Source organism: Callithrix jacchus, chromosome 9 (assembly GCF_049354715.1).
Source record: "Callithrix jacchus isolate 240 chromosome 9, calJac240_pri, whole genome shotgun sequence".
In the NCBI taxonomy this organism is placed as follows: Eukaryota; Metazoa; Chordata; class Mammalia; order Primates; family Cebidae; genus Callithrix; species Callithrix jacchus.
Genome location: NC_133510.1, coordinates 92,389,001 through 92,461,089, shown reverse-complemented (window position 1 = coordinate 92,461,089; position 72,089 = coordinate 92,389,001). Strand labels below are relative to the sequence as shown.

Here is a 72,089-nt window from a genome sequence, read left to right as displayed (position 1 = left end):
ATGTTCCCTCAGGCAGTATGCTGCTCTGTGAAATGCACAGTGGCATGAGGTCCCTGCTCAGCCCAAGTTGGTGGACCAAAATGGGTGGGGCCAGACTAGACAGGCCCACCTACATGTCCCCCAATGGTAGCCATAAGCACCAACTCTGATGGAGCTTCTAGTGGGTGGTTGCTATGCATTCAGAGGTGTTCCTAGGTATGAGGTTGGAAAACTGTTGCCTTACATTCTCTGGATGGAAAGCAGAGGCAGCCTAAATTCCTAATCTAGAACAGTGGGTGCTCCAAATGCCTGGAGATTTGTCTAGGCCTCAAGCAAAGAGAGTGGCACTGCACCAGGATCTCTGCATCTGAAAGGGGGGTGGCTCAGGCTCCTGATCCAGGCAAGTGAGTGTACCAAATGCCTGCAAATATACCCCAGCAAGAAGTGGAGAAACCATTGCTGCAACAAGGTCTTTGCAGGGGACAAGAAGGGTGACTCAGGCTCCTATCTGAGGGAACAGGTATGCCTCAAGCCAGGTGATATGCCTGGGGAAGGAACACAGAAATGGCTGCCATGATAAGATATTTTCATGGAAACAGAGGAGCAGCTAAAGCTTAATGCATGGGAGCAGGCATGCCAAATGCCTGGAGTTATGTCCAGGTGTGGAGTGGAGGGACTGCCACTGCACCAAATTCTTTGTGTGGATATGGGATTCTATAATACGTTTTCTGTACCTTCCTTTTACTTAGTTCCTGTTCTGTTTTCTGAGCACAATCTGTCTAAATGTGGTTTTACTGGGTTCCTTTCTTACTACTACTCATGCTTAAATGAGGCCAGGTATATGGTGAATATTGATTTGTGCAAGGGAAGGAGAATGTGCACACATAAACTGAAGCTTTAATTGTGTTGCTTAAACAAACACTTTTCGAAATTATCTGTTTTTTCTGCTTTGGATGGCATTTCCATTAGTTTTTTTTTTCTTAGTTTTAGTTTTATTTTGATGAGTCTTATAGCAAAGACCCTCACATCACAGGCGTTATGGTTTTCCATCAAATGATAACTGCTTTGAGGGACTCTGTTAAAGAAACTTCTCTTCCTGGGTCCACGAGGGGCGTGGTTTCAAAGGCAGGAATTTTCCAACTCCATGCTTCTATCTGGGGACCGGAGGGGTATCAAATGTAAAGTTCTTTGTCTAGGTTTCCTGTGCGAGCTGGCTGGGTAGGGAAAGCTAGGTGGGACTCCTTTGTCCCAACAATCCTACTGACAGCTCTGGGAGGAGGGGGCTCTGTAACTCAGGGCTGTGGTCCAAGCAGCCAATCTGGTATCAGAGTCAAAGACTGATCACTCCAGAGGTTTGAAAGAACTCCTCTCACTGGATGAGAACATAAATGGGGAGGGAATAACTCGGGGGTTAAAACTTCAGCTGCTCCTTACCTGAAGGGATATTCCTCTCTGGATTCACCTCCCACAACAGCGTGGGAGCTCTCTCTCTCTCTCTCTCTCTCTCTCTCTCTCTCTCTCTGTCTGTCTAATAAATCACTCTTCCACAAAACTCTTTGGGTCCACAGTATTTATTTGAATAGCAAACTCCCCGTGCCTACAAGGCCCCTTTCCCCATTCTTTGGGGTTAGAGAGGCCAAGAACCTCTTCGAAACTGGGAGCTGGGTACACTCCCCCAGTTACACCTTTGCTTCCTCTGTTTTATTCTGCCATTCAACCACAGACTTCTTGTCAAGAACTAAGTTGAAGGCAATGAAAATGACATGTGTCCATGGGCAAATGACCTAAATAAACATTTCTTCAAATAAATGAAACTCTGGATGTCCTTGCTTGTGAGGACATATACAAATGACCAACAAGCTAATGAAAAGATGTTTGAACATCATTAATCATTAGAAAAATGTATCAATACCACAAGGAGACAGCATTTTACATCAGCTAGGATGTAAAAGAAATGTAAGCTGGTGTTGCCACTTAGGAAAGCAGTTTAACAGTTCTTCAAGATGTATATACTCCTAAGTATTTACCTATGAGAAATGAAGCCATGTGTCCACACAAAACCTTGTGCATGAATGTTCATAGAGGAATTATTCATACAGAATTATTCATTTTGAGGAAAAGTGGAAACAATCTGAATAGCTATTGGTTAACTAATGGGTAAATAAATATGCTATGTTCATACAATGTACTATTATTTGATGTTAAAAGAATAAAATACAGATACATGGTACAGCATGGGTGAATCTTGAAAATGATATGCTATGTGAAATCAGTTAGTCTCGAAAGACTATATATTGTACTATTGTATGATCTTATTTACACGAAATGTCCAGAAGAGGCAAAACTACAGAAAGTTAATAGTTACCTAGGGCTGGAAGAGGGGGAGGTTGGGCATGGATTTTTTATGTATGTGTGTCAAAACTTTTCTAAAATTAGACTGTGGTGATAATCGTACAACTCTGTGAATTTACTAAAACTATTGAATTACATACTTTAAATGGGTAAATTGTATGGCATGTGAATTATCTGTCTTTATATTTTTATTAATCTGTTTTTTTTTTTTAAGAAGAATGAAGACTCTTGAGTCAGAATTCCCAGCTTCAAATTCTGGCATCTTCACTCATGCTCATGTGATCATGGACAAGCTTCTTAACATCTTGAAGCATATGTGTGATGTGGTTGTGATAGAGCCAACTTCAAAGTTGAGTTGTAAGGACATATTAGTTTGTGCTTAGAACATTATCTGGTATGCAGTACATGGAAATATCCAGGAAGTGTTCATTATTTTATAAGTGTATTGACATTTTTTAAATCTCTATGACCATATTTTTCATTTCGAGAAGTTCTAATTTTTATATTTTCTAAATCAGCTTATTAATATTGCCTTCCTTAGATTTTAATTCCATATTTTAAATGTTTTAAAATTTGTTTTTAAAATTTCAACATTTTATTTTATTCTTTTTAGAGGTAGGGTCTTGCTCTGTCACTAAGGCTAGAGGGCACTTCCATGACCATGGCTCACTGCAGCCTCCACCTCCTGCTTAAGCAATCCTCTTGCTTTAGCCTCTGGAGTAGCTGGGACTATGAGTACATATCACAATATCCAGCTCAGGTTTTATTTATTTTTAATTTTTTTAAAAAAAATTTATTTATTTATTTATTTATTTTTGAGACATGGTCTCAGTCTGTTGCCCAGGCTGGAGTCCAGTGATGTAATCACAGCTTACTGCAACCTCCACCTTCCAAATTCAAGCAATCCTCCCACCTCAGCTTCCTGAGTAACTAGGACTACAGGCACACACCACGCCTGGCTAACTTTTGCATTTCTTTCTAGAGACAGGGTTTCACCATGTTGCCCAGGCTGGTCTGAAACTCCAGGGTTCAAGCAATCCATTCACCTTGGCCTCTACTTTTTAAAAGTTTTTTGTAGAGATGTGGTCTCACTGTGTTGCCCAGGCTGTTCTCAAACTCCTGGGCTCAAGCAATCCTACCGCCAGGGCCTCCCAAAGTGCTGGGATTACAGGTGTGAGCCACCACACCCAGCCTAATTCCTTCCTTTGTACCTTTACTTTTTAAAAAATTCTTATTTAATAGTTTATCAAAGATTTTATCTAAGTGTAATTACTTTGTCTAATTAAATAAATGTAACTATCTGACACAAATGAGATATTCAGTAAATATTTGTTGATTTTATGAATGACTGCCTAGTAGATAATACTGCTTTCCTCATTTTTTTTCACTGTGTTTCCTTAATGAAATTATTCATTTACTCTTTGCTTAGTTTTTTTTCACCTGTAACGCAGAAACGATATTATCTACTTCTTAAATTTGTAGTAGGGTCTAAATGAAATCATGTCTAGTTTAGTGCTTGACAGTAATACATGCTTAACTATACTAGTTCCCTTTCCTTCCAGCCATAATCATCTTTCTATGTGTGTTGTCAGGGTTGCTAAATGCTCAGTTTTCTAGTATTTCTGTTTGGGCTTTGCTGCCCTCTCTGCAAATCCTACAGAGTCTGTTTCTCATTCTTACTCTTCTCTCATTGTGGGCTCTTGCAGGGTGGGGGGGAGGTCTCATATATTTTTATATTTTCCTGTATATTTTATCTTTATTTATTTTGTTGCTCTTGCTGCTCTGACTCTTTTTTTTTTGAGATGGAGTTTCGCTCTTGTTACCCAGGCTGGAGTGCAATGGCATTATCTCGGCTCACTGCAACCTCTGCCTCCTGGGTTCAAGCAATTCTCCTGTCTCAGCCTCCCAAGTAGCTGGGACTAGGCGCGCACCACCATGCCCAGATAATTTTTGTATTTTTAGTAGAGACGGTGTTTCACCTTGTTGACCAGGATGGTCTCGATCTCTTGACCTCATGATCTACCCGCCTCAGCCTCCCAAAGTGCTGGGATTATAGGCGTGAGCCACCGCACCCGGCCTGCTCTGACTCTTTAGCTACTGAATTAATTTCTACTCTCAGAATGATAATAAATACAAACATACCTTAGTGTCTACTTTACAGAGTAGAAACTCAATACATAACAACTGAACTTAAGTAGGTCTTAAATTCTGCAGCCATCCCTGATTCTGCTGCCTGTCACTCAGTTTCCTTTGGTGCTCCACTCACTGCCCTGCTGAGGGAGTGCAGAGTAACATGCTGTACTCTACAGGATATTTGATTGATTCTCTTCTAACCCTAAATGGCCGGACTTGAGGCTTTTTTTTCCTGTGTTTTTTGAATTAAAAAGAGTCTGAGTTCCTAGCAAAGAGTTATCAGTGCTACTCATTGGAAGAAAAAGGCCAAACAATCAAAAATCTCAAATTGCATATTTGGAACTTTTCAGTTCTTGCCTATAATTTGGATTAAAAGTAACCAGCCCCAGCACTTTGGGAGGCCAAGGCTGGTGGATCACAAGGTCAAGAGATTGAGACCATCCTGGTCAACATGGTGAAACCCCATCTCTACTAAAAAATACAAGAAATTAGCTGGGCATGGTGGCGTGTGCCTGTAATCCCAGCTACTCAGGAGACCGAGGCAGAAGAATTGCCTGAACCCAGGAGGCAGAGGTTTCAGTGAGCCAAGATCGTGCTATTGCACTCCAGCTTGGGTAATGAGCAAAACTCCGTCTCAAAAAAAAAAAAAAAAAAAAAAAAAAAAGTAACCAGCTACTCTGGGATACAGGGACCTATAAAATGCTATGATCTTGTATTGCTTATTCCCTTTGGTGATGAAAATGCTATATATGGTGCTCAACAGATACTACATTATTATATGTACTGCTTTCTTACTAAAACATAAGATGAAATTGAGCTTAAATTATGAGTACTATCCAAGCAAATATGTAATACTAGAAGGATACTATGATAACACTGTTTTATCAACGAGTACTATTTATAGCCTTTATATTGTAGGCTTTGGGGTTAATAGTAGGTGGTTTCTTTACTATAAAAATAGTTTGAAGCAAGGAACAGGGATAAAAATGGGAGAAACTTTTCTGCAGTATTCCAGGGTGCCAGAATAAGCTTGCAGAGATTACTGTCTCTATGAGAAAGAAATCCCAGAGATTACTGTCTCTATGAGAAAGAAATCCTCATTGCTCACCAAAATTCAGGAGATTTATAGATAGGGTCTAATCCACACAAGCTTTGACATGAACCCATTACATAGGGTGTAACAATGGGTAATGAAATGTGTAAGTATGTGGAGGTGCAGGAAATTAAGGAACTAAAATCTTAAGTTTAAGTTTCTTAGACTATCTAAAATGAACAATTTGATATATCAAAATAAACAATGGGAGTATATTTTTAGAGGTAAAAGTGTAGTGTGAATTCTGAGGATATCTAGTACCATTGGTATATAAGTATAACTTGACCATAGCTTCTACAAGCAACCAAAAATACTTTCTAAAATTTCAAGTTATTTGATAAACATAAATCCTTAAAATCCTTATGGGGTAGGGCCTATGTAGAGATACTGTTTCGCCGTGTTCAGAAGTCCTCCTTAAAGATAGTGCTTTTGTGTATAATAAGCATACTTTGGCCTTAAGTCTTGCACCTAATATTGCTCTGCAAATGATTAGGACCCTCTGAGAAGTGCTATAGTCCCCTAGAAATGTACTGTTGAGCTTTTCTCAGTCCTGTTATAAAAATTACTAGGAATGCATAAACTGGAATTAAGAAACAGTGTTTCTTGCCAGTTAAATGAACAGAACTAATGTGTATATGTTCAGTCATGTTTGCTGTATGAAAGGCAGCTTGAGATAATTTCTTAATTGAATTGTTTAAATAACACTATTCAAATCCCAAGTACTGCCTGTTAAAAAATTGATATTATGCAATTGACATTTGTTCTCAGTATGTTTTTTTCTTTAAAATCATGAAAAAGTGACAGGATCACTTTTATATAATGAAGGTGTGAACAAGTCATTAAGAAATGACTTAACATCTCACTGGCAGATGCAATATAAATCAAAGCCATTCCTGTTTTATTTGTTTTTCTTAGATTTTTCTTCCATTTCTGCTATCACAGTGAGAAAATTTAGTGATACTACTCTAGCTGCGATCACTATCTTTTTAATGCTCTATTAAGAAAAAAAAATTGAGTCAAGCTCTTGAATGAACATTTTTCTTTATAACAAGAGAGCAGTGGTTGTGTAACCAAACATTTACATTTTAAATCTGTAACCCCATCTTGCTCATAGAAGGTACTGGCAGAACCAACTCTAGAGACTCCATTCCCGCCCAGACATACTCTATTTATCTGACTCCAGAATGTCTTTAATTTCACCAGACCCTGCCATCCACAATCCACGTTTTCAGTATCATCATGTCCTCATGTCCTTTCTGTTCTCCTTCACTTCTTTCTATATCCTCAAGTCTTTTTGAGACTCTTTTCCTGCATCATGATCACCTGGAAAATGAGCAGCTGCTGTTCAGTCAAACTTTTGGTATACCCTGTGTCTTCACCCTCACGTCAGGCTTGACTGAAGAAAAGCACACAATCAGGCTGACCTGTTTTACTCACATGCATGACCATGAATCTGGATCTGCATCCATGCCTACATACTCTGCCTTTTACCCTCTTAATGATGGACAAACAATTCCTACTAAGATATAAGACCACCTCTAACTACTGCATCAGGCCCTCCCCCTTGTCACCAAAGAACTATCAAGTTGATCATTTGTGTAATCATACACATGGATAACAGTTTCTCTATCTTAAAAAATATCCCCCAAACTCTTCTCATTCCTTTCAAGGTCAGTTTCCTTTTTTCTGTAGGAAAACTCCTTCAATGACTTATCCATATTCTCTTTCTTCAATTGCTTTATTCTCATTCTCTTTGAACTCTTTCCAATTAGGCATCTAACCCCATAACTCCACCAAAACTGCTTTGGCTAGGGATACCAAGGACATGTATGTTTCTAAATTCAGTGATCAATTCTCAGCCTTCATCTTACCTAAGAACTCCATCACATTTGACAGGTAGATTCCTACCTCCTTCTTGAAACATCTTTCTTTAATTCGCTTCCGGGATAATATAGGCCTCTGGTTTTCCAAGCCACTCTTTTTCTTGTTCCTTCCAATTCCTTAATTTTAAATGTTGGAATGTATCACAGCTCAGTTTTGAAAAAAATTTTTATAGCTAGATTTCTTTGGTGATTTTCCTTAAACATCACATGACTTTTAAAACCATCCATAACACTGATGTCTCCTAACTTTACATGTTATTGAACTGAGTCGCCTTCCCTTATCCCAAATTCCCACTTGACATAGGCACTTAATAACTAGTAGATACCTCAAGATTACTCTGTCCAGAGTAGAGCTACTGACTTCTCCCCTAGACTTTGTTCTTCTAACAGTTTTCCCCAGTTTAGTAAATGGTAGCTTCATTATTCCAATTTTTCACACCCACAACTTTTGTCACAATATAATCTTTAAAAAGAAAAGGATTATGACTCTTATACAAATATAAAGTGAGTATGTGTCAAAAATGTCTTAGTTCACATTTTTGTAAATCAGCAGAGTGGAAAAGTTGATTTAAAAAATCAAAGGACTCCTAAGAGGTAAAGCCAATTCAAAGGAGAAACAGACGTTATGGAGTCAGCCAGGATCGCAAGCAAAGTAAGTTTGCTAAATGAGAGAACAAAGTGGTTGGTGAACTTCAGGAAAATAACACTCTACTGGATGAAAATATTTTCATCTCTACTGGGCAAAAGTTTCCAAGTGAACGTGCAACTCCGGTGGCTCACGCCTGTAATACCAGCACTTTGGGAGGCTGAGGCGGGTGGATCACGAGGTCAAGAGATCAAGACCATCCTGGCCAACAGAGTGAAACCCCATCTCTACTAAATGCAAAAAAAATTAGCCGGGCATGGTGGCACATGCCTGTAATCCCAGCTACTTGGGAGGCTGAGACAGGAGAATTGTTTGAACCCAGGAGGCGGAGGTTGCGGTGAGCCGAGAATGCGCCATTGCACTCCAGCCTGGGTAACAAGAGGGAAACTCCGTCTCAAAAAAAAAAAAAAAAAACAAAAAACTTCACAGTAGTGAAGTTATTTCGCAATAGTAAGTCAACATGTGTGCATTCAGAGAATTAAATCATCCTTGCCAGTGCCTGTGAGGCAGATCTGATACAAAAGGACATACTGTCTTTCTTTTGTCTTATTTCCAAGTTGCAGATATTTCCTAACACCTTTAGTCATCCATGATTTCTTTTTTTCACAATTTACATTATCAAATCTTGCTGACTCTCACTTCAATATATAATCTGAATATTAACACTTTCACTACCTTTACTGCTATTACCCTGGCCCAAACAACTATCATTTCTTGCCTAGGTTGTTGACATTCCTCCTTACTGGCCCTTATCATGTAATTTCAGAAAAGCACAATTAAAGAATAAGTCATATCATGACCCTTCTCTTGTTAAGATCGAATAGGTTTACATGACACTCTCTTGCTCCCACATAATAAAAATGAAGAGCCCTTCTGGGGTTCTCCAAGGCTCTTCATGACTTTTACCTCTCTCCAAACCTGTTGGTTCTGTGAGTTCATCTCCTACAACACTGTCTCTCCCCGAATGCTTGACCCACAGGGGCCTCCTTGCTGTTTTGTGAGCACACATAACATGTTTCCACCTCAGGGTCTTCGTACTTGTTCCCCCTGCCTGAAATATTATTTTCCCAGATACTCTCCTGGCTCACTGCTCACCTCCTGCAAGTCTTGCTCCAATATCTCCTTCGAGTGAGGCCTTCCCTGACCACCCTACTAAAAATTCAATCCATTCTCAGAATAGTTCTCTCCCTAGCACTTGCTTTACCTCTTTTCCACTTTGTCCATAGCGATTACTACTCTCTGACATATATCAATTATCAAGGGTAAGCATTTTTGTCTATCTTGTTCACCAGTGTTTCCCCAAAGACTTATAACACTACCTGGCGCATGAAAGTCATTCTAATATTTTTGAATGAAAAAATGAGTGGGTGAAGTATTAATTTCGTATCTATTTCTAATTTCTTATTTTCTTTCTAGATGGTTCATGTTAACTATAAAAGGAAGCCATTATTTATTACTGATTTCTAACCTAAGATTGTTTCTAATTAAATCAAATTAAAATGAATTATTGTTTACATCAAAGGCACTGGCTTGACCTCATGGAGGATACAAGAAATAGACACAAAAGGTTAGGGATATAGATGATATAAGACTGGTGGATAAAAAGTTAAATGCTAACAATATAAGTAAGTATCACTTCAAACCAAAAATTTGATGAACTATTACGAGACAAAAATATTTAACTATCAAAGTTACTTGATTTCTGAGTCTCACATTTAGATATCAAAGAATCAAAAGTTTGCAGATGGTAATATATTTTTCAAGATAGAAGAAAGAAATGCATTTAAATATATAATAAAAATTTATAATATATAAATAAAATACATAAATATAAGGTAATGATGAAACTTACAAAAGGTCATCAAATGACATGATTTGTAAAAAGCAACTGAGAAACTCCTTGCGAGATGCAAATGTAAAGAGAAAAACATTATGTTCCTAGCTCCGGAGTTTTTATGTGATGTAATTGGGAAGATCTATTTGGGAGCAGGGGGCTCGCAATTTTATTCACAATATTTTCTTCAATGCTTTTAATTTTTCTCCTGTCTAGGATTTGCATGTGTACTGAATTCCTTGTTCTGCTCATTATTTTTGTCCTTTTTCCCCATTCTGCCTCCTCCCCTACACACACAGACACGTGCATGTGCACACACACACACACACACACACACACTCTTCTGATTGTGTTTAATGGAATGATCCAGTCCTTCTGAAGTTCTGATCATAGAACTAGAGGCTCGTTCACTAAATACGTGTGCTTTGATTCAAAGAAGTCTTCTTTCAATGATTTGCCTTTTTTGGTTTTCCAATTTTGTCACAAAAAGAAACATTTAAAATATATCTGCCTTGCCCCTTTCACCATAATCCAAGCACCTCAAAATTGTACCTAGATAAGTTGGATATCCCAATATAACCAGTGCTGGCACTGAAAGGAATGTGCTTTGCTTAAGGAAAATGTTTATATTTCATTCCCTGATTTCTTCCAAAAAAGGTTTTAAACTACTTAGGTAAATGGAGAACAATGAAAGCAGCTTTATCAGCAGTGTTTAATTTCTTTTGAAAGTAACAGTGCTAACCTTTCTGCAGCGTATTAGTTGATACTACAGAGAAAATGCCATTTGTGCTGAGAAGCTGCCAAATACAGCCAAAGTCAAAAGATAAAGATAATGTACGTATTAAAGCTGTGTTCTCCTCCCATTTTGTAGTTTTTTTTCCCTACCCTTAGGGCAGGCACCACGCTGTCTCTATTTGATGCAGTACTAACTTTATCAGTCATGTTAAATATGTATAAAATAATGAATTATTAGGTTTTCTGTGGCATTTAAAAGACATGTTCCCTGTCAAAACTGATTATAAGCAACAATTAAAGACAAAATTTCTTTTGGAATAACCAAATCTTTAAAATTTATGTTTTACAACAGATATTCTTGTTCTTTAAATATAGTTAACAAATTACCGGTTTAAAAAATAATCTGAAAATCTCCCCAATCTATAGCAAAAATTTGATTTAAATATTGGATATTCAGTTTGCCCAACGTTTTCTCATTATTTCTATGTTGCAGTACTTTCCTTTATAAATGTAGGTCAAATGAAACTCATGTTTCCTTTGCTTTCTCTAAAGTCATTCTTAATTTCTCTTCCCTTTTCTCTGAGCGATTTCTGCTTCCCTTGATGCTTAATGTTCCAAAGTAGTTGAGGAATGTCAAAATATGTTGCCCTAGATATGTACATTGCTATTATTATGCCCTGTCATCAAAGTTTTCTAATTCTAGGAAGAAATGATATAACTCTTGGGAATAATTTATTGATATTAGCTTAAAATATACTCCGATGTTAATAACAGTAATCGTTTTTGTTATGTATTTTGTTTTTCTCAAAGTGTAAATTTTTGTTTTGGGGAAGTCATTCCTTTACATGTGTGGTGAAGATCTGGATCCTTCTTTATAATACTACTGCTTTCTGGGGTCATAATCACAGGTTTCCGTATAACCTATGTCATTAAGAATAAGTATTATTAGCACCAAAAGTTATTATTAATAATAATCACAACAAACTATTATTTACTATCTGTAATTACTGCTACATCCTTTATGTGCATTATCTCATTTAATTGTTGGGAGGTACTAACATTAAATTCTTAATAGATGAGAAATAGGAAGCTTGGGAGATTATGAAACTTGTTCTAGGTAACACAGACAATGAAAATAGGTGGCACTGCCAATTAAAGTGGAGGAATAGGGATATAAACACAAGTCTATCACACAACATTTCTTGAGCAAAGAAATGTCTTGGATGATGTCATTTAATTCTTTTACAAATCTTAGGAGATAGGTGTAACATACCAACTTTATAGATGAAGAAACAATGACCTCTTAAAATCTCATGTTAAAATCTATTCCCAGCATTGGAGGTGGGATCTAGTGATAGGTACTTGGGTCAAGGGACATATCTCTCATGACTGGCTTGGTACCCCTCCCATGGTAAGGAGTGAGTTCTCACTCTATTACTTCATAGGAAATCTGGTTATTAGAAAGAGCCTGGCACTACTTCCTCTCCCTCTTACTCCGTGTCTTGCCATGTAACACACTGACTCCTCTTCCCCTTCTGCCATAAAAGAAACAGCCTGGGGCCCTCCTCACCAGAAGCAGATCCTGGTTCATGCTTCTTGTCCAGCCCATAAACTGTGAACCAAATAAGCCTCTTTATCAATTACCCAGACACAGGTATTCCTTTACAGCAATGCAAAATGGACTAACACACTCACAATTACATACCCATCAAGTAACTCACTCTATTTATTGAATGACTAAGTGAACAAAATACTTTTTGAATGGCTACTATGTCATTGAAAATTGTACTAGATTCTGGGTTTATAAATACAACACATATATATTCACTGTGTTATGGGGAATTCCTGCCTAAGGAGAAACAAACTATTTCAGTACGGTGCTTAATAGAGAAGATATCCACAGCTGCCTATGGGATCCCATTGGAGAGGAATATCCTAATTCTGATAGGGCATGGGAATGCTTGAAGAAAACGAATGATTTCTGAGAAGAAATGCTGCTTGAACTGCAACTTGAAGGATAAATAAGAATTAGCTAAGTGAAGGGAGGGAATAGAGAAAGGAGAGTTGAGAAAGAGGGACAAAAAGCATGTGCAAAGTCAAGATGAAAGCGTGACAATTTCTAGGAGTCACCAGTGTAGCCAGTAGAATAATGAGGAGATAGAAGGGTGAGGTGAGGCAGAAGGAGTAAGAAGGCATGAGGCCATGGAGCTCCTAGGCTCTATCTTAAGTTGTTTGGATTTTTTTATTCTGAAGGTAATAGGAAACGATAAAAGAATCCTTAAAACATAAGATCCATAAGATTGGTAAATATGAATATCAAATTGGAGGTGGAAAGAAGGAAGAGGAATACTTATAAAGCCATTTTGGTAAATAACACAACATAATATCAAACTAAATCATTGACTACCAGAATAAAAGACATTTGCCATAATCAAAGACATGGAAGTAGTAGAACTGAAAATATTTGGTAAATGACAAGCTGAAGGGGGCTGACAGAAAAAGAGGCCTTTAGGATGACTTCCATGATTCTGGAAACTTTTTGTGGTTTCTTAATTTTGTGTAAAGTGCATATGTATGTGGTATAACTGAATCAGCCATATACACTGCCTACTAGCCTATATGTCATGAAAATTTGAAGTGAATAGATTGTGCAGGTATTCTTATCTGAATTGTATTTTCTATGTTAGTAGAGTAGTTGTGACGCCAAATACATTTTTCTAAAGCCTGAACTAAGTGAATTAGCTAAGGGATGATTCCTTAATTCTTTCCACTGAAATTTTTATTTTAAAAAATTGCAAATTCCTGGCCATCTTTTGTACATCTTTTGCTACCAAAACTTCTCCTTACTTCAGTGACCCAGCATCATAAAATTATACTGTGAAGGTTGAAAGAAAATTTTTTTAATTAAGTTAATCAAAAGAATTTTTGGAAGTTACCAATTTACTTGACACATTATTTCTTTTTCTTATTCAATCTTTTGTTTCAAAGTTCTGAAATGATGATTACATAATCTAGGATTAAAAATATAATGATTCTGTCTTTCTAAATTGTTGTTTTGTTTGCAGGATGAAGGTTAGAGACTTGGATTCCCTGGAGATTTTTTTATTCTATCCTAAACACTAAGGGGCTGTTGAGGACTCATTCGTGATCTAAGAATTCTCTGGGGTCTTAGGGTTACCCCTAATTCCATCTCAGACATTGTGATTTGTTCTAGGCTACTGTTGAAGCTAGGACTGTTCAGAGGGTTAGAGAAAGAGAACTTCAACATGCAGATATTAGCATTTAATGTACTAGATTTCTGAAAATTACTCATTAGCCCTTTCGGAAAGTCAAAAGCTAGTAAATCTGCAGAGGACAGAGATGTCCTGCCTTTCAGGTGGAACTAAGCGGGATATAGAGGTGTTCATTTGGCCTATCCTGCCACCTGTTCTACTCAACTGTTATAGTTCTAGTTTGAGATGAAGAGCTAAAGAGTTAGTTGTTTATCTCAACCTTAGTTGTTCATCTGAAACTAGAGCTGCAATGGTTGAGTAGAATAGGTGGCAGCACAGGCCAAATGAAAAAGAGGACTGAAAACTGATACTCAATTCTCCTTATCTACGTGAAAAGAAGAAAGCCAGTGAGTAGTGCAAGAAAAGAGCTTAAAGATGAGAGCTAGCATAGCTGCTGGAGGTCCCAGAGGTGCAAAGCTTCTATAGCCAGGTATGAGCAGAAGATGGCTAAATCTGGGCAATGACAATGGTCACTTCCTGTCTTGCTGAGCTAATGGAAGAGTAGAGTATCCTGAGCCATATATACTACCAAAGAAGCAGTCATGAACCAGGTGCCCCTCTACCTGCACCCTGAAAGCCCCTCACCCTCACTCCAGAACCCCCAGAGTTTCATCACCCTAAAGAGAAGAGACAGATAAAGAAAAGAGAGAAAAGTCCTGAGAGAAATTCTGAAGTAATTGAGTAGTTTCCCAGAAGAAATGCAGTTTAAACCAGAAGTAACTAAATTCTCCTGATTTAAAAGAATTCAGTTTTGCATTATCAAATAGAATTGAGGCGTGAGAGCTAAGTGTCGTTATAGAATACAAATGAAGGTGAACTCTTAGGAGGGTTGTAACTGCAGAGTTACTGCCAGAACGTGAGTGCTGGCTGAAGGTCGTTGATTCAGGGCTTGTGCAAAGTAGCAGAAACAGTATCAAATTTAAAACTGACAGATGGGAATCCTCCACTATGTCACTTTGGGTAAATTATTTTCTTTCACTGAGCTTATGTATCCCCCCACCCACACACCATAACATCGGCTTTAAAAAAAACCATACTTTTATAGATATATATGCTTTGTCACACAGGAAAGAATCACTTACTATACAGTAAGAAATAGAATGTCGTTGGCCTGTGTCATAGCTCTGCCCCACGCTCAGCAAGTAACTTTGCCTCCTGTTGCTAATATTTTGAGGTGAATTAAGTAAGATGAAAATTATTTTCTAAAAGTGTGAGAAAATTAATGAGTATTAGTACTGGCTTTAAAGATTTTCTTCTGGATACATATTTTTCAGGTTTTTTTCCTATATAAATGATCTAGGGAGCTTTATACTTATTAGCCAATTTAAATGATTTATATATTTTCAGAAAACAAACTATTTCATGGAAATTTATAAATTGTTTGTAAGCATGCATACATAATATTTCCTTAAATGTTTTAAATTTCCTTTTTAGATGTTTGCCTTGTTCTTTTTAAAATTTTTTTTTTTCTTCATTAGACCTCAGGTTGGTCAGTGTCACTGCTTTTCTTTGAAAAAAAAAAAAAAACTGCTAGGTGTGTAGTTTTTTAGTTCTTTCTGTTTCTGCTTTTTAATTTTTGCTCTGTATAATACTTAACTACCTTCTGCTTTCTTGTGGTCTTTTTTTTCTCGTTTAAAATTCTTGGATATTCTTTCCATTTATTTTCTCTATTTTAAAATAATGTTTAATAATGTCAATTATTTATAAATGCTACTTATTTACTCTAATAATAATCAAACTATTAAAAACATGAAATGATCTATAACTACATTTTATTGCATTTCTTAAATTTAAAATGTGGCATTCATTTTTGTTGATTTCTAGTTTGTTATTGACCAAATATTTAAGTTTTTGAATCTCTAAGTAATTTACTTTTCAAAATATTCCAGTTATACTTATGTAAAATTTCTACTTTATAAAATATATAACATTTGCCATCATATAGTTGATCAGTGTTTTTAATTGTTCCATTGACACTTGAGACATAGTTGTATTTTTGTTGCTAAAACAGCATAATGTTTAAAATTACAACTTACTGATTAATAACAACAGGGTTTTTCTCTGTATTTTGATTTATGTATTTTATTTTCTTTTTATAGGCTGCTGATGGAGTGTTTAAATATTACTATTGTCTGCATATGTATTTCCTTTTTATTTTTAGAAATGGATTTTAAAATATATTTTAATGCTGTATTATTTACCTGTCATAGTGGACCTATTACGTTTACAATTTATATGTTGCTTTTTATCAATCAAAATGTCATTTTATAACACATGCTTGACTTTGGTTAACATTAATATTGTTGTTTTTGTTTTATTTGGTGAGTGTAATTATTTACTGCTATAATTCTTGAATATTTATGATCATCCTTCCAAATAATACTGAGTGCTTTCCTTTACTTTAATGAGTTTTTCCCTGCATAATCTAACTCATTATTCATTAAAGAACAAAAATGCTACCATGAATGCAAGCTTATTAAATGTTTCCGCTGCTTTTCACACACTGTGTTATTAAACATGCCACATCTGAATACATCTAAACCATCCCAATTTCAGCACTTTTCAAGTGTTTTCTTGTCAACAGCCTACTTCTTACTTTTGATTTATTATAAGATTAATATTGGGGAGAATAGTTGAAAGCAATTACTGACAAAACCTTTGGTTCTTTGACAATTTTCTTCTTGGCCTTGAAGTAAAATAGTCTTAATGACAAGAATTCTTACTGTTCTCTTTTTATTCATGTATGAAAAATGATCATTCTGGAAGCTAAAGAACATTTAGTCCTTTGAAATAAAAAGAAGTAAGCACCCATGAAAGAAGAGAGATGCCCTAGAAAAACAGGAGGATTAGAACGGGAGTGAACTGCTTTTTCTTTGCCATCTGCTTTCAAATGTGTGGATCATGCCTCGAGGTCTGCATAAAATAAAGCAAGTGGGCAAGGGCAGAGGTTCATTCTTGGTTAGAAAATCTTTGTTATATTTGTCAGGAAGAGCTGCAACGAGGCTCACCATTGAGAAAGACATTTTCTTATATTTATTCCTAGGTTGTGATTATCCAAATGGATATCTTCTTTTCAATTTTGAAACCAGTATAATGTAATTTCTGAATTTGAAACCAATAACTTTGTCTTTCTGTAATTCCCTTTCCCACCCAAATTGGGATGACATATATCTCCCCTAATCAATTTATTTATGGAAGGTGTTCGCTGTACACACTACTGCTTTAGTTTAATTCTTAATGGGTTTCATATTCACTGTAGCTTCACTCTCAGGTAAGCTAGAGGTTGAAGTTGTCTCACATAAAGATGAAAAAGCATTGACTCATTTTAATATGTTATCTCTTTTTAGCTTATAGATCTTTACTTTTGACCCTTAGTGAATCTCTTATTAGAATAGTTCCTCCCTCATCCAGAAGACAAGTAACGAGTGATGATTTTCCTAAGTGGCCACACAGGGAAAATTTTTTTAGTAAATATCCACATTTAAAAAATATGGCTAGTTGTACTTATATTCATTACATTCTAACTGCTTAAAAAAGCAGCCTTTTAGATCCTTGCCTACGATTTATTTTTTGCCTTCTGCTTTTTTAGGGTTATATATTTTCTTATGCTTAATTTCAGTAGCTTCTAATTACCTACAGTTGGTCATTTCTCAGGGCTCTTTCTGAGCTGAACAATGGGTAAAGAAAAACATTCCTATCATTAGTGAAGCCCTGTGTATATACACAAGGGTCACAAAATGATAGAGTGAGCTTCAAAGAGTAGACATAGGTCACACATATAATGAGATGGTGGCAAGAAAACAGTTAACGACAACATTGCATTGAAAATCTAAAACATACAGCTAAAAACATTTCAAAGATCTAGCAGATATACCAGTTCACAGAAAATACTCCTAATAAAGACATATTGTGCTTGTTACAGAAGTGATAAAAGAGCTTATGTAGCTATATTTCAGGTTTGTTGACTATGAATATCCACTTGTCTCAGACTGCATAGTTACTAGAAATGTGATGTTAATTAGACTATGGTCACAGGTTTAATTCCTATGTGAGTTGGTTAGACAGCGTGATTGGTTAGATCAGGCATAGCAGTGGGCATCTTTCCAAAGGCATGGCTTCCAGTACTGTGGCTGTGTTTATTAGGCAAGAGACTCTGGTGAAATCTGTTAAATTCTCTGAGCCTTAATTTCATCATCTATAACATAAAAGTAATAATCTCTTGCCTTTCTATATCTCAAAGAACTGTGAAGGAACAGGAAGATGTTTTCATTGAATGGTCTCTTAAAATTTAGAAAGTATGATGCAAATGTAAATTATGATTAGTGCAATTCCAGTCATACACTGCAATGATGTCTATTATTCTGCAAACCATACCTCTCATTTGCAAGGATTACCAACCATCTCAGTTTACCTAGGACTGCCTCTGTGTAAGTAGTGAGAATCTTAAGTTTCCAAGAACTGCCTAAGTTCTGGACAAGCTGGGACTATTGTTCACCCATAATGAGTAGGAGACAAGAGTTCACAGCATACCTAATTCTCAGCTCAGTGGTGGTTTCCCTCCTGAACAGCATGTTCGTTAATATGTTTACTATAACTTTTAGAATACCTACAATGCAACAGCACTTTGTGAGACAGTGAATATATAACAGTAAACAAAACAGATTGGGCTTCTGCTTCAGAGAAAAGTCATTCTATTCTAGGAGACAGAAATCAAAACAAGTAAAGTACAAATAAGAATATAATGGCATGTTGGGAGAAATGTATCCAAGAAAAAAAAAAGAGCAGGCTTCTATGAGAAAGAATAGAAGATAAGACTGTCTTTATGGAATAAAAGGATGTGATATAAATTAAAACTGAGGCCTAAAGGATTTTAAAAAACCAACTGAAGACCATTGGAATGTATGCATGTGGTGGTGGAGAGAACTCATGGAAGAAGGAAGAACATATATATGCTAGATTATCTCTTTCAGTTTTACATTCTTGGCACAGTACACTACCTGTCATAAAGCAAGTAGGTGCTCAAGGACAGACTGAATGAATGTGCCCAAGAGTACACTTTCGATACATAGTAATTGACTCCAGAATTTCAGTCCCTCTCACCCTTTTAAGGGAAACATTATTTGGGATACAGTGACCTTCTTGGCATTCATTACATCACACTGAAAAGATGTCTTTTGCCTCTACTATCCTTTAATACTGTATGAACCAGGGACTGGGGCACATGACCCAATGCCATCCTTGTTGGCTGGCTGTGCCATGAAGGCCTGTATCTGATGTCTCATAGGCTTCTAAAGTTAGAAACCTTAGAGGAATTTTGCGGCCTTTTAGTTTTACTTATTTTAAAGCATTAACAGGTTTTCTACACATACATATTTGAAGTGCTACAAATTATATTATTCTCCAGTTTCTTCCACCACTCTTTATCTCTACACTAAAACCTTTAGCTTTTCTGCCTCCAAGTTTGGTTTCTGGACTATCATGAAGCATTTTGCTTTTGTAATTAAAGAAAAAAGCTGCTACTAAATGTTTCTATCTGCCTTGAAGTCTTTCTGTTTATTACACCGTGTTCAATTACTCTGCATCCTTCCTTGCCAGGTTCATTTCTATTCTTCCATGAAGCAGAACAGGAGCTCTTTAAGTATTTGTCCTTGCTTTTCTGCCTTGAGTTTTCTTTGTTGCTTTCTTTTGGTAATGACTACTATTTAAAAACCTCATTAAATATAGTTACCTATATAAAAAATATATAGTTGCTTATACACATGGTTATGCTAGTCTGTAATCACCTCAAGAACATAATATTTGTTTTTTCTTTTAATTAAGGCTCCTTCCCTTCCTCTTCTCTCTCATCCCTAGCTATACCATGAATGTGGTGGTACTAAATAAATAAGTTTTTGTGCAATGAAAAAAATGCTTTTAGATGATACAAACAAACGGAAATATTTTGAGAATAATTGGAAGCAGAGAATTGAAGTTTGGGGGAAAAAAGGGGTGCCTCTAACTGGATAAAAGTTAGAGGCCTAGAGGCCCCCCTTTTTCCCAAAAAAGGGGGGAAAACTAAGGCCTAAAGAACTTTAAAAAGCCAACTGAAGAAAACTGGAATGTTCTTCACTGGGTAAAAAGTATAATTTGACATTTTTGTAGTGTGACATCTAGCAAGATAAAAGTAATTAATTAGGCAAAGGACACTGTGGCCATGTTTCAACCAGCACTCTCGCTTATTAAAGAAGGGTGCAACTGGTCTTGTATAGGAGGAATTGTCATCAGGTCAAATTATTCCAGTATGTTCTGGGGTGTTCTTGTTTGAAGTCATAAGTCTTGGAGATAAAACTGGCAAATCCTACATTTAAAGGAAAAGGTAGGGTTATTGAAAGCTTTGTGGTGTTTCTCTTGAGGCTGCTTCCCCAAATGGACTAGCACTTGAAGAAGCTCCATTTTTCCATGCACGGTGTTAATCCCTTATTCTTGGAGGATAGGTTCCAAGACTCCCAGTGAATACCTGAAACCATGGATAGTATCAAACTCTACATACAGATTTTTCCTACCCATAAATACCCATGATAAAGTTTAGTACATAAATTAAGCACAATAAGATATAACAATAATTAATAACAAAATAGAACAAACCTAATATACTGTACTAGAAGTTTTGTGAATGTGGTCTCTCTCTCTCTCTCTCTCTCTCTCTCTCTCTCTCTCTCTCTCTCTCTCTCTCCCTCTCTTAAAATAACTTATAGTACTGTACTCACCTATTTTCTGACTGCAGTTGACCACAGGTAACTGAAATCTTGGAAGGCAAAACCACAAATAAGGGCAATACTGTATACAAGTGCCACCAATAGTAATCAGAAGGCTGGAATTATCAAAATCATAGGCTTTAAAATCATGATGTCTGCACACGGGTTACTTTGTCTGATTTCACTGTTTAATCATATCAATTGCCATAATCCAATCAGATGACTGTATTTAATAGATTGGGAGATCCTATTTTAGTTTTACATTTATAGATTGGATGAAATGATGAGTAAATCTTTTTTTTAGATACTAACTTTGCTGACAGGTTAATAGGACAGTCACTTTGAGAGCTACAGCATGACCTACACCCTCTCTTCAGGACCCTGGATCTCTCCTTATCATAGGATGAGCACTTTTCACTGTACTGAAAGTCTAATAGAGGAATATTCCTTTCTATGATGTATACTTTTCTAATGTTTAATTTTTAAAATAATATACGTGCATTCCATTTTTTGTATAATTCTCTAAATAATTGTATTTTATATGTTTTAAATGTTAGAGTAGATACTGAGAAATTAATGTGCATGTGTCGTTTTAAAAAAATAGGAAATTTTTTAAAGAAAAGAGCTCTTTATCGAAAAATAATTATTTAAACAAACCTAGATTCTCAATTTTTAAAGTAATCTATTATCCTTCCTCCTTTTGTAGACACCACATTTAGAAAAAGTCTAGACACTACCAGATAATAAAGTGTTTTCTCATTTTTAATTAATTTAACATATATGAATCAGATATTCTGGTAAGCATGAAATATCTAACATCACCATTAAATTGCCACAATATCTGCCAATTGCAAGAAATAGTCTTATTTATAACACATGTTATTGGTCAATAAGTGTTCATTAAATCAAATATCAGGATAAAAAAATAATAATATTGCTGAAAATGTGTTGATAGAAACAGTGTTAGTGTAATTTTTCTTAAAGAACTACTCTATGCAGGTAGCTGTTTTAATTTAAACAGAACTCTTATTTTAATCTTATTTCAGAGTCCACAGTCAGCAACGAGTTGTATTTTTCTATGAACTAAAGATGCAGCGTGTATCCCACTTATTTTTTCATACTTACCTATATAGTGCTATGTAATAATTTATGGTTCTTTATGCATGTATGTATGATTGATTCGTTTGTCTGTCTACTTATTTTATCCATCCAAAAGTCCTTCAGTGGTGGGCATGACATTAGCACAGAAAGGTCAGTAGAATAAGACTCAGCATATCCTATAGGAAAATAAGACACAGACTTGTCCTAGTTGGACTCAAAGTTTAGTAGGGATCATGGTATCTAAAATACAGTAGATCACAGTCTCACTCTGTCATCTAGGCTGGAATGCAGTGACATGATCATGGCTCACTGTAACCTCACCTCCCAGCCTCAAGCAATCCTCCCACCTCAGACTCCTGAGCAGCAGGGACTATGGGCGTGTACCACAATGGCCAGCTGATTTTGGTATTTTTTGTAGAAATGAGGTTTTGCAATATTGCCCAAGCTGGTCTCGAACTTCTGGGCTCAAGAGATCCTCCCAACTCAGTCTCCCAGTGTACTGGGATTACAGACTTGAGCAACCGTGCTCTTCCAAGCATTGCAGATATTAGCTTGCATAAGGCTAATAATTTTAACATGATCAACTTTTATTTATTTACTTTTCCTTTTCAAGACTTGTTCCTGGAAGTAGTTAAGATAAAAATGAGATTAAACAGAAACATTAAATATCCTCTACTTGGACCTATCTCTGAGTGCTCATTTATTAAAAAATTAGTTAGATTCTGGTAAATATTAAACATATTAGTTTAATCAGCTACCTCTTACTCTAGTAAATAATTAACACTTCTTTTCAGGTTTCCAGAAGGAAATGCCACAGCTCCTTTTGCTTGCAGAAAATCAGTCTTCAGTTGAGTAAGTGCCTTTTGCAAGTAAAACACTGCTTGTATTTAAATGGAGTGGGGGCATCTTTAAGGAAACCTATTGCAGATTGATTAAGGACTTGTGCCTTTCAGTCAATAATTAATAACTACATAGCTATGCCCAAAGAACAACATGTGTTCTAGGGTTAAACTGAGGGCACAAAAGGGATACCATGTTCCCAGACTCTTAAAGCCATTTGGGATATTAAGTTCTGAAAACAAATGTAATTTTAGATCATGGTTAAAAACCCAAGAGTGACATTCTTTCATTCAGCACTTCCCTTACCTGTTTTAACTCCTCAACTTGGTGAACTTCCTTCATTTATTGGCTCTTTTATGTCAGCCTAAACTGTTGTGTTCAGGGATATACATATACATGTATTGTGTATATATATATATAAACATATAAGTATTAAAAATTTAAATGACTTCTTGTCTTTTTCTGTAACCAGATCTCTCTAACTTTCCACTAGAACACCTGATCCAGACTTGGAAGTTAATTAATAACAGTTAAATTAATTTGTGCAAGGCATGATGCTTAGCGTACAACATAGATTCTTCTCACATAACCATCACAACTACTCTGTGTGGATTTAGACAATATATTCTCATTTACAGGTGGAAAAATAGGCTAGCCCAATGTTTTAGAGGATATCTATGATAGTGATGATGATCTGAAATCCATTGCCATTGCTCACTTTAGCTGACAGTAATTGAAAGGCACACCTTTGTTTGCTTTGTAAATTGAAAGTGTATTCAATCTGAGAAAACTGATTGGAAAAGAAAAAAAAAATTCAAACTACGAAAGCTGATTGCTAAAAAAGTAAAAATAGAAATAGATTAAAAGTGTGTCTAATTATTTGGAACTTTGGTACTCCTTTCTTGATATATCGAGGTAACACATGCTACCCCTTCTGGCTAGAGTGCTCTTCCCTCCCAATTTACCAGGCTAAATTTCTTACTAATTTTTCAAGCCTCAGCTCAGGATTGCTTCACTGAAGAAGATATCTGTGGCAGCCAAATGGGTCAATTTCTTCTTTAACACCCTGTACATAGCTGATTCTCAAGTACTTTTAACTATGGTAGAGTTGGATATTGACTTCTTGCAACATAGACCCGTCATAGAAAAAATACTTCTTGAATTACCCATGATTGAGTTTCCTAAATATCAAGTTGTTCTGAATTAGAGTATCCAAACTTGAATTAGATTAGAGTTATATGTAAGCAAAATGTTGCAACAACAGATGACGGAGCCAGAACATACTATGTAGCAAGATAGGACAGAGTGATCCGTGAGGCAAAATAGTTTGAAGAGATCAAATATGTCCATAGAAAAATAAAAGCATATTTTAGAAAGCAAAAACAGCCCAAGAAAGACAATTGAACATGTAATTGCTGAGAATGCAGAGTAAAATAGAGATGAAGATGAAGTTAATCTGAAGATATTTCCTGGAGCAAATTCTGAATCCCAAAATTTCCCCTTCTTACACAACCAGGTCTTTTGGAACTAATGTTGATTGTAAAGTTCAATTGTGATCTTAACGTGTTATGCAGCCACAAGCAGATGGGATATTGTATCATTTTTAGTAGCATGGAAGTGACTATAAATATGCTAAACATTAGTTCACCAACTGCTTATTTTCTTACTTCGTTAGAGAAGAAAATTACTCCATTCATAGAATGTTTCATTTCCTTTTCCACAGAGCTGATCACTAAAGCATAGGTCTCACTGACATGGCAATTATTTCAGAACGAGAAGAAGAAAGCTACAATACACATTGTCTAAATTACTGAATTCTTACAAAATCAAGGTAGAGGTCAGAAGTAGGATGGAATATTTTTCAGCTGTTGAGGAAGACATATTATTTAAGGGCTTTATACAATGATATTATGAGAAGATGTCAGGACATAGGAAGAGACCCGGGCTCAATCTTCCTTATCTTCTCTATCTTGGACTCTATCATGAGGACACTGAACAAAGTGATCTTAAAGGGACATGGATGAATCTGGAGAACATCATTCTCAGCAAACTGACACAAGAACAAAAAATGAAACACCGCATATTCTCACTCATAGGCGGGTGATGAAAAATGAGAACACATGGACACAGGGAGGGGAGTAGTAAACACTGGGGTCTATTGGGGGGGAAATGGGAGGGCCAGTGGGAGGGGGAGGTGGGGAGGGATAGCCTGGGGAGAAATGCCAAATGTGGGTGAAGGGGAGAAAGGAAGCAAAACACACTGCCATGTGTGTACCTATGCAACTGTCTTGCATGTTCTGCACATGTACCCCAAAACCTAAAATGCAATAAAAAAAATTAAAAATAAACAAATAAAGGTCATCCTCACTTGTAAAGTCTATGCACTAGGCTGCTTTTTGTTATATTCTCCTCTGATTAATTGTCTTTTAGTTATTTTGTTGATCATAACGATCAGTAGCTATGATGGCCTAACACGCTCTAATCACTTCATTTGAATTCTTGTTAGCAGTTCCTGGGTGGGAATAGTTAATATAATAGGTTTTGGAGACGTTAAATAGCACATTCACTGGAATTTGCCAATTTACCGACTATCTGAACTCAGTTAAGTTTCTCAACTTCTACAAGCCCAGATTTCCTCATTTGCAAATTGGGGTTAATGATAGAACCATGCTCATAGGGTTGTGGTAAGTATTCAATGAGATAATTCATGTAAAGTGGTAGATACTTATTGACTAATAATAAGTATTATTTTTGTTAGTTTTGTGGGAAAATATGTTCAAAGTTTCATATATCTGGATTTTTGTTTGCAAAGTTTATTTACATGTTCTTTTCTATTATCCCTGAATAAAACAAGAGGTTACTTAAAAACAAAATTTAGGGAGTCAATGACTATAAGAACCATACATGCAGTCTAATTGCTTTATAAACCCCACAGTTTTTTTTATGCCAAGAACCCAGTTAACTTCAGCTGAATACCTATGAAATATAAATCTCTATTAATTATTGATAAAACAATTGGGTATAACATAAGTGTGTCGTTGAATAAATCACGTTTTCTTTTAGTTGATTCAAATCCCTGGCAGTACATAACCATAAACACAGGCAGGCATGTTGTTGCTTTACTTGTAAGGTGATTCCAAGATCTCTGCCATCTGCTTTGAATGGCAAATTGTCAACACTCTCATAATTTAATATATGAACTTTGTTGCTTGATTAATTTATGTTTATCATAATTAATGATTTTTCACTATATCTGTAGCTTCTTTGTGCCTTGCAATTTTTTTTCTGTGAAGGTGGTTTGCATTAGTGTTATTATGCTATGAAAGAAACTCTTCCAGGAGCAAATTATTTGTTGTTTCGGTAAAAGCAGTCCATGATCCTGAGACAACGCCATAGATAGCATGAGCTTTACAAACTATTTTATTCACAGTTATGATTTCCTAAATAGGACATAAAATATGAAATCAAGTAGAAAACCAAAGTCACTTGTTCTTTATTTAGTATTAATGTCTGAGTTTGTTAGGGATTGGAACTAATATTATGAAAATTTTCTCTATGTACCGGTTACTATATACATGTTATTTATTATTTACAACTACCACCTTGGCCAGTTAAGTTGCATACATTTTGAATTTATCGATTTTTACATTGACACTCAAAGAAATCAGGATAACCTATCCTAGATCACACGAGTACATAATCAAGCATGCATCTGAACCCAGGTTAATTTTATTCCAGAATATGTGCTTCCAATATACTAGAATCGCATATTGTGGTATATTGGTGTTTCCATTATACCACAATGGCAAGTATTATGCACTCATGGATGTCTATTACGGTCCCTGAAATCCAGACTTCCTGTGAGTGTAAGTTTTGCAGGGTGTAAATTATGCATTTACATCCTGTAAAATGCATATTTTTAATAACCCTGCATTATACAGTTAAACAAATAAAATAATCCTAAAATAAGTTTTTAAAGAAAGAATGTAAGGAAACGCTATGAAAAGAGATGTTTGATTCAAAAGTAGATAGCAGACTCAAAGTGGACCAAATGATGCTGATTAAGTGAAGAGACTTCTTATTCATTCATTGGATAACTGTCATTCTTTCATTTTCAGCCTTACTCTGTGCCAATAACTGAGCTGGCTGCCAGGGATACCAGAGTAATCAAAAGCTAGGATAGTCCTCATACTCTAATTTCTTTGAATCTTATTAAGGAGATATGTTAATAAATAAAATTATGAAATTGCATTTACTTACTGTGATCTGTGTTTTAATGGAAAATATGGGGGACTATGAAAATTATAACACGGAGATATGGACACACATTTGCTACAAGAGAACCAATTTAAAATCATTATGAAAACACAAAAGCATTTTACCTATTCTGTACATTTAAATATTCAGGTTTGTAATGAGGATGTAATAATGATATGAATAAACTCATATAATTGAGCTGTTTTTTAATCATTATAGTTAAATACAAATATTTTCTAATTCCATTTGTGATATATTAGAATGGTAAAATTATAGAATTTTTTTCTCTTTCAATTTCTATTTTTAAAATATATGTATAGTTACACGATTTTTTTAAGCAGATGTAGAATTATCTCTCATACTAAAATTTTTTTAAGAATGGTGACTGAATCTTGGGAAACACTTTGAGGTGAATGTGTGGGTATGTTGAGGGGTATAATTTAATTTTTTTTCTTTCTTGTTTTGGGCTAAATGAACTTTGTACTCCTGATATGCCTGATCTTCAGTTTTGAAGGTGAGGAACTACAGCTGCAACTCAGCTGCAGTGATCTCCTTTCCTGGTTTCTGGCTCATAGACTTGATTAAAAGGAAAATTGAAAACACATCCAACCTTGAATTAATGCTACAAGATTAGGGCAAGGCTATGGAACTCAAACTTTCAAGGCACTAGCACATTTCTGCTTTTGCTAAGTCAGAGTTCAAAATAAAAATGAAAAGTATTTCATTAATCATTTATTTACAATCCTATCAACCCAGGTTCAGATGCATTTTTGTGTGACAAGACCTTTTCAGTGATATAACTTAAATTATGTATGTACATAAATATCTATGTGTATATATATATATATACACAAACATGCAGTCATATGTATATATATATTTTAAAAATATTTTTTCCTGAATGACATAAATCTTACTTAAAATATATTTTATTTCTTTATTTTATTAGAAAAGTAATCCTGTAACATGTTTAGTATAAAAGATTTTTTTAATGCTATAAGTATAAAGGAGAAGCTAATAACCATCTATAATCCCAAGGCATGAAGATAAACCATGTTTCCATTTTTGTGCATGTCCTTCCAGTATTTATCATACATGTAAATAAATATTCTACTATATATATATATGCACACACACAATATATACGTGCGTATTTATTTTGTAAGTATAAGTTAATATTTTATGCTCTTATTTTCTTACTTATAATGATATTTTTCAATATCTTGTAACGGCTATTTAACATCCTGCCATATCAGCATTCTGTATTGATCAATTAATCCCTTAGGGTTAGACATCCAAGCATTTCCACCTTTTTGCTGTTTTATACAATGTCATGACAAACATCCTTACAGAGAAATCTTGAAGTCACTAACTTGAAGATGGAGTTTTGATTTATCTGCATAAATAAGTTACAGAACTACATGGGCTAGAAAAAAAATTCCGCAGGTCTAATTCCTTTCCCTCTTTCCATCTATGCACTGAATCCATCTTCAAACTGACTTCTAGGGTAGTGTAAAAAAATAAGCTGAATTGTGCTCACTTGACAGCACATATACTAAAATTGGAACAATACAGAGATTAGCATCTCCCCTGCACAAGGATGACATGCAAATTCGTGAAGCATTTCATATTTTGGAAAAATTAATAAATAAGCTGAATTACTTTAAATAATGTGTGTGAGAATGGGATCTTAAATGAAAATTATATAACTACTGACTATATAAGTTTGATCCTTTTTTTCATATTATTGCCAGGCGTAGAAAGTTAAAAAATGCAAATACAAAAAAAGCCCATTTGTTCTTGAACATTCCGTGACTACCTTGAAGTTATTACTTCTGTAGTATACACTATAAGATTGCAAAATGAAGACAGAACGTAAGTGATAGAGCCTTTTAGAATGTCACTATTACTGGGGTAATGACAAAGGCTTTATGAATGCTAGCTTCCTCTCTCCTCCAGCAAGTACACATTCTCTACTGTCTACGTCAGACTCAGTTGGCCAGCACTACTGACTGAAAAATGATAGAATTACTTTTCTTTTATTTTTTTTTATGACTGTGAATATAAATCTATAGTAAATTGCCCAACTGAAAAGGTAACATTGAAGAAGAAAACCAAAGTAAGTTTTCTTATGTATGTGACATTAAGGCACTGAAAGCGAATTAGCAGACTCTGCCTCACTTTGTTTACACATCCCTCATGGGGTTAATATATAGGGCCAGTGCTAATAAGTTAGTTATATGGCCAAATAATGATAGCCTGCGGAAAGAGAAGGGGAGCTGACGTCCTGACATTTATTTTTAAAATAGCTGAACATTTTCCAGGCACATTTTGTCAGTTCTACTGACAAAAGTTCTTCTGTTAGCCATCTAGAATAAAATTCTTCTCAACATGACATAATTGAGGATCCACCTTAAAACTTTGAAAAATAAAGATCTTTTCAAATTCAGATTGACTTTCTGACTCTCTCTGTTTTTACTTTGTGAAGACACTGAACTTGAAATGAATGTAGTTCTTTTTGTGAGTATAAAAAAGTTGAAGAGCAAAGAAGATCCTTTAGGAATTGCTGTTGAATAGAGTGATATTTTAAAATTTGAAATAAAAGTGACTACATAAAATTGTATTTGTTCATATCTTATAGTTCTAATACTTAAGATTTTGAACTGATAAACATCTGACAGAGAGGGTTATTTAAAAACAGTCCCAGGTTTTAAGCCTAAGCAATTGACCTTTTAGCTTAGCAAAGCTACTAAGTATTTTAGATAGTGAACTAGAATAAAGGTTTTTCTGGAAGGAATAGCTTGAGGTGTACATGGGGACATCATAACAGATGCCAGAGAAGATCAAGGGCCTACACACTATGCTGAAAACCAAAGACAGTCAATGAAGAACTGGGAATTAAAGAAGTCACATAAGGGCCGGGCGCGGTGGCTCAAGCCTCTAATCCCAGCACTTTGGCAGGCCGAGGAGGGTGGATCACGAGGTCCAGAGACCGAGACGATCGTGGTCAACATGGTGAAACCCCGTCTCTACTAAAAATACAAAAAATTAGCTGGGCATGGTGGCGTGTGCCTATAATCCCAGCTACTCAGGAGGCTGAGGCAGGAGAATTGCCTGAACCCAGGAGGCGGAGGCTGCGGTGAGCCGAGATTGCGCCATTGCACTCCAGTCTAGGTAACAAGAATGAAACTCCGTCTCAAAAAAAAACAAAAGCAAAAACAAAAACAAGAAGTCACATGAGGCTAGGCATAGTAGGTCACACCTGTAATCCTGGCACTTTGGGAGGCCAAGGTGGGAGGAGCAATTGAGCCCAAGAGTTTCAGACTAGCTTGGGCAACATAGCGAGACCCATCTCCACAAAAATTAGCTGAATGCAGTAGGGCATGCCTCTAGTTCCAGCTTCTTGGGAGGCCGAGGAGGTAGGATCCTTTGAGACTGCCCTGCACTCCAGCCTGGGTGACAAATCGAGACCCTGGTAAAGAGAGAAAAAGAGAGAGAGAGAGAAGAAAAGAAAGGAAAATAAGAAAAGAAAGAAAGAAAGAAAGAAAGAAAGAAAGAAAGAAAGAAAGAAAGAAAGAAAGAAAGAAAGAAAGAAAGAAAGAGAGAAAGAAAGAGAGAGAGAGAAAGAAAGAAAGAAGAAAGGAAAAAAGAAAAAGGGAAAGAAAAAAAAAGAAAGAAAGAGAGGGAGTGAGGGAAGGAAGGAAGAAGGAAAGAAGGAAGGGAAAGAAAGGAAGGAAGAAGGAAAAAGAAAGAAAATTGCATTGCATGGACAGATTGTGAGGGGAGTGGGAAGGTGGTAAGCTGAGGTGAGAAAATGTAGAAAGAGAGACAAACTAAAATACAATTGGAACATTCTAGGTGAAAAAATAGTAAAAGGTCTTACCATAGTACAGAAAAGAAATAGACAGAATTGATGGCTATGTGGTTTAATTCTTTTTTAAAAAATGAGAAAGAGTTGGGATTTGGAGGCACTTAAATGTTAATATGGACATTTGACCAAAATAATTGGGTCGTGTGTGTAGATTGCAGACCCAATCTACACTGACATCTTGTTTTTAATCATATGACCAAAGCTCTTTTTAGATATCATTGATTCTCACAATTTACCCATAACCTTTATATTTTTGAAACTTAGAACAGAATTTGGATGATGTATTGTTATCCATCAACTTGGGACTTTGGACAAGATGGAGAAATTATATGTATATTCTAGATCCTTTCCTCACACACTATTTGACCATTTGCTTTCAGCATAACCTTGGCATATTACTTTATTTGATTTAGTGAGCCATATGTCTTCACCAGAAGAAAACTAAAACAAAATTAAAATTAAAAATATAATGCAATGACACTCAATTTTAATTTTTTCAGAATTGATTGTAGTGATTTATTATCCTAGTATTTTTGACACTGAAAGATATCTATTGCTGCTTTTAAATTTTGTGTCCATCTGAATTACTTTCAAAGCAAAGTCTTTTCCCAAGAAAGTCCAGATGTGGATCCAGGTTTAAATCTAGGTTTGTCTTTGAAGAGTTCTGTCTTTGGGCCCCTCCTTCCTAATATCTAGCACAGAGTAATGTCTCTGAGAAAGAATCAAACTTGACAATTTCCATGGTGACATCATCCCTTCTCTAAAAAGCTTTATGAAAAAAGTGTCCTTGAAGCCAACTCTATGGTAAGCTTGGAAAAAAACAGAGGCTGAGCTGCTTAAATAATGAAGCAAGGTCATCCTGTTTCCTTAGAAAATGTTTTTATTAATCTGAAAGGAACTTTGGAATGGAATCAAAAAGTGAATTGCAGCCCCTCCCAGCTTAAAAGTTGTGTTTAGATTATTAAAAAGACTTAGCTAGTGTTAGTGAAACTAAAATGGGGAATATGCAGTGCCAGTTCAATATAAAATCTGTATAAGTTTCCATAAGTCATATATTAATACTTATTTGCATATCTTGTAAGATTTATTTCTATTATGTATTATTAGAATAACAACATTAGAAAGTGAGAGCTGTGGAAGAATAAGACACAGATTTTAGTATGAAATGATTGAACATGTGTGCATTCTCAAAGTTTTGTTTTCCATATTCCCTCCTTATAGTGTCAAAATTTGTTTGAAGAGTACATTAAAATAAAACACCAAATGAAGTTACAGTAATACTATTAATTTAACTTTTCATTTCTAACTGTCCGACATTTGACATGTCATTATTGTTAATTTTTATCAGACAAATGCATAGACAATAAAGTAAATGCACTATTTTATGTTGCTTGTTCATCTAAAGAAGTTAATTCATTGGACAATAGTCCAGATAATCAGAAACTAAAATATTGGAGGGAAAACCCAATTACTTATAGAATTGTATATTTCTCTCTCACTCATTATTTTTTCCTTTTGTTTTCAAATAACTGTTGTCTTCTCAATAAATCTCATATTTTACTCCTGCTTTGAAAATTAGCTTTAGACACATTCCAACACAATTTGTACTTAGATAATCATTAGCAAATGTTACCCCAGCCTGACCTTTCTGGCCAGACAGCCACCAAGAGATAAATGTTTTATGAAGCTTTGCCTTTAAAAGAGACTACATCCACCCTCAGGCACCTATACCTCTGGAACCTTTCTTTTTGTACAAACCTTTGTCTCTCTTTGCATTTCAAAATGAAATGATTTATGTTGACTTAAAGGTTTTATAAACATTGGTACACCAATAGGCTTGATATAGTGATTCTCTTCTGCCCACCAAGTGTCCCCTAACCCTAAATCTAAAATGAGGATTTGAAATGTCTCTCGACACAGCATGAAGGTGGAAAAGAACATGTACTAGGGATTCGTCTTATTCACACAAGTTCTCTGGCCATGTTTTGTGAACCTCAGTTATACCAGAACTGGTCTCTTTCACCACACTGAGCTCCTAAAGCACACAGGTCATGCCTTTTTTATTTTCTTCAGAGAGTGTCTGCTTTGCACAAATTAGGTGCTCAACACAACTTGGCTCTGACTGTCACTGCTGGTGAGTTTTCCTCTTGGCCCTGGTTATTTGTCAGATGATTACATGGTTGTCTAACCGATTTCCTGGTTTCTAGGCTTTTTCTTTTCCAATTTAGCTCACATAGCACTACTAAATTAGATGAATGTATTAATTCTGTTATTGAGCTGCTTAGCAGTCCCTCCACTCTTGTTGGACTTTTACCTGATTTTTCACATTCCTCTTAGATTTTTATGTCCTGTTCAAATTTTTTACTATGAGTATGTAGTTTTACTTAGACATAATTAAGAAAAAAAGCTGTTTTTATTTTGAAAGGATATTCAGATATTCAAAGGAACAAACACCTAGTCTAATAAAATAATTCTGAATATAACAGCATCTTGGGTTTCCAAAGGAATGTCATCAGTCTCTGCACTTGAATCTGCTGCTGTAAATGATCAGCCATTGTGGGGAGGAGGAGATACCTACACAGATACACATAAATGTAAACACATAAACCTAACAGATGGATTTATAGAAATGCACCTATATATCCATAACTAGACATGAAGGTCTAAGCAATGTGTACCCACAGGCTGACAGTAGTTGTGTTTGTACAATAGGATAATTTGGTGTATTTGCATTTGTATCATTTTCTGAAGTGAGTTCATAGCTTTCATTAGAGTTTCAAACGCATAGGTGATTGCCCAAATAGTAACATCTACTTTTCTAGACTTTCTTGTCCAGATAGCTGGTCTTCCACTTTTATCTAGAAAAAAATTAACTGTGTCCTAACTTTCTGCCATTGCTGATGCTTAATCATTTTCCTTTTAATGTTCTCTTTCCTCTTTTCAACAGAAATCATTAAAATCCGATCCCTCTTTGAAGATTCAAATCATATGCTGCTCCTTCTGTTTTATGAATTACTGCCAAGTCTCTTCTTCCTCTCAATTCTGATAGCACTAATTATTTAATTTTTTATTGATCATGTAATAATGTTTTGGTTTTATTTTTTATGATAATATGTGGCATTTTTTCCATCTAGATGGCAAGCTCACTATAGGTAAGCATTACCTCTTAATGAAGCCTCTAGCTGTGTTCCTTTCAGCCCAATAATATTTGAGATGTGATCTCATTTCCCTAATCTGGTAAGGGAAAGAAACCCGTGACATCTGGAATATGGAATATTTTGAATGAGGTAGGAACACTTTATTCTCAACTTATTGGAAAGAGTAAATGTTAAACTCAATGTTTATGTTATCATTTTCCTCAGAACTCATAAAGCTATGGGAGAAGGGTATGTCTTTCATACCCTTCATAGAAATGTGCATATTTGAGGCAAGTCATTTAAAGTCAAATATATTAGTGCATATTCTTTGCTTCCTATATAAATTGAGGCAAGTCATTTAAACCATATTTCTGAATATCTGAGGACTTCACAGAAATATGCATATTTAAGACTCGGGATATGCAGACGTGCCAACAAGGTTTTAAGATCGATCACCTGAAAGACCATTTTTAAGGGTATCTTTAAGTGATTCAAGAAAACAAAAAATTCTAAAAAGCAGGAATTTCAAATTCATCTTGTCTAAATCCAAATGAAAAACAAATTCTCTCTCATGCACTGCTGTAATGTCATGGGGACATAAAGCTTTAGGTGAGTGAACATGTTTTTATAATTACTATATAACATATAAGTAACAAAACTATTCAATTTTCTAATGAGTCCTTCTAATTTTAAAATATAGCCTAACCTACAATTTCCACTTTACCACTGGGACCTCGTCAAATGTAGTAGTTAAGAACATGAGCTTTGGTTTCAGGTAAATCTGGGTTGGAATTCTATGGGACAAATAGATTAATTTCTCAAAACTTTACTTTTCTCATTTATAATATAGGCTTAAAATATTGCCTTATAAGATAATTAGAAAGATTAGGAAATATATTTGTAAAGCTCTTGCCTCTGTGCCAGGAAGTGACAATGCAATGAATGCTATCTATTCTTATTAATATTACTAATCATTTTAAGTCTAATCACCTGCCTCTGTGCTGCATATGCTTGTTGAGTATGATGCACTCTGCCCTCTAAGTATGACCACTTTGCCTCTCCAACCTCTCACCCCTTTCACTGCTTAGATTTCTGCATCTTCACCCTAAAATAATACCCATTGTTTCCCAAGCTCATCAGGCTGTTTCAAGCCTTCTATAGAATGTGTACTCTGTCTCCTCTTAACAGAACACCCCTTCCCTTTGACAGTCTTACTCTTCCCTTTAAGGGATTCCCTTCTGAAGAATTCCTACCTTGACAATGAACCCCTAAAGATACTTCAGCTTATTCATTCTTCTTTATGTTTCTGGTGCCTTACACAGTGCCTGGCACAAGTAGATTTTAAATAAATGTTGATTAAATTTTCAACTGAAAACAATGTCATTTTCCAAGGCACTATATGAGTTCAGAATCCTAAATTCCTCAATATCTCCCAGCATTTGAAACAACATCAGACTAAAATCCAGATAAAAGTAGGAGCTTTTGAGTCAAATATATTAGTGCATATTCTTTGCTTCCTATATAATTTGAGGCAAGTCATTTAAACCATCTTTCTGAATATACACACTGGTGTTATTTAAAGTTTTCTAATTAGATTGATGAAAGGGAGTAAAAGAAAGCATGTAAATATTTAACACAGAGCTTGGAACATTCTAGGTGTTTATAGCAATGCTGTGTTGTGCTGTTGCTGTTATTGTCATTTCAGTGAGATCCTTCTTATCATTATGCTAATCAGTATTTTCATTATCAAAAATTCTCACCATCAGGAGTCAGGAAACCTATTGTAAAAGGACCTGAAATGGAAAATGTTAAAGCATGGAGTCTGCCTTTCCCTCTGCATGAGGATTTAAGACACATGGAAACATGCTAAATGGAAGGCACAAAGGAATTGAGAAGTAGAGAGGAGGTATGCCTTGGTGACTGAGAACAGAATAAGAGCAGGAAGTTGGAAAATGAAAGGCAGTGTAGAATCAGTTAATTGTCTCTTAATGAGAGTGATTTTTACTTGGAAGCAACTAATGAAAGTGCAATACAGTCCAAAAGATTAGATTGGAGTAAGACCTCAGAAGGTCCTGTACAGCAGGTTAAAATAATTAGAATCCATTGACATAATGAACAATCGTTAGACAAATGATTTTATTAGTTTCCTATTTCTACACAGTAATAGAAATAACTTAATAGTTTAAAACAACACCCATTAACATCACACAGTTTTGTAAGACAATTCAGCACAGGGTGCCTGGATTCTCTGCTCAAGGTCGTACGAAGAGGAAGTCAAGTTTAGCTTGACCTTTATCTGTCAGTTGGTTTGGACTTTTGTCTAGAGGCTTGGGCGAAGAATCTGTTTCCAATTTTGTTTAGGATGATGGCAGACTTCAAGTTCTTGCAGCTGTACAACTAAGGTTCTGTTTCCTTCCTGGCTGTCAGCTGAGGTTTACCTTCTTCTAGAAGGCACCCACATTTCCTCTCTTACAGCTCCCTCCAACTTCCAGGGCAACAATAGAGCAATGAGTTCTTGTGCTTCCAATTTTTTTGACTTTATATTCTACTACCAGCCTAAGAAAACTGTGCTTTAAAGGGCTCGTGAAATTAGATTATCCCACTTAGATAATCTTTACTAATTACACCTGCCAAATCCCTTTTGCCACGTAAGGTAACATAATCACAGGAGTAACAATAGGAGACTAAGAGCATGGAAGTCTTCTGGAATTCTGCTTACCACCCTCGTGAAGTGCCTCACACCTGTTATCCCAGTACTTTGGAAGGCCAGGATGGGAAGATCACTTGAGCCCAGAAGTTTAAGACCAGCCTGGACAACAAAGAGAGAACATGTCTCTACAAAAAATGTTTTTTCTAAATTAGCTGGGCATGGTGGACACACCTGTAGTCCCGGCTACTCAGGGGGCTGAGGTGGGAGCTTTGATTGAGCCAAACAGCTAGAGGCTGAAGTGAGCTGAAATCATGCCATTGCAGTGCAGCCTGAGCAACAGAGCAAGATCTTGCCTCTAAAATAAATAAATGTATATATATACATATGTGTGTGTGTGTGTGTGTGTGTGTGTGTGTGTGTATATATACTCAGGAGCTATTTTAGCAATTTGAACTGAACTGTTAAAAAGTTCTAGTTAGTTAGTAATCACAGTTTGCTATGCACTATTCCTTATTTATGATTTTAACTCATGGAATCCTCACAATGGCCTTATGGCATAGGTGCTATTATTTTTCTTATTTAACAGTTGAAGACATTGAGGCTTAATGAGGTTAGGAAATATGCTCAACTTCATACAACTTGTATTTTGTAGATCTAGGAATTAGACCCAGAAAGACTGACTCCAGAGCCCAGGAACTCACCTATCATGCCATGTAGCCTCCCTTTGTTGCAGGCTGAGGACCTATGGCAAGCGTGAAGACAATACGATTGGTACCTTGGTTCTGTTTGAGTCATCCTCATATTACAAATTTCCACTCTGATTTACTTTGTGTATTAAACACACATCATATATTGTCTTTTGGTGGATACTTTTGATGAAACATGACTCATTCAATTTTCATAGCACTAGAATATTCCCAGTATTAGAAATAAGAAAACAGAGTTTGGTTACATATCTTGTATCTTGTTTCAGGTCTCAGAGCGATGGGATAGCAGGTGTAGACTTTGAACTCCAGTTTGCCTAACTTTAAAGGCTTTTTACTACACTGTCTGATTAACCTCAGGACATCAGACACAGCATGTTCAAGGCTCTGACAAGCAGAAATATGTACTAGTGATAAGCATGAAAGCTAATACCACATTAATACTACCTGTATTAATACTACCTGTATTATTACTACCTGTATTTGAAGTCCAGTTCTTCTTACTTGTCTGTGCTTACTTGACCTCAGTTCCTAATTTTTAACAGAAGGATATGACCTGTTTTACAATGACTCTGTGAAAATTAATGAGTCATTACAGGTAACACTCTCAGAACAGTTCCTGGTACATAATAAATACTAAAAAATTGTGAACTACTAGAGAGGTCTGAGAGTAATGCATTGTATAGACAACTATGAATTAGTGTTACCTGTTCTTTCTGTTATTTGCATGATTTAAAGTTGGTCGTACTAGGGAATAGGGATGGTTAAATGATACAGCATAACGATGTTGCTCAGCAGGGCTAGCTAATTAGGCTAGTGGTGAAGAGAAACTTAATTGTGAGTTGAATTTTGAAAACCTGGAGGGCATATAAAAGTAGCAGAAGGTAAGGGGAAAGTGCTGTATGTAGGTCACTTGTGAAAAGGATCATAGAAGGTGGCTTGTGCTCAGGACAAATGAAGTAGAGTTTTCTGCTTGGAATGCAGAAGATAGTGAATAGTGTATCATCATTTTTGCCAGATGGTAAAGGCTGAAGCAATGAACACATTAAAGCAATTTATATTTTTGTATTTATTTGTTCATCATGTAATTATTTATTTATTTAATACACATTCATAAAGCTCCAAAGTACATGGTGTTATTAAAAACACCAAAGTTAATTATGCAATTTGCCTTTAAAGAACCTAGAAGCTAATAGAGGTAACAAAACAAGTAAATACTTATAATTGAAAGTGAAAAGTTGCATGAGCCATGAGTGAGGCAAGGATGAAGTTCTAATGATGTTCACAAGACAAAGAGGTTCCTTCAAGCAGAGAGAAATTGGGAAAAGCTTGTGGGGATGATGGCAAATATCTGAAAGGGAAATTGATGGAAAGATGTTTAAAATAGGAATTGAAAGGTGGCATGGGATTTTGCCTTGGCCCATCAATGTGTGAACAAACATGGACTTTCATTAGAGAAATCATAGTGACAATGGCGGTTAAAAAGCACATAGGAGAGACACTGGGATAGAATTGATATAGGCTGAAAACTAAATGCATTTTTGGCATAAAGAGGTAAGAGAAGTAAAAATTAACTACAGTTTTGGCTTCAATGACTAGGGAGTTAGTAGGATTAACAGAAACACTGAATACAAGAGTACATTGGTAGGGAAAGAAATGGATTTTTGTTTTATACAAACTCTATTTGGGCTACCCAAATCACCTAGAATGTAAGCCTGGTTGAATTGGTTCTGCTGGCAGAACTTGTAGCTACTGCCTAATGTGGAGGAAAGGAGTCACCTGACCTCCAGATTGGCTCTAGACTAGTTTTTTTCATCTGCGTCTGTAAGCTCTTTGGTTATGTGGCAGTGCTTCAGAGGCAGGATGGCCATGCAGATACTTAAGTTGAAAAGGGAAACCATTTATAATTATGCCAGAACAATTGGTGCAAACCACGACTGGGGTGGAGCAAGGGGGCTCCAGGTTTACTCTTTCCAGAGGCCACAGGAGGAGGACGGGGATAACCAGACAGAGGCAGCTATTCTTTCAGGGCTTCAAATCCTTTGCCTCAACTTGAGCAGCTCTTCTTTCATGTTTTACATGGGTTATGGTTCTGCAAAAACATAATTTGAAAAATGTTTAGATTACCTTAAGAAACACTGAAAACCATTGGTCTAGGCAATAGTTAAGGTTCTCAAACAAAAAGGTGGAAATAGTGGATGTTCGTTTTTCTGGGGGAGAAAAAAAAAAGAACTGCTTTTTTTTTGTTCCCCTCTAGCTCACAAGGAAAGGAGTGTTAAAATATTATGGTAGCACATGTCCTTTTAAAATTACAACCATATTTTTAAACAAACCATTTGTTGGTGATGCAACTGTAAAAGGCATCTAAAATTATCACGTCTATATTTGATTCATAAAATTGCATGTTATAAACAAACAAATAGATTCTTCAAGATTGTTTAAAATTTACTTGTGAGTTGTGACTTTGTAAGTCAGGTTTTAACCTGGATCACATTTTTTTTTTAAATAATGCTGTGAAAATGAACAATTTTAACAATAGCAGCAAATGTGGTGTTATAATCAGTTGCTGAAGAGCATAAGGTTTCCTTTTATAGTTCACTAGTGTTGAAAAGGAAAAGTATCCATGTAGCACGTGAATGCTAATACAAAGACATTGAAACATCCATAATATAATAAGAACTAAAAATTCCATTAAAATAAGCAATGAAAAATTATGCTCTAGATAAGTATTAAATTGGTATTAAAAATTAAATTCCCAGATTTTGTTTTTTCTATATTTAATTTCATTGAAAATCTGAACTTCACACCAGAAAAAAAAATGATCTTTTCACTTAGGTAATTTTTAACAGTTTTTAGATTAATTATATTTGATTGGTGACATGACAGATGAAGTACTACGAATAATTTTATTAACTACTTTGGAGTTTTAAGTTGTAATTTTGTGTTTATGTTTAAGGAAAGTCAATTTAAAGTTATGGGAATAATATTGTACATATTTCTCCTCCTCTTACTATTTTATCTTTTTTTTAATTTTAACATTTACTAAGTTTGGCATCTGTTTTTTTTCTCAAATATCTCTTTGGTTTTCAAGTTAGGCAAAAAGATAAGTACCATTTCCCCAAATTGAGAGGCTATTTGTGACAGAAATTCTTTTCTAGATCCATCTGGTGAAGAATCTTTTTCTCACAACTCCAATCCATGAGTCAATAATCTCTAGAAGTGTCCGCATTTGCAATGTTATATTTATTTTTTCATAAAACATTACCTAGAGGTTTTAGATTTAAGACACAGCCCCTGCCCCTAGGATGCACACAATTCTGTGGGAAGACAGAGAAGTTGAGAAACAAACAGGCAATTGCATATGATGGTAAGAGTCATGGACTGTGCTCCATTATCTGAAGTAGGCTTCAGAAGGTGGATGATAAGACACTTCTGGGAATTAAAAAAACTTGTTCTAACCCAATGTACAGAAACTAAGAACTTTGAAAAAAGGTTTGACAGAATGCTGAAAAGAATAGACAATACAGAGAGGAATATAAATGAACTAATGGAGTTGAAAAATACAGCACGAGAACTTAGTGAAATATGCACAAGTTTAAATAGCAGAATGGATCAAGCAGAAGAAAGGATATCAGAGGTCGAAGACCAACTTAATGAAATAAAACAACAAGACAAGAATAGAGAAAAAAGGATGAAAAGGAATGAGCAAAGTCTCCAAGAAATATGGGACTATGTGAAAAGACCCAATCTACATTTGATTGGTGTACCTGAATGTGATGGAGAGAATGAATCCAAACTGGAAAATACTCTTCAGGATATTATCCAGGAAAATTTTCCCAATCTAGCAAAGCAGGACACTATTCAACCCCAGGTAATACAGAGAACACCACAAAGATATTCCTCAAGAAGAGCAACCCCAAGGCACATAATTGTTAGATTCACCAGGATTGAAATGAAGGAGAAAATACTACGGGCAGCCAGAGAGAAAGGCCAGGTTACCCATAAAGGGAAGCCTATTAGACTTACAGCAGATCTCTCAGCAGAAACCCTACAAGCAAGAAGAGAGTGGGGGCCAATAGTCAACATACTTAAAGAACAGAACTTTCAGCCTAGAATCTCATATCCTGCCAAACTAAGCTTCACAATTGAAGGAAAAATAAAATCTTTTATGAACAAGAAAGTACTCAGAGATTTTATTACCACCAGGCCTGCTTTACAAGAACTTCTGAAAGAAGCATTATACATAGAAAGGAACAACCAGTATGAGCCTTTCTAAAAATATACCAAAAAGTAAAGAGCATCAACATAAAGAAGAATTTACATCAACGAATGGATAAAATAGCCAGTTAACATCAAATGGCAGTAACCCTAAGTTTAAATTGACTAAATCCCCCAATCAAAAGATACAGCCAAAACCTAATGGTATATCCAAAGATACACAAAGACTCAAAACAAAGGGTTGGAGAAAAATTTACCAACCAAATGGAGAGCAAAAATAAATAAATAAACAAAAAGCAGGAGTTGCAATTCTCACATTTGATAAAATAGATTTCAAAGCAACAAAGATACAGTGGTAAAAGGATCAATGCAACAATAAGAGATCTTAATACCCAGATACTTAAGACCCATAACGAGATTTAGACTCAACGAGACAGAAAATTAATAAGGATATCCAGGACTTCAACTCAGATCCGGAACAAGTAAACTCAATAAATAATTATAGAGTTCTCTATTTTAAATACACAAAATTTTGATCGGCCATTATTAATAACCATTTTTAGAATGAAGCAATATTCCTGTTCTCTCTCCCACTTTTTCTTCCTCTCCTTCTCTCTTTTTTTACTTTTCAACATCCTAGTTCCTCACCTCTACTCAATACATTCCTCTGAACACCTGATTCCTTGTGATTCTCCCGTCCCCCTGAAACCTCCAATCCATTAAAAAAAAAAAAAAAAAAAGCCAGCGAAAAAATGTACACATACATAATCAACAACAACAACAAAATGAAATGTAATTACCAATATTGGCAGTGGAGCCTGGTGGGAGGTGACTGGATCATACGAGCAGGTTTCTCATGAATGGTCTAGTACCATCTCATTGGTGCTACCCTCACAATAGTAAAAAACAAAAAAAAAAAAAAAAGGAGAGTCATGATAGGTCCAGGCACAAGATTCCACAGAACAGCAAACAAGGATCTCCTAACTTAGTATTAGGAAATAAAGGAAGACTGGGAAGGGAATGCCTGAGCTGAGTCCTGAAAAACAGTGAAATTCCTACATAGAAATCTGTGGAAATAGGGATTAAAGCATTTGAGCAAATTCAACCTCATGTTCATTCATTCTCACATCATTGGAAAGGTGGGAGTGGAGAATAGACTTTTTTGAGAAAAAAAAAAGTTCTCCTTAAGCAGCTGTCTTCATACCGGAATCTGCCAAACTGAGACAGCTACATTCTGATGGAAGTAAAGGGAAGGGTAAGGACAATGTTTTAATGGATCACACTTCAAGGAACATAAGATTGAGTAAAATACTCAAGCAGGGTCAAGACTTTAAAAGAAGTCAGAGGTCAGGCTGGGTGTGGTGGTGGCTCAGACCTATAATCCCAGCACTTTAGAAGGCTGAGTTGGGAAGACTCCTTGAGCCCAGGAGTTGGAGATCAGACTGGGGAACATAGTGAGACGTCATCTCTACAAAAAATAAACAAAATTAGCTAGCCACGTGCTTGTGGTCCCATCTACTCAGGAGGCTGAAGTGGGAGGATTAAACCTGAGAGGTTGAGGCTACAGAGAGCCAAAATCATGCCACTGCACTCCAGCCTGGGCAATGAAGCCCAGGCTGGGCAATAGAGCCCTTTTCTCAAAAAAAAAAAAAATTTCAGAGGACAATATAATGAGATCTAATTTTCAGTACACAAAGGTACAAGTGCAAACATTATTACATGGAGCATTTTTTTCTTTAAACTAACTGAATTCAAACTCCAAATTCCCAACTTATTAGAATGATTTGAAAAATTATATCTCAGTTATTTTTGAGTCTCTTCACCCTGTCCTAAGCAAAGTTCTTAGATCTTACATAGCCCAAGGCTATGCGGAGCTCTTTGGTTACAAGATATTGGGTCCATACCACCTACCATGAAGACATCTCTTTTCCAAGTTCATGTTCCACTCAGGTTGGGCAACTGCTGCTTCACATGAACATCTTTGTGTTTGGAGAAGATGAGAACCCTGAACATCTTTGTGTTTGGAGAAGATGAGAACCCTGATGCCTGGAATCCTATCTCTCTAAATGCACCAGACTCCCTTTGGCGTCTTTTCTTCTAGGATGCAGCAAGATTGCAGGGCATAACACCTACTTCTTGCTAGACTCTCAGACTGCTTTCCTTTACCCAGACTTTGAGAATCAATCCCAGAGTCTCAGAGCTCCCCAAATGCTCTTGTCACCTCTTTTCCCCTGGTTTTTTTCTAGAGATCTAGTTTTAAATAAAAGACAGAAAGACCTGTTAACATTTCACTGCTTCTGTTTGGTTCTGATCAAATCTTTGAGGCCATAATTAGAAAGCCTGGCTGCCTGATAGTAATGAGGGGGAAAGAAATATAGAATCAGAACATGTACAATTTAACCTTCCTAAAGGCAAATTATTCTGCCTTAAAGAGCATGGTCCATGGGAAGGGTAAACCGAAGGAGGTCAGTCCCAGTTAGCAAAGTTGGGAAAGTGCCATGGTGCCCTGGGCACTTGTCATCTGCACAATTCATGACATCGTCTTGCAATCGTTAGCAAGCCTGGAACAGGTTACAATACTTGACCTGCTGCTTCCTGAAAACAGTCTGTCTTTCAGGTTTTATACTTTATGTACTTGAAATCCCCAATGTTTTTGTCTCTTTCAAAATGGCAGACTTTTGGTTTACCACTTTGGAATTATGTTCAAAGTCAGTCCATGTGTTCTCCTGGTGCCCTATATTTCAAAAACAGAGCTGGATTCTCCACATGCCCATGGGTCAGAAGTATATGCTTCATTTCCCTGCTGCCAAGGAGACCTGACTTTTTTTCCACCAGAATTGTTGTCATTATTGACTCTTGTTATTATTAATAGAATTTTCCACTCTATGGCAATTAAGGTTTTAAGGCTTTTTCACTCTATTATCACATCTGATCCTCATGAGAACCATGAAAACTAGGACAAATGTTATTATCTATGCCCCCTATAACTACTGTCTTGATTAGAGCCCTTAAAAGCAGTAGGCTCACTGAAGATTTGTCAATAGAAATTTAGGTTGCTAAAAACATATTCCAGATAACTAGAATAAATTGTACCCAAAGCATTTATATCTTATTTTAGCTGAGGACAAATTATTGCACAGTATCTGAGGCATTTACATACTACTATATTCAGAACATTACAGAAATTGTCACAAGATTTTTGAAGGACATTAGTTATACACTTTACCCTGAATCAGATTACATGCCTTTGATGCCAGTTAAAATCATGGCACAGTTGTCCTCTATGTAACAAAAGGATCACTATGAACTTTTTTCTTGTTTCTTTTCTTTCCTACCTTCCCTTTTTACCCTCCCTCTTCCCTCTCTCCCTTCTTTCTTCCTTTTGTCTCTCATTCATTCATTTCTTCATATTTGCTTTATTCTTTTCTTTTCTTCTTTTCTCTTCCTTCCTTCTTATCCTTTCTCCTCAAGCACATATGAAAAACATCATTTCCTACTTCCAAAGGTCTAAAAAAACCTAAGCAATAATAATCTCTAAAGAATTCATTTGCATTAATTTACTTAATCAAGAAAACCATAGTTTTATATTTAGGACTTACTAGGGTAAATGAATTTTAATTTATTGTTCACCTATTGTGTTTCTGACACTGTGCTGAATTTTATTTATTTATTTTATTATTTAAACCTCACAGTCACTTTTTGAAATAGATATTATTGTACTCAATGAAATTAAATATATTTGCTAATTTATATATAATTAAAAATTAACAGAACAATAATTAAAAATTGGTTCTCATTAGGCTGCAAATTTTCCAAACTTTTAGGCTCTACTTCCCTTTTAAATGAAAGTTCCAATTTCAGATAATCTCTCTCAAGTTCAATGTTCCACAGATCTCTAGGGCAGGCACAAAATGCTGCCAGTTTCTTTGCTAAAACATAGCAAGAGTGACCTTTGCTCTAGTTCCCAATAAGTTCCTCATCTCCATCTGAGACCACTTTAGCCCAGACATCATTATCCACATCATAATCAGCATTTTGGTCAAATCTATCCAATAAGTCTCTAAGAAGTTCCAAACATTTCCACATCTTCCTTTCTTCTTCTGAGCCCTCCAAATTGTTCCAACCTCTGCCTGTTACCAAGTTCCAAAGTTGCTTCCACATTATCAGGCAACTTGATAGCAGTGCCCCACTCCCAGTACCAATTTACTGCATTAGTGCGTTCTCACACTGCTATTAAGAAATACATGAGACTGCGTAATTTATAAAGAAAAGACATTTAATTGGCGTACAGCTTCACATGGCTGGGGAGGCCTCAGGAAACTTACAATTATGGCAGAAGGGGAAGCAGGAACCTTCTTCACAAGGCAGCAGAAGAGACTGTGAGTGAGAACAGGAAAATGCCACACTTTAAAACCATCAGCTCTCATGATAACTCATTCACTATAATGAGAATAGCATGGGGGAGACTGACCCCATGGCCCAATCACCTCCCCCACTACCCTTTCTTTCCCTTGTCACATGGGGATTATGGGGATTACAATTCAAGATGAAATATGAGTGGAGATACAGAGCCAAACCATATTAACCACAGAGTGTGGGGAACAAATTATGTGGAGGGAGAGAGGTCAGTGGGACCCAGATTATAAAGGACCATGTAAATGGTATGCTAAAGATTTGGGGAGAAGCAGGAAGTAAAAGCAGCAGCAGATCTGTGCTTTACAAAATTTATTCTAGCTGCACCTGTATAGAAGTGAAATCAAAGTGCTGGGGGAAGCACTAGTTAAGAGACAAGTTGCATTTCTGTTGGAGTAAAAGCGCCACTGAGGGGGAAGGAAGAGGCTTTACTGAACAGGATTCATCTCCTCACGCCTCAGGAGCAAGATCTAGGTAAAGCAATGCCCAAACAGCATGCATTGACCACATGGCAAAAATATTCTTTCATCTTGGTAGGCAATGACCAAAAATGAGTACCAAGTTCCAGCCCTATATGACCTTGGTGTGTGCCCAGGGGCACTGCTCTGCACACCTCTGAGCTTTAGTTTCTCTTTCTATTCTGGATGAACCACATCCCTCAAGCTGTGCAGCCAGGCCAGGGCCTAAGGGGAAAGACCCAGGATTGCTGTAAAATGATGATGACTTTACAGAAAAAAGGTAGCAACAACACCTAATAGGATGACTGGCAAGCATGGAGAGACGATTTTGCTCTGCATTTCCTGCAGCTTTTTGTTTCCTGTCTTGGCTGCAGAGGCCTTTCCTTGCTGCCTCATAAAGCTCCCTTTAAAGCTGGACACAAGAATCATTTTAACAAGAAACAGATGATGGCCAGGCCAGAAATCTTCATCCACCACAGTAAAGTCATGACCTCCCTCTTGCCTTCTGGGAGCATATTTCGTTTAGGGTCATCACTCTAATATAAGTCAGTGAGAAATGGTCATCAGCTGGTTCCTAAATGTGAGTTCTGGTGGCTTTGATCACTGTAGGAGCCACTAGGATTGAAGACCAGCTACAGGAAGAAGTTCCAGATACAATCGCTGCTCTGTGAAAGCAGTGTAGACCCAGAGCTAGGATCCAGCTCCGGGTCTACACTTCTGAGCCACAATTTACCACCTCAGAGGCTGCAGTTTCAGAAATTAAGATTGGTCCTCCACAAGAAAACAATGAATGCCATTTTCTAGGGAATGCTGGAGAAGTTTCTGGAGTTGACCCAGTATTTTCAGTCTGTCCTGTGCTCCTGCTCTACTCCATGCTAGAAGATGATGATGGTCAAACTAAGTACAGGTTTTCACATGGGCAGATGGGCAGAGCAGAAAGAACAGTATTATCAGAACTGAAAGTTGTGAAATGAGCAAGCTGAGGACCTAAAATGTCCTCCACAAGTCTGCCAAGCTCAGCCCAGCTAGTTATTCTTTCTTACTTTTCTTTTTTTTTTAGATGAAGTCTCTCTCTGTCACCCAGGCTGGAGTGCAATGGTGTGGTCTCGCCTCATTGCAGCCTCTGCCTCCTAGGATCAAGCGATTCTCCTGTCTTAGCCTCCCAAATAAGTGGGATTACAGTGCCTGCCATCATACCTGGCTAATTTTTTTGTATTTTTAATGGAGACGGGGTTTCATCATGTTGGCCAGGCTGGTCTTGAACTCCTGACCTCATGATCTGCCTGCCTCAACCTCCCAAAGTGCTGGGATTACAGGTATGAGCCACCATGCCCGACCACCAGCCAGTTATTCTTATTTTTTATATATTTTTTTACATTGTGTGTTCCTTGTGATTAGAAACTGTGTCTTACTTATTCAGCTTCATCAATACCCAACAGTTGCATTTTATTGACAGAATGAAAAAATGTGAAAGCCTATCAGGTGAAGTGCAGGAGATGCCCCTTCTTGTCTCAATGGAATTCTCAAATAAGATGGATGTAAAATTCCTTATTATTTATATCCTCCTGCCAAGGTACCAGTTGTTTGTTTAGATATATGGCTATAATTCAACAATCTTGTGAATTCCATTTAGTCCAAGTATCCGACAGATGAAATAAATATTGTTGTGGACTTGAATGCCAGTGAGGGTAGTAGGGTTTTGAGGACTAAACTTTGACCTTTTTTCTCTCTTGCTCAAATTCCTATCTAAGGGGCCTGGGGAGTCATGCCCTACAAACCATAAAATTTGATCAGATGGGTTTTATGCAACCCTATATAATGTGGTTTACATTCCAACCTGATTCTGGCATAACATCACATGAGGGATAAAGAAGGAAATAGAAATATTTTACCCTAACATATTTTGCTTTGCCATATTTTGAAATGGCCCTGCAAAGCCATCTTTTGTAAGGGAAAATTGGCATCTGTAAAGACTCTCTATTAACATAACTAAATCTTTCCCCTTCCAGGCCCTCCCAATCCTGAAGAGATTAACTGAGAGTCTAGCACATTTTAAAGGTCTGAACAGGAAATATTTGCCACCTATTGTCTCTAAAGGTGTCCACCTATGAGACTTCACCTACGTAATAAGAACCTTATCTTAACCCAGACACTCCTTTCTACCAATTCCAGGTTTTTGGATAATAACTCTTTTGACCAATTGCCAATTGAAAAACCTTTCAATCCACCTGTGATTTGTAAAACCCATGCTTACCCCCTCCCCACCCCCACTTCAAGTTGTCCCTTTTTTCTGGACTGAAGCAAGATATACTTCATATATACTGATTGATGTCTTATAGCTTTCCTAAACCATATAAAATCAAGCTGTAATCCAACAGCTTTGGGTGTATGTTCTCAGACCTCTTAAGACTATGCCTTGGGTAATGGTCAGTCACATTTAGCTGCAGATAAACCTTTTTAAATATTTTATAGTTTGACTCTACTCATCAACAGTTTTCAAAGCCTTTTCTGGACTCATTTTCAAGTAAGGGGATTGTCTACTCAAGGGTCATTCTTCTAAGTGGAATGTTTCTGTTCAAATACATTTTTTCCCCTTAGGTTGGCCCACAGAGAAAAAAGAACTCACATTGCCATTTTATGATTGCCCACCACTGTCAATATTTAGTGTCTCTCTGACATTAGCACAATCCTAGATGTGACTATTTTTTTTCTCATTCTGTTCTCTGAAATTAGAGTGCTAAATATAACTGAGTTGTTATAAAAGGTTCTCCAAATTTAAAAAGACTTTTTTATGGTCTGCTAAGATCCTGGATCTCCATTCTTATGCATTTTGAGAGAAGCTTCTCTACTTGTTACTTATCAAGAAATTGACATTCTGAAATTATCTTATTTGTCCTTTGTAAGACTCATGTTAAGCCCCATTTTGACAGGGTTTACCAGTGGGAAATAAAAATAAAATTCTAAGCTTCTTAACTGACTGAATGGATACCCTCTTGGCCAAGAGAACCCCAGAGAAATATTGCAAGCTGATTTCAGGGCCATGACTAAATGGGAGATCAGATAAGCATTGTATCCCTTACCTTACCAACAGTATTTAGGTGTTCTTCCCCCAAGTGCTAAAAAGAACCCAGCCCCTTGGAAAGAATACAAGCTTATCTTCCCAGGTACAGAACAAAGCCAAGACGAGATTAATCTTCCTTCACCCCTTCTCCAAGATGTGTGCTTTCTCTATTCCCTTTTCTTCAAATATTCACCTTATTTTTTATAAAATGTAGATTTACTGGGCACTAACCAAAGTCTTAGTGCTACCTTTTCTTCTTTTAATGAAAGTGTATTAATGTGAAACCTCCTGAAAGCATCTTTGGAAAAAACAGCCACAGATGCTTCTGAGGCTTGCATTTTTCCCAGCTGTGCTCTCAGGCTGACTCAATAACTGTCAATGATTAGAGGCTTATGCCTCAATCGCTCATTTTGGTTGTCTCCAGGATGTTAAAAAATAATAGTCCTAACTATTTTAGCAAGTTGATAGGAAAAATGACAGTGTAAAGAGGCTGTTTGGCAGTCTAATAAAATTTAAATATTCTTTAATTTTCTCAGCACTTCTCAGAAACCTAGCTATCATAGATTTCTGCAGTGATTTGTGAAACTGGCTATTGGAGAAATAAGGATTGTCAACTCAGGGAAAGAATTGCCTACTGAATGTGTTTGTTCAGGGAGGGTGTAGAAACAGGATTTTTAATAGGTATCTTGGTAGGACTTTCTTCTTCCAGCTTTGTAGATCTATGAAAACTGCCCAGAACCTTAACCCTCCAACAGTGGGACACAAAGCACCAGATGGAGAGCTTTCCATCAGAAAAGTTCAAAGCCTGTGACTTGAACATTCATCTCTGTACAGTCTTTGTTCTTTCCATTTTTTCTTCCCTAAAAATAATTAAAAGCAGTAACATTTCACTGAATATACTCACAGATACTAAAGAAAATAATTTAGTAAATATTTACATGTACTTCATTCTATAGGTGCATACTATTCTATCGAGTATATAGTAGATCCCATAATTTTTTAAACTATCTTTGCCTTAGTGAAAATTCATGTGTTTTGCTATTGCAAACAAAAATACTTCAATATCTACACATATGTTCTTACATACTAGCTCTTTTGGGTAGTTTTTTGAGCTACTTGTAAGCTTATTTTAAGTTTTATTAGTTATCACCTGGATTTTTTTTTCTTTCTTTCTTTCTTTTTTTTTTTTTAATTTTTTATTGGATTTTAGGTTTTGGGGTACATGAGCAGAGCATGTAAGACAGTTGCATAGGAACACAACATATCACCTGGATTTTTTATAAAAATTGTACCAACTCCTATCTTTTACAACCTTGCCACATAAGTAACAATTCTGACATAATATCATCGATATAGTTTAAGAGAAATGAAGACTAGGTTCAGAAGAACATTTCTCTCATATTAGAGTTTCTAAAGGAGAGACTAGTATAAAATATAGGAGAATAAATAATAAAAGATAAAATAAACATATCCTCATGATTTTAGAGGGAAAAAGAGATGCTTAAAAGTAAGAAGAATTACTCCACATCTGATTTTTTGGCTGTGATGTAGGTTGCTAGAAAACAAACTCTCCAAGGAGCTATAGAAAAACTATTTAGATCTTAGAGTTCTATGCTCAGCCAAACTATCATTCCATTCTAAGAACAAAATGCTCACATTTTTGTGGGTGGGTCAGTGTCTGCCCTACTATCATTGTGAGGTAGAAAACAGAAAAGATGGAGGTAGGAAAGAATACCAATTAGTTCAGAACTGAGTGTCTGCTGTTCCCCCTTTACCTCTTATACCTTAAGAAGTAGATGATTATACTTGAAGAAGAATGAGGAAAAAGCATTCCCCTAGGCATTAATACTGGATAGCCTTCTAAAGGGAAAGGTAACTTAGTAGAAGGATGGCAAGACAGGAAGCTGAGGCTATATTTTAATATGTATGCGTATGTGTATCCCAGAGACTTAGGCATTAATACTGGATAGCCTTCTAAAGGGAAAGGTAACTTAGTAGAAGGATGGCAAGACAGGAAGCTGAGGCTATATTTTAATATGTATGCGTATGTGTATCCCAGAGACTATCTCCCCTCAGGCATGTAGGAAATAGGGTGTAGGTTTTCGCCTTCTCACGAGATATATTTTATCTGCTGTAACAGTTATTTATTGCTGTGTAACAAATTACCCCCAAACTTAGTGTCTTAAAACAATAAACTTTTACTATCTCACAGCTTTGCTGAGTTCTCTTCCTTAAGGCAGCTCATAGGGATGTAATCAATGTGTCAGCAAGAGCTGTGGGCTTATCAGAAGGCTCAGCTAGGCGATGGTGTGCTTCCCAACTCCCTCATGTGTTTGTTGGCAGAATTTAGTTTCTCATGGGCTGTTGGCCAGAGGCCTCCCTCTCGGTCCTTTGCCATGTGGCTTGTCCATAAGGAAGCTCAGCATTTGACAAGTGACTTCCATCAGATTGAGCAAGTGAGAGAGCAACAAAGGACAGAATTTAGAGTTTTTTAATAATCTAATTCTGAGAATATCCTATGCTATATTCTCACTAGAATCAAGTTGCTAAGTCCAGCCCACACTCGAGAGGAGATTACACAAATGTGAGAATACTGGAGGCAGATGTCAATCATTGGCAACCATCTTACCATCTGCCTGCCACACTTGCTACTGTAAGCTTCTATTCCTAGGGAAAATATAAGCATCCAGAGAAAGTAAGAAGAATCTGAGGAGATCAACAGAAGAGAAAACCAACAAACCAAAGCGCTTATATCACAAGAAAAACAATAGGTTAGAGAGAATGGAGATTTAAAACAAACTTAATATCTTTAAACAACTAAGAACGGACATTGGTAAATAGAAAGCAGGAAACAAACATTTATAAAAATGACCAATTGCTTTTGAAAAACGTGAGAGCTGAAAAAATCCCATATGTGGGATTTATTTCAAAATGAATACAACTGAAAATGAAGGTATAGGCTGCAAGAATTGATGGACATAACTAACAAAATGACAGAAATGGAAAATATAAGAGAAGACTTGAGTGATTAAGAAAGTATTCATACTTGATTAACAGGAATCACAGAAGGAAAAATGTATAAATAGAAGAGAATAAGTATTTGAAGAAACAATAAGTAGGAATTTTCCTGAACTGTTTCTGAAAGTGTAACCCAAATGCTTCCTCTGTCCTTCTACTGAGTCCATAAAACATTTAGAATTCTGTAATTAACTGAAACTACCTAAAGAGAATTTTGTTTTCAGTAAGCAAATCGTGTATAACATTATGATAATTACTAATAGAATACCAGAGAATAAACAACTTCAAGATTTATATAAGATCTATCCAATGGAAGGCAGAAAAGGAGAAAAGGATTAAAAATAGAAAACTCAAAATAAGATAGAAATGTAACACTCTTGAAATAACAGTAAATATCATGGGTATAAACTTGTGTTATTATGAAGAGCTGTGTAGTAATATTAAGTGAAAACAATTGTACATACACCTTGTCACTAGCAGTCCTACTTCTTGGGATATATCCCAAAGAAAGTTTCACACTGAGTGACAGAGAAGCATGTGTAAAGATGATTTACAATTATGTGTGACTATAATTTTAGCACAATGAATTAGATTTTTGGAACCAAAGAACTAGATTTTTCAAGAGCAACATGGAGAGCAGAATTTTTTTTTAGAGTTTGTGAAAAATTTTATTCATACTTCTGTAAAAACTGCAACCAGGACTACCTCTGGTTAACACATCAGTTTGGATGGGTTACCCTTTACTTGCAACATTAAAGGCCACAAATTAGAAAGCAATACATAGCCATGGTAAAGGGTGGACTTTAATGTTTATTTATAGGATGCTGCAAGATATGAAATTCCACAGAGAACTAAGAAACTGGGCTGGGCACAGTGGCTCACACCTGTAATCCCAGCACTTTGGAAGGCCAAGGCGGGCAGATCACAAGATCAGGAGTTCGAGACCAGCCTGGCCAAAATAGTGAAACCCCATCTCTACTAAAAATACAAAAAAAAAAAAAAGCCTGGCGTGGTGGTCAGCGCCTATAATCCCAGCTGCTTGGGAAGCTGAGGCAGGAGAATTGCTTGAACCGGGGAGACAGAGGTTGCCGTGAGCTGAGATCGTGCCATTGCACTCCAGCATGGCAACAGTGTGAGACTCTGTCTCAAAAAAAAAAAAAAAAAAAAAGAAAAAAGGAAAAAAGAAAAGAAATAGGAAACCTAGTAAGAGGATGAGCTTCATACAGCATGTTCAGTTGGAACTGTTCAAGTATAGTTTCAGTGTAAAAAGTGCTACAATAACAAACCACATTTAAAAACAGTTTTTAGTAGAGAAACAGTAAGACAAAATACCAAACATAGCACACAACAAATGCCTCAGCTACATGATCTAAAAGTTCCAGGAGTCCCATCCTGAACTTGGAAGGTATAGCCTTCAGAAGTAGTTTCTGGCACAACATTCTGATCTTCTTTTTCCTCTACAGAGAAATACTTCTGAATTAAGCCTAACGAAGCCTTATATACAGATTCATTTTTATGGTTTTGTGGAGCTTCAATTTTGTCTAAGCCTCCACATTCTTCGATCATTATACTAAGTATCTCAGTTTCACCTAGTTTCTCAGCAGCCTGAAAGATACTTGAAATGGCATCCAGGATAACCAGAATAATCTTGGTATCTGTTGCAGTAAAGAGGTTCATCAACAGTAGAATTTTTTAAAAGTAAATCTATAGAGTAATAGCTACATTGATGCAAATTAAAAAGAACTCATGGATAAAAGTAAACATATACAACTACATTATATAGCAGTCAGAAATTATAAACCAGCAATACCTGAAGTAGCATGTTGTCATGGTTATCTGTTGCTGAGTAGCAAACTACCCCCCAAACATCATGACTTAAAAACCATCTATTATCTCACAGTTTTGTGTGCCAGGGATTTGGGCCAGACCTGCCTGGATGATGCCTTTATTCAATATAGCATAAAATGGGGTCACTACCTTGTAATTAGTAGCAGAAAGTTTGGTCTGCAGCACACAAGACAGCTCACTCACATGCCTGGTGCCTTGGCAGAGAAGGCTACAAGAGCAGATCCAACTGAGGCTGTCAACTAGAATGCCTACATGTGGCCTCCCCAGCATTGCCATTTTAGGGTAGGTAAACTTCTGACATGCATGGTATTTCAGGACTTCCAGAGAGGAGAATCTAAAACAGTAGAAGATGCCAGTTTCTTAAGTTCTGAGGTCTGAAACAAGCATGGTATCAATTCTGCCATATTCTATTACCCAAAGCTCTCACAGAGCCCACTCAGAACTGAGGTAAAGAACTTGCATCTACTTCTTTGTGGGAGGAGTGTCCATGAATTTGTGGCCACTTTTGATCTACCACACATGAGTTAAGACACACAATGTTGATAAAGGAAGAAAGAGAGAAGGTCTATAGTACAAAAATTTCCACAGCCTATATATTTTTCAATAGTACATATATGTCCAAGGCCACATATTAAACACAATAGATGGAAACTTATAAATATAAAGGAAAAGTATTGAGGTTAGAGGACACAGAGGAAAATAAAATAATATAAAGCTAGAAGGGCCTTGTATATATACCAGTTATAGCTTTGGGTTTCAGAGAATTCATGTAGAGGGGAAGAAAAATATAAGAAAGAAAAGGTATAATAATTACTTTCTTAAATCAGAGGGCTATATCTTTGGACTGTGCCACTTTATTACTCATTAATTTAATTGCATTTATAATTATGTTCTTTTGTAAATCTATTTATATACTTAAATTTGTTGTTATGAGATTTTTTTCTTGGTATATTTGAAGAGAACCTGATATCTCTTATCATACTCACTTTTTCTTTTAAAAATTTGAATCACTTAGAAGACAGAGAAAGTGTGGGGGATGTATGTGTGCATGAATATATGCATAGTGTGTGTAAGAGCTGGGGCAGTATTTATTATTTCTTCCTCCTTAATTGTAGACTTGGCATAAAAATCTGCCAACACTTCTTCATTGGTGAGTCTCTACCAGCTGTTGAAAGACAAGAAAATCCTCCTATTTCTAATTTGATTTTCACATAATGTTTTGGCATTTGTCTACTAAATTCAACTCTTCTCACTTCCCTAGCTCCAAAGAGGTAACTCTTGTATTTCAAAAATAAATTTTAAGACTCCAAATGTTAAATGTGAACAAGTTTATCAAAGAAGAAACATTAATTTCTATTGTTTGGATGTTGTTCATATCTAAGAAAAAATTGTAACTATATAGACAGTCTTTAAGTATTTTAAATTTAAAAATGAACAACACAGTAAGTGAATATCTGAATAGAATTTGTTCATCAATAATTTATCAGTTATTTCCGGCTTAGTCCCTTAAGCACTTGAAAATAAGGGAAATGAGATTGCTCAGAGTCAAGCGGTTAGAAACACATCAGGGGAATATGAAAAGACACTGCAGAGAAGAAAAAATGACTTACACATTGGCAAAATTTGACAAGTATTAGACTAAAGACATTAATGTAGTAAAGAGACATGTCAGCTGGGAGTTGGTCAGCTGCAAGAGCACAGAAAAAGGAGATTTTCAAAGACGCATTAGCACATGAGAAACATCAGAAAGTAACAATAAATAGGATGTATTTAACACATGTATATTTGACTACTGAAATCTATAGTTTTAAAATCTTAATCTAGGCCAGGTGCAGTGGCTCATGCCTGTAATCCCAGCACTTTGGGAGGCCTACATGGATGGCTTCTGAGGTCAAGAGATTGAGACCATCCTGGTCAACATGGTGAAATCCTATCTCTACTAAAAATACAAAAATTAGCTGGGTGTGATGGCACATGCCTGTAATCCCAGCTTCTCAGGAGGCTGAGCAGGAGAATCACTTGAACCTGGGAGGCCGAGATTACAGTGAGCTGAGATCACACCACTGCATTCTAGTTTGGGGGACAGAAAAAGACTCTGTCTCAAAAAAAAAAGTTATTATGTTTTAAAACAAAAGTTATGAAATCATGGGTGTTTAGGGTTGGGAAGAACCTCAAGGTAATCTGGTCTACTTTCTCCACACATCCTAATAATTTCTTTTCAGAAGTATCCAAATTATTTATGAGCACCTTCAATTTTTGCTTCATAAACTATCCATTTGCTTCATAAACTATACCGATGCCATTACATCGGTATCCAAGGTACCAATGTACCGCTGATTCTGTTAGTTACTTCTGGCCTACTTTAAAAGTAGCACATATAAAACTAAGATTTATTTACTAGTTAGATGAATTGTTTGCTAAAACAAATGGGAAAATGATTGCTGTTGTTAGAAGTAAAATGCTCTGTGCCACAAAGTAGAACCAACACCCAGGCAAAAGTTTTCTCAGCAAAGCTATTTACTTCTATAGAAGGGTGCTTCCTGCATGCAAGGCGGGGGCAAGGAAGAATGCACAGAACAAAGAAGAGCAGGAGTTTTTTATCTCCATTGCAGACCCTGTTCCTGTGTTCTCCCACTCTGGGCTGGAATCAGACTGCACAATCTAGGCTAATTCCAGTTGGCTATTGTTGACATCATCAAAGGAGCCAAGGGTGGACTTTTGAAGGGAAGGCTGGATACATAGGTGAAGGGAAATGCTTTGGTGTGTTTGGGCACGGCAGAGATAGAGAGGGCTGATAGATGAATGGGTAAGATTACTTTTTAGAATGGAACAAAGAACCGGAAACTGAAACCCTTTAAAGAGGAACTATTTGTTTTTCACAACAATATAAATAAATATTGAAAGTGGGAATTATTTGCAGACACTAATCTAGAGTTCTGGATTTGGATAGGCACCCAGGGAGAAAGGATGCAATCTCTAGCACCAGCTCTAGATCTTTTATCACTTCTTTCCCTTTGCTAATAGTGGTGGCAGTTACTTCAGACTGAGTATAGGAAGGTACTGGTATTGATGAAAAATGAAGGATTTATCACATCATAAAAGGTTATATCAGCCTACTTATCATTTGTTTGCCATTACCTTTATGAGAAACATGATGCTACTTGTTTTTCATAATCATCTCATTCAGTTTCCATAATGTCCCTTGGTGATATCTCAGTTTTACCATTAGATAGCCTTGGAGATGTCGAGGAACTTGTCCATATGGGGCTTGCATTTGAACACAGTTCTACTGCTTCCAAATGTCAGGGGACACACTCGTTCCTGTGTCAACATTCTCTTATTCAGGATCCTATCACCAATGCTTGCCTCTCCCTTTATTCTTCACTACATGCCTTCCCTGCCCCCACAATCTCCTGCCTCTTTTCTTTTTATAAGGTCTATTACAAGTCATGCAAATTTTTAAAACTCATGCATTCATTGTATATCCATTGTAAAAAAAAAAAAAACCTTAGAAAATACAGAAAAACAAAAAATTGCCCAATAGGGTAAAACAAAGTGAAATACTTGAACCATAATTCCACTACCCAGAAATAGCCATTATTGGCATTTGTAATATTGATACAACATCGGGTTGCTCCTGTTTTTCTGAACATATTAATAAGAGGATATTCTATTATAAAACTGGTTTATATCTTGTATTTTATCATCTTTCTATTTCTGTAAGCAGGCATCTTCACTATTATGCATATTTGGATTTTTAAAAGCTATTACATTAATTGAATTTTATATCAAATACCCCTTAATTTACTACTTTTACATATTATTTGTTTTTGAGTATAGAATATTTGCTCATTATAAAAAATAACTAATTATAATAAATATAACACACAGCAAGAAAAGTCTTGCTTACAGTTTGGGGAATGTAAATCTAATTCTTTATTCACTTCTTTCAGGTGAAAGAGAAACCACAGCTTGGCGATAACCATACAAAAATATGAGGCAGAGGACATAAAAATTTGAAGGATATGCCAATATCCAGAATTCACTTAATTTTTATTCCAGCACACACAAAAAAAGACTGGGAATTTTTGTTGAAGGGTAATGGGGAAGTGAAATTCTGCTTTATTATAGATCTTATGATTGCATTGATAGATTTTATCATTTTTTTTACCACTTATGTACCAAAATGATGGGACATTTCTTGAGGCAACTTAGCATGCTTTTAACTTATCTTTGTTTCCTTTTTATGTAATATATTTGGGAATAAATGAATAACAGTAGTAATTAATATTAATATGTAACCATCTTATTTCTCAAAAAATTAAATAATGAACCCAAATATCACACAGTAAAAAATGATCTTACTTCCAAGAATGAAATAAAATAAATAAATAAAAGAGAGAGAGACACAAATACACATTCAAGCACAGGGAAGAGTAAGTAACATGAGAATGATGATTCAAAATATTCCTTCCCTAAGAAACATATCTCCAGAGAGAAGAAAAAAACTGAGTTCAATTGAGAAATACTTTAAATCAGGCTGTGCAAGAAATCAGTGTTCTGATATCAAACAGGTCTACGCAGGACCCAGACTGAACTGGTTGACTTAGGCAGTCCTTTATTATCTTTAAATAAAATGTTTAAAAAATTGAAAAATATCTAAATGAATGCTTTATTGCACATCTATTAAAGCCAAAGCAATCTTTTCAGAGCCTTGAGTTTAACATAATAAAATAAGTCACTAAAATTTTGTTTCATGTTTGATGAAACCAAAATAGTAAAACAACAACATTAATGAGAACATTCTCCTTTGCAGACTTCAGGCATATTTATTTACAATGTATCAAGCTGTTTATCCATAGCAAACATTTATCTGCTTATTTAGCTCATTAAGAAAAATGTAATTTGATTTTTATCCTTCATACATTAAGATTCTTGCTCCCACTTATTTCAGATGATGAAAGATGTCTACTGGCTGGATGAACAAGATGAATCTTCCATTTTTATGCTTTATAGTTAGAGCTTTATGATTAGAGAAAGAAAAAGACAGAGAAAAATACACAAAACACTAGACTTGAAGAACTCAAAGGGAAAACAGAACTCTTCAAAGCCAGGAACAGAAAAATTTTAGAACAAAATGCTAAAATAAGTTGTAAGGAATTTTAAAACTATTGTAAATATTTACAAATTATTCATAAAATAGTGCTTTCTTGCTGGTAAGGAGAGAAACTTACATTTAGCAGTTTTTTTATTCCTCCTCTCTCTGATCTGCATGATTACACATACCAAAGATACCCACAGCTTGCAAAAGAAAATTTTATGAATAGTTCTGCTTAAAATATTACTTCAAGTTGTACAACATAATATTTTAAATTTGGAACACAGTATTTTGTGGAACAACGCTGTCATTAAATATTCTGAGGGAAGAAAAGGATTGTATGGTTAACTTTTCAGAAAATGCTACATATATTTTGTTCCTGGAGATTTATGCCTATATTTTTCTTATTAGGATTTCAATAAATGCGGCAGCAAAATTCTGATAAATCTGGCAGTGAAGACTTTGTATAACCTATTATTTTCCAGATTTATTTAAACAGGAAGCCCCTTTTAAATGTAACATGTTGTAGAACAACTGTTTAAGGAAAAAGTAATATAATTGAGAAAATTTTACTATAGATTCATTATATTTACATTACTTACAACTCTAGACCTTTGAGAATTCCCAAATTTATAAAATCCAGAAATTATACTAAGAAACAGATGTTTAGAGATTAGCTAGGCTAGCTAAGTTACTTGCTTATCAAAACCAATATCACAACCCATAAGACTCATTCATGCTAGATGCCTTCATTATAATATTTTTATTTCTACAGATGTTTGTATCTCAGAACATATGGTGGTAATATTTTTATTCTCATTAAAATTGACTACTATGGATTTTTTATGGTCACTGATAAGTAGTTGAAACACAAATAATAAATCTATGATAGTTAAAATTTCAAGATATGCTATAGTGACTAAATAGCTGTATGACTGAGTTACTTAACATCTCTGTGAGTCAGTTTTCACATCTACAATTTGGGATTATAGTAGTTTCCACCTTCTAGAGTTCTTATAATATTTAAATAGATGCTTGTCAAGTTTTTGGAACAGCCCCTGTCATATAGTAAGCACTGCTTAAGTGTTGCTAAATTAAATATACAGTGTTTTCTCCATCAGTCTTATGTCATAGCATAGATGTCATATATAGATTTGGATTTTGTTAACTTTGAATAGCCATTCTTTCTCCCCATGTGTTATATGAAGATGAAGAGGAAGAGAAAGAGAAAGAATACTTGTCCTGCCTACTATAGCAAACACATCAACTGCTCTGCATCTACAAATTTGAGAAAGTTTTTATTTTTGGCATTTGTTTCACCTGGCTTGTTTGTTTAAATGCAGGTTATCTTGGGACCACATGTATCAGAAAGTAAAGTTGGAATTCCTAGGTGCCATTTAGATTACTGGAATCAGAATCAGAACCTATGAAGGTGTTTTTCAGAAATGTCTGCTTCTTCCAGCCTGTTCAGGTTCACTCCATCAGTTTTCCCAAGTAACACAAATCTGAAAATCAGTGATTAACTAACCAAGGAATCTTTCCCTCCAGTCATGAGAAGTCTCAGATGTACAGTGTAAGGCTGGCCGAGCTACTCCATGTTATCTCAGGGTTGCAGGCACCTTGCATCTTTCTGTTCAGCCCTTCTGAGATTGTGTGTACTTGTTGCTGTATGGTCACAGGGCATTGTTCTTCCTCTGGGCATCGTGTTTATATTACAAGCAGGAAGAATAGAAGGCCAAAGCGCAAAGGGCAAAAGGTTTGGTCCAGGTGAGCCTGCTCCTTTTTTAAGGAGTTTGCCCAGAAGCCTCTCTATACAACTACCAATTATAATTCATTAACCATGCCTAGGGCTTGGTTCACGCTTATCTCTAAGGAAGGACAGGAAATGCCATCTTATAGTTGGGCACATTTTTATGCCCAAAAAAACTGGACTAGACTCTTTGGCATACTCTATATATCAGATTTTAAGAAACTTTGCTCAAGCCTCCACTTTTTTGTCTGTAGAGTTCATTTGGACAAGACTGCCTTTTACCACTTACCTATTTCATAAGCTTCTCCTCCTTCAACATTCAGTACAAGTTATTTACTCTTCTGAGAAGTATTCTCATCCTACACTGGGCAGACTCAATCCACTTCCCTTATTTAATATTTGTAATACTCTATTATAGCATTATCATATGTATAGCCCAGTAGACTGAGATCAGTTTGAAGGCCAAGATAGATGGTTTATGTCTAGAGGCCAACTACAGCAGTGGACTCAATTATTGCTTAATAAATGTTGATGGAATGAATGAATGAACAAATGAATAAGTAAAAATCAGAATGAACAACTAAGCCTATAAATGAAAAGTGGAACCATTAATCCTTTGGATAATATCCAAAAGATAACTATTAGACTTAGACTCTGCTATTTGGTTTTAATCATCATTCAGAGAAATATCTGCCATAGATTTGGAAAACTTACATTATAAAATTAAATGAAAGTAAGGAGTAAGATAGTACAGAAAATACTTGATATACAAAAGTATGTGAACTCCTCTGGTTGAGGATCTATATTTATTATCTGTTGCTTTACTCATGAAAGGCTCGGTTCAAAGCAAGTTTTTAATAAATACTGAATGAATATTTTATTAAAAAGAAAAGAGAATATGAAAGAATTAGCAGACGGTTTTTATCTGGTAAAAGTCCAAGCAATATACTATTAATGTTATGGTTGTGAGTAAATAATCTTAGGGTACAATAGGTAGTAATTAACAGTAGTAATAATTATTGCTCAGAATGATGATATGTAGGAAGCTGGTATTTTTAAGTTCTTTTAAGATATGTGGAGTATCTGCAATGATCGTTGATACTTAAGCTTTGCATTTTTATAACCACACATGTAATATATAACTATAGAATTTTATGAAACAATTTTATAATTACATACTGTTAGTTCTCATTATGAAACCAAGACCTTCACTCAGAAGTATATTTTGTGAGAAATTTTTTCCATCAATGAAAAAGAAGAGTATTCCATTGATTTTGTGTATAATCAAGATTTTTTTTAATAGAATTAAATTGATGGTATTAATTTGCTCTGTTAAATCTGATTTGGGGCAGGAGAATGCTGGGACTTGGTCTCCTTGTAAGACAATGGCAATGAAAGGCTGGCTTTATGTGCAGGGAGGGTACATTCTCTTTAAACATATCCAGGCCCCAGACCTAGGGAACCCAGTTCCTAGAGTGCCTAGTCCACTGCTGAAACCAAAAGAAGTATAGATAGAGAAATAAAGCTCACTTTATTTTTTTCTGTTCAGAGGTTAATAAGGAAAAGAAAATGGAAGCCAGAAGTAGAAAATCAAGGTTTCCTTTTTGTTCTTAAGTAGGAATCAAAGAAAAAGGCAGGTCCTAGAAGTTGACGGAAACAGCAAGGCATGTGCCTTTCCCTGTAACCTACTGAGGTATGCTGGAACACAGCCAACTTGTGATGGCCTCACATGACATGTGATGGTGGCCCCCACTTTCCTGAAGCTTAAAGCTTCTGAGCCACAATGTATCACCGTGTATCACAAGTTTCATGTATCACAGACACTGAATCAAGGACCAAGGTGACCAGGCAAAAAATGCTAAGGGTAAACAGCCAGACCAGTGAACCAAATGAAGAACCCAGCAGACTCAGCTGCCAGCATTGGCCGTGTGTGTTCACAGGGCAAGAGGATCAGGGAAGGGGACAAAGGAAGAGGCAGAGGGCATCACACCCAAGGACTGCTATTTATACCACCTATAAACCCCTCACCTCCCATCTCCTCTTTTAAGAGGACGCTAGCTAATGAAGTGTATCATGTGTCCAATCAAGAGACAGAACACTCATTCAGTGCACTGTTTACATTTTTGAATTGCATTAAGTGCACCAGTTTGAATTCTTAATCCCCTTCTCCAAGCTAATCAACAAGAAGGTTTCAGGAGGAATATTACTCATGGTCTCTGAAGATTTATATTGTAGTGAGAGTTAAATTTGAATTAAATTCACCATCCCCTCCACCCTAAACATGCAGGTTTACATAAGGCATTACATTCAAGCTTAAAGATAGAAACATATAAAAGCACAGGGAACAACACCAGATTTACATCTTACCAGGAATAATCCTGGTCAGGAAATTTTTGTATATGAATCCATTATGCATAAGAAAGCAAACTCTGTGCCATCTGAGAATGATTCTGCTGAATTGGGTAAAGACTTTGAAGATTCAGAACAGTAATACTATCACATCTTGGCATTTATTTGTTTCACTTAGTAAGGAGAGGATACCATTGCTTTGGATTTTATAGGGTAGATACTTGTGAAATGAAAAGATGCTTAATTTTTTTGGTCTTCTTTTGGTTTTTAGAAGAAATCAAAAGCAAATTAGGCAGGAATGGAATAAAAAGAGATTTTGGCACCTGTGATCCCAGCTACTGGGTAGGCCGAGGTGGGAAGAGTGATCGAGTCCAGGAGGTGGAGGTCACGGTGAACTGCAGTTAACGCCACTGCACTCCAGCCTGGGCAACAGAGCCAGACCTCGTCTCAAAAACAAAGAAGAGATTTTGGCCAGTGTGCTGTGGCTCACACCTATAATCCCAGCAATTTGGGAGGCTGGGGTGGGCAGATCACCTGAGGTAAGGAGTTTGAGACCAGCCTGACCAACATGGAGAAACCTTGTCTTGACTGAAAATACAAAATTAGCCAAGCATGGTGGCACATGCCTGTAATCCCAGCTACTTGGGACACTGTGGCAGGAGAATCGCTTGAACCTGGAAGGTAGAGGTTTGCAGTGAGCCAAGATTGCGCCATTGAACTCCAGCCTGGGCAACAATAGTGGAACTCTGTCTCAAGAAAAAAAAAGAGAGAGAGAGAGAGAGAAATTCTGACGAGAAAGGCACATCTCTCATCATATATTCAAAAACATCCTTTATGTGAATAACATATGACACCCCTATTCTGTATCCTCAGTGAATTAATAATCCAGTTGAAAGAGAAGTTATTTAAGAAAACAAACCTGAAATCATGGTAGCAAAAGAAAACAGGAACTCAAAAGCTTAGTGGTTTGTCAAGGATTCATTGTAAGATTATTAAGTTCAAAGAAGAGTTCGGTATCAAGGAAGGCTCTAAAGATTATATAATAGCTTAATTAGGAAAAAAAATAAAAGAGCTTGGTGTAGATGTGGTTAATCAGTAGTTGCAAAGCAAAATAAAAAGGAGGAAGGAAGGAAGGAAGGAAGGAAGGAAGGAAGGAAGGAAGGAAGGAAGGAAGGAAGAAAGGAAGGAAGGAAGGATTTATCGATAATCCTGAAAATCCAGTGCTGTAGTTGGGAACAGAAATAAATAACAAATAGGTAATAGAGATGTAGATCAAGCTGGTCCTAAAGGGCCCAAAAGAAAAGTTTATTCTTTTTTTTCTTTTTCTGAGACAAGGTCTCATTCTGTTGCTCAGGCTGGAGTGCAGTGGTGAAATCATGGCCCACCACAGCCTTGACCTCCCAGGCTCTAGCAATCCTCCCACCTTAGCCTCTCAAGTATCTTGGACTATAAATATGCATCACTATGTATGGCTAATAAAATAAAAATTTTCTTGTAAAGACAAGGTCTCACTATATTGCCTAGGCTCGTCTCAAACTTTTGGACTCAAGCAACCCTCCCACCTTGACCTCCCAATGTGCTGGGATTACAGGTGTGAGCCACTGCACCTGGCTGAAAGTTTATTCTTTTGGGGAGAAATATTAAAGACTCATTGTAGGTTCTTGAGCAAGAGAGTAACACTCAAAATAGAGTTTTAGGTACATTTGCCTATATCAGGATGGAATGAAGGGAGTGGGGCAGATGACTAGCAAGAAAGTACAGGGGATGCAATTGAACTCAGTGTGGGATTGATACCGAAGCAATAAGAGAAAAAGGAGAAAAATTAAGAGAATTAAAATAAGGAATTGACAGAACACGATGTTAGAAGAATCAAATAGCCTAACTGTTAGTCCTGTTTCCCTAGGATCATCCAATTTATATCTATTGGATAATTACTGATAATGCTCCTTTCACTTGGATGATAAATTATTTAGTTATCTTATATGTATTGAAGAATAGTTTCAGTTCAGGCAGCTGTAATAATGGAACTGCCTTGAAGTTCCTCCAACAAATATAGGGAAGATAGGCATTCAGATAGAAGCAGAATTTCATTGTAGACCTGATTGGAGGGAGAAGTAGCAGAATTTCAAAGTGTAAGTGCCCGACAGATGGTTGAGATCAAAGACAAACAGATGCACATTCCAGAAACTTTGATTTTGCAGTCATCTACATCTTTTGTAAAAGCCAGTTCATACCAAGCTCTGCATTTTCATTCTGAATATGAGGTAATGAATCAAACAAGGGCATTGATGACATCCAGCACATTCTATCAAAGTCAATATACCACCAGAGGTCCAGAGAAGGAGTAGAAGACTACCATTCAGGGTAAATATTCAATAAAGGTCCAACTGAAGGAGTCCAAGGCTTTTTTCAACCTAACATTCCAGCCCGTTTTCCACTATTCTCCCTCCTAAATATTTGACTATATCCAGATGAATAGAGTCACTGCCTGGTATTAATGGTGGATTCCCCCTCCTCCTTGCCCTTGCATCTTACTGTACCCTCCCTCCACGTGTCCCCCTCCCCTTCTGAAAACCTACTCCTTGCTTCTCCTCCTGCCCATTTCCTCCTTCTACTGTAATCCCACTTAATTTCTACTTCCCCATGAAGCTTTCTTGACGACACCAACACACATGCATTCTGTAGCCTATGACCTCAGAGCATTTGATGTCTTTACTACTAATTAGATTTTAATTTAATCATACATTTGCACCATGACATTCATTTTTCTGTGGTTTTATATGCTCTGTAACTCCTTATCGAACCACTCTGTTATTTAACTCTTAATGCATATATATATACTCTTCTCCAGGTTATATGCTATACTTCTCTGTACCTTCTAACTCTTGACTTGGTGCTAGTCCTTATTTCTCAGAAACGAAACAAAATATTTTCATGCTTTTTATGTCGATAAGTGAATTCAAATCCTATTACTAATGCATTTTCATAATATTACTTTAGCATTTACTATGAACTAAGTCCGTTGTATCCTTTTCCATACTAATAAGAATCACAACAATATCAAGAAGTTCTCCAAATGGAGACATTTGACACAACATATAAATTCCTTCACTTGTTTGGAAGACTTTTTTTTTAACTGGAAATATAATACTAGTACATTTTATATTAAACATCATACTTAATCTGCTTTTTAATGTTGTATAATACAGTGTAATGAGGTAAACAGAAAATACTCATAGTTTCTAAATTTAGAGCTTATATTTCACCAAACTAACAAGGATACAAATCGATTCACCTACCCAAAGTGGCAACAGCACTGAGTCAGGTGTTGTTCCTTCCCTATTCTTTATGAATGTATTGATGGTGCTTATCACTTAATCATCAGACAAATGCAAGAGCCTTCGTCTGTCACCTATGTCTACTGGTGCTGCAAGTGAATTTACCACTAGCAGCCTCATAAGTTGTTACACAGAATGGCGCCTCTCTGTAATAACACAGGAAGTATGAAAAAGGATTGCTTCCAGCTTTACAGAGAAATCTACTTTAAGGTGAATATTTATAATGAATGGAATGGCAGGATTTAGACCACTGTATGTCTGACACATGTGATTTAGAAACTTATTACAAAGGATTCTGTTGAATTTTCAAAGGTACTTCTCAAATTCTGAATGTAGGTGTTTCTTGCATCATCTGTTTAATCTAAGCTTCAGAATATAGACTGTCATGGGAGACAGCCAGTGTAGATAAATCAAGAAATTAAACTTCATAAGCTTCATCAACAGCAAATTCCATAGAAGTAGGTGTAATTTACTGAACATCCATCTATCTTTACCTCCAGAAACATGAGTAATGTCCTTAGGTTTTTAATTTGCACTTAGTCTATATGTTAAAAAGCTTGTGTAAGTGGCTAGAAATTAAATAAGCAGACATGTATGTTTTAAATTCAAATAGTGGCATGGGAAAATATTTTTACTATAATAAATGCATCTCTGATGTCTGCAGGGGAAATTGAATAGTATTTTATTGACTAAGATCAAACAATCCCTAATTACCACCCAGAGGCACAAAGTAAAATTCCAGCAAGTAGAGGCAGCATTAGGTTGCAACACATAAGCAGGCACTATTCTGGTATATGCCCAGGCATTTCCTTGAAGAGCTAACATAAGTTTTACCAGAAAGTCCATCTCACCAAGGCATTGTATGGCAAGGTCTCAGTTGCCTTTCTCTGCTCTCTCCAAATTTGTTTTTTTCTTACAGTTGAGGTTCAATCAATCTCAAACAACTGGAAAACAGGAAATAGAAAACAGGTAGTTCTGGTTAATTGAAAGGCATAGATTTTTTTCCAATTTTTTATGAAATACTTATAAAATCTGTCAATCCATTATCAACATTAGTAATTCCAATATTCTGAACACAAATGATTCTTTTTAGCATTATTCTTAGGTTCTGAACTTATAGCTTGTCAAAGTGACCTTATTCCCTAGTGAATAAAATATACAAGTCTTACCCCAAGACAGTCGGGGCTTCCTTCAGGATCTGACTTTAGCCTACATTTCCTGTGACTCCCCACCGCAGGCCCTAAGCTCTAGCCTTATAAATTAGCATCATTTGCAGAGTATTTTGTGTCTTTCTCATCCCTGTGGCTTTTCCCATGGAGTCAGAATGGTTTTTCAGACTACAAATTTTGTGGTTTCACCTCTCACTTCAATCCTTCAATGTCTTCATTGACATTGCCCACAAAGTCTTCCCTGAACTGGCCCACTTGCCTCTCTAGTGTCAGCTTAGGTCACTTCCATCCTCATTGTTTATGTCTAACCATGATTATCTTTATACACAGGAGATTACACGGTTACACTTCAGAGCTGTTAGACATGACATGGCCTTTGCCTCTTTATGTTCCTCCTTCTCAATATGCTACCTAAGGTATTAACTCTCCTACCATCCTTCAGGCTTTAACTTAAATGTTACTTCCTTAGGAGGTATCCCCGCTTTCCTCTTTACTCCACCCCCAAGTCAAATCTCCTTACCAAACATTTTATAGCACTTTTAAAAGACAATGGGGATGGAAGTGACCTAATCTGGCACTAGAGAGACAAGTGGGGCAAGTTCACCCTTCAAATAAAATGAATAAAAGGTGTATACGAACAGAGACTTTATCTTTGCTCACTCTTGTACTCCTGTACCTAGCATATGGCTTAGCCCATAGTAGCTTTTTAATTAGGATTTGATTATTGATTTCTATTATCTAGAACCCCTTGGTGAAAAGCTATTCATTTTTCAGGACACAACTCAAATGTTACCTCCTTAGACAAATTACTCTGGATATCTCCCTTAGCTTTTGAGACTACTTTTTTCCCAGAAGCACATTATACAAGTCATAATGGGCTGTGATGAACTTCTCTTCCAGCATGAAGTTCTTTATGTTCATGTCCATCTCCTTCAGTATGGCTATCTTTGAAGACCAGGACTGTGATTCATTCATTTTAAATGACCAAAACCTAGCATGGCACATATATATAGTAGGTATTCAAAACCTATTCTAATTAATTAATATGTTCTTGAGTTTCCCAATCACCAAATTAACATTTATTTGTTTTTGAATAAATACAGTGGAATAAGTGGAGCAAAACAAGAATAATGGGTGTCCTGAATTTAGTTGAAGCTTTGTCATTAAGTAACTGAAGGAAAAATGGGTAGCCTCTCTGAGATTCAGATTCTTTATTTATAAAACAAGAAAGATATCAGTGATGAATTCTGAAATTTCTTCTTGGTACTTAAAAATGGTAACTAAAATAGTAAATATAAAAAGTGTAAGATATAAGACTAATTCAAAATATGTGATAAACTTAAGCTTTCACAGTACATTTCTAATATTATTGTTTAATTTTAAAATGCTCTTTCTCCTAAAAGAAAATTTGGAAATATATTGATGAATTAGAATTTGAGGGTTCACTGAACAAAACTTCCTCAAATAGCAAAAATCCCTCTCTTGAGTACACTTAGTATACACTAAAATCCTGGATTAACCACCAGGAGTAAAAAAAAAAAAAGAGATAAGGACTCTTGGTTTATAGTCTGGTATGTAAACAGCTTAGAAGTTTTCAATCCCTCTTAACAACAAATAAGAGGCTAAAAAAAAATCTGTAAAATCAATAACCTTCTTAGATTTACAGAGAAGTAAGGTCACAGGTCAAACTGCTGTCCCTCAATTGGAGACACAGATAAATACAAAGAATAACAACTTACTTGAGTACAAACAAATCAAAAAAACCTAAAGTGTAATTGATGAATTGCCAGAGGCTCCATGTGGATGGGTCTGAGAATTAAAGGTTCCTGGGGGACTCAGTCTTAGGTGGGACCTCATGTTTTACAAGTTTTAATTCCTGGATCCTTATTAAGTTCTCATGGTGATTATAGGAGAAAAATTCCTTTGTGCTTCTGAGCAAGGAAAGGGAAGAAACTTTTTGAAATATACCAGTACCTTCTGTTCTTAATAAATTCTGCCCTCAAGAGAAACCATTTGGCTACTTGCTAAAAATTAAAATTGCTGGAGTTTTATCAGCAACTAACTAACCTCGGGAAGAGATGTACCCAACTCTATCTGGTCTTCCATGTGGAAGAAGGAAAATGTCCAACTTCATCTCACTCTAGTTATTTTGTCCCATCTAAGTTGGGGGAATGTGACTGAGAAGCATGTGTGAAAATCACAGCCCAGAGAGACAAGCTTACTAAAAGACTGAGACCTATTCACAGAATTATAGAACACTTCTTTTACCCCACACCTTGCCATCACATTAATAAAGACCTATTTATCACAGATTCCTTTACCCAGGACTTCATGATCAGCCATCAAGAAAAAATTACAAGGCCTACTAAAAGGCAAAAAGTGCAGTTTGCAGAGACATACCAAGCATCAAAACCAGACTTAAAACATGGTAGGAATGTTGCAATTAAGACTGAGAATTTAAAACCACTTTGATTAACATGTTAAGGGATGTACTGAATGAAGTAGACAGCGTGCAAGAACAGATGGTCCAGATAAGCAGAGAAATTTTCTAAGCAGAGGATTTTCTAAGAGAGAACACGACAAAATGCTAGATATTGAAAAACAACAACAGAAATGAAGAATCATTTCAATGGTTTTAGTAGACTGGACGAAGCTGAGGAAAGATTCTCTGAGCCTGAGAACATTTTAACAGAGATCTAACTGAAAAGCAAAGAACACAGACTGGAAAAGAAAAAAATAACATAATATCCAAAAACTGTAGAACAACCTCAAAAGTTTAAATACACACAATGGGGATACCAGAAGAAGAATAAGGAGAAAGGAAAATAGAGAAAATATATGAAACAATAATGATTGAAGATTTCCCCGAATTAATGTTGGACATCAAACCACAATTCCAGGAAGTGCAGAGAACACTGAGCCAGATGAATGTGAAAACATATCTATACCTAGGCATATCATCTTCAAATGACAGAGAATCAAAATTAAAATTTTGAAAGAAGTAGGGGCAGAGAAGGGAGAGGCAAAAATAAAAAAAACTTGCCTTACCTATAGAGGAGCAAAGATAAGAATTTCGTCTGCATCTGACTTCTTCTTAGAAACAAGGAAAGCAGGCTGGACATGGTGGCTCATACCTGTAATCCCAGTAGTTTGGGAGACTGAGGTGAGCAGATCATCTAAGGTTAGGAGTTTGAGACCAGCCTGGCCAACATGGCAAAACCGCATCTCTACTAAAAAAAAAAAAATTAGCTAGGCATGATGGTGTGTGCCTGTAATCCTAGCTAGTAAGGAGGCTGAGACAGGAGAATCACTTGAACCCAAAAGGCAGAGGTTGAAGTAAGTCAAGATTGCACCATTGCACTCCAGCCTGGGCAACAAGAATGAAACTCCATCTAAAAAAGAAAAAGAAAAATGAAACAAGGAAAGCAAGAAAAGAGAACAGTAAAATATTTAAAGGGTTGAGAGAGTAAAAACCCCACCAACCTAAAATTCTATACCCTGTAGAACTGTCCTGTGATATAGGTCACAAACTTAGATGTACATAAAGAAGAGCATTGTAGAGGAATAAGTGAAGGTGAAATTTTAAAAACTCTTATTTTTATAATATTGAATTGATTTTACAGATAACAGTTTATTAAAAATAACAATAGTATAAATATATTCAGTTATGTGTATTTGTTCTTCTTTCTGTGTATGTGTGTGTTACACACACATTTATAAGGTTAGATACATGAAGTATATGTATATATATATTTATATATAATTAAAATAAATGACAACAATGATACAAGGGACAGGAGGGAGGACTTAGACTTATTTTGTCATTATAAGGTATTTGTACTACCTGTAAAGTGGTATAGCATTATTTGAAAGTGCACTTGGAGTAATGGTAAAGGTATAATGTAAATTCTGGGATGACCGCTAAATATGTTTTGTTTTTTTAAAAAGGTATAAGTGATATGTTAAGAAAGGAGAGAGAATAAAATCACATCAAATGCTCAGTTAAAACCACAGAAGGCAAGAATAAGTGGAGGACACAAATAGAATCAAATAACAAGCATAGAAAATTTAAAACAGTAACAAATATGACAGATTCTAATAAAACTGTATCAATAATCACTTTGAGTGTCAATGGTCCAAATGTACCA

At 36.0% G+C, this 72,089-nt stretch overlaps 1 non-coding gene across 1 annotated transcript; it reads left to right on the top strand.

The window, feature by feature from the left end:
• Positions 1-28,391: 28,391 nt before the first annotated feature.
• LOC118144588 (U6 spliceosomal RNA) lies at positions 28,392-28,494 on the top strand. Its single transcript, XR_004729356.1, has one exon. It is a non-coding gene; the product is annotated as a U6 spliceosomal RNA (small nuclear RNA).
• The last annotated feature ends 43,595 nt before the right edge of the window (positions 28,495-72,089 follow it).